The sequence below is a fragment of the Schistocerca americana genome, chromosome 6 (assembly GCF_021461395.2).
Source record: "Schistocerca americana isolate TAMUIC-IGC-003095 chromosome 6, iqSchAmer2.1, whole genome shotgun sequence".
NCBI classification, from domain to species: domain Eukaryota; kingdom Metazoa; phylum Arthropoda; class Insecta; order Orthoptera; family Acrididae; genus Schistocerca; species Schistocerca americana.
In genome coordinates, this window is record NC_060124.1 from 268,461,550 (window position 1) to 268,533,638 (window position 72,089).

Genomic DNA, 72,089 nt, shown 5'->3' on the forward strand with positions numbered 1-72,089 from the left:
CTTCAGTCTCGAACCGCGCGACCGCTACCTTCGCAGGTTCGAATGCTGCCTCGGGTATGGATGTGTGTGATGTCCGTAGGTTAGTTAGGTTTAAGTAGTTCTAAGTCTAGGGGACTGATGACCTCAGAAGTTAAGCCCCATAGTGCTCAGAGCCATTTTGAACCCACAGTCGCTGACTCCGGCATCAAAGCAATTGTACAATTGGTGAATACTATCCCGGAATACGTTGTACCACGCCTGCTCGACATCTTCACGTGGTCCTGTGACGCTGTTAGCTGACAACGCTCGTGAGTTACTTCTCGTTCCGTCATATCCCACACATGCTCGGTTGGAGACACGACTGGAGCCCGTGCTGCCTAGGGAAGTCGCTGCACGTCTAGCACAGCACGTTGGGTTCCACCTGCAGTGTGTTGGTGAGCATTATCCTACTGGAACAACACATCACCTTCCTGTAGCAAAAATCACAGAACAACGGGACTAACAGCATTCTCCACGTATCCAGCGCTGGTTGACGCCCATTCAAAAACACAGAACGTGAACGAGTGTCGTAGCTTATCGCACTCCACACCGCAAGGACTGTATTGGGGCCTGTATGTCTTGGACGAATTAACTCTACGAGACAGTGCTCATCACGTGTACGTCGTACTTCCAAACGGCCATAATTTGGGTCCACGCAGAATCTGCATTCATCACTGAAGACTATCTTCCAAGTGATCATCTGACGGCATCAGTCAAGTAGTACGCGTATATGCTGTGGTGTGAGTTGAACACGGGCTAGAGGTGTTTGTGGCCACAGTCCCATTGATAATAAATGTTACGCAACATTTCATGTTGACACGTCGAGGCTCACAAACCCTCTTACCTGTGCTGTGGTAACTGTACGGACTGCCACTGCTTCCCTTACAATACGACGAACCTGATGGGTGTCTTTGCTGCGTGGACGCCTAGAGCCTCGTCTACGGGTGTGAGATATCAACGTCCTTGCACAATTGACTCAGCACTTCAAGATTGTCAGCAGTTTAAATTTTTCCCTTTAAAACTCGCTTCTACACCTACATGTACATCCATACTCAGCAAGCCACCTGACGATGTGTGGCGGAGGTACCTCGGTTCTCCCTTCTATTCCAGTCTCGTATTGTTCGTGGAAAGAAGGATTGTCGGTATGCCTCTGAGTGGGCTCTAATCTCTTTGATTTTATCCCCATGGACTCTTCGCGAGATATACGTAGGAGGGAGCATTATACTGCTTGACTCCCCGGTGAAGGTATGTTCTCGAAACTTCAACAAAAGCCAGAACCGAACTACTGAGCGTCTCTCCTGCAGAGTCTTCCACTGCAGTTTATCTATCATCTCCGTAACGCTTTCGCGATTGCTAAATGATCCTGTAACGAAGCACGCTGCTCTTCGTTGGATTTTCTCTATCTCTTCTATCAATCCTATCTGGTACGGATCCCACACTGCTGAGAAGTATTCAAGCAGTGGACGAACAAGCGCACTGTAACCTACTTCCTTTGTATCCGGATTTAATTTCCTTAGGACTCTTCCAATGAATCTCAGTCTGGCATCTGCTTTACCGACGATCAACTTTATATGATAATTCCATTTTAAATCACTCCTAATGCGTACTCCCAGATAATTTATGGAATTAACTGCTTCCAGTTGCTGGCCTGCTATATTGTAGCTAAATGATAAGGTATCTTTCTTTCTATGTATTCGCAGCACATTACACTTGTCTACATTGAGATTCAATTGCCATTCCCTGCACCATCCATCAACTCGCTGCAGATCCTCCTGCATTTCAGTACGATTTTCCATTGTTACAACCTCTCGATGTACCACAGTATCATCCGCAAAAAGCCTCAGTGAACTTCCGATGTCATCCACAAGGTCATTTACGTATATTGTGAATAGCAACGGTCCTACGACACTCCCCTGCGGCACACCTGAAATCACTATTATTTCGGAAGACTTCTCTCCATTGAGAATGACATGCTGCGTTCTGTTGTCTAGGAACTCTTCAATCCAATCACACAATTGTAGTCCATATGCTCTTACTTTGTTCATTAAACGACTCTGGGGAACTGTATCCTCGCTGTAGGATATACGAGTGCGTCCATTACACGGTCGCCTCCTTGCTTCACACATCTGTACCACACCGAGCCTTCTGGTTGTGAGCATTCCCTATTAACGGGTAGACATAGATGGCGCTCTGGTTTCTATGCCACTAGGCCATCTGTTGACGTTGTTAAAATCTACATCAGAACATTCACTATCCCCAGGTAGCATATACCGTCATCGAATCAAAATCGACCTCGTCTTTCCAAGGGTACAATATTTTTTCCGACAGTGTATTTTGCTGTATTTTGTCAATTTCCAGTCTTTCCTTACCATACCGTTCACCCAGCGAGCTTTTATATTTGGACTGACAGGAATGAAACCACCACAGAGCAAAGGAAAACAGCGCAACCAAAACCAGTACAGAAAATCAAAACAGTGTAACAGAAATCATGTTGTTGTTGTGGTCTTCAGTCCTCAGAGTGGTTTGATGCAGCTCTCCATGCTACACTAGCCTGTGCAAGCTTCTTCATCTCCCAGTACTTACTACAACCTAGATGCTTCTGTATCTGCTTAGTGTATTCATCTCTTGGTCTCCCTCTACGATTTTTACCCTCCACGCTGCCCTCCAATGCTAAATTTGTGATCCCTTGATGCCTCAGAACATGCCCTACCAACCGGTCCCTTCTTCTTGTCAAGTTGTGCCACAAACTCCTCTTCTCCCCTATTCTATTCAATACCTCCTCATTAGTTACGTGATCTACCCATCCAATCTTCAGCATTCTTTAGTAGCACCACATTTTGAAATCTTCTATTCTGTAGTTATCGTCCATGTTTCACTTCCATACATGGCTACACTCCATACGAATACTTTCAGAAATGACTTCCTGACACTTAAATCTATACTCGATGTTAACAAATTCCTCTTCTTCAGAAACGTTTTCCTTGCAATTGCCAGTCTACATTTTATATCCTCTCTACTTCGACCATCATCAGTTATTTTGCTCCCCAAATAGCAAAACTCCTTTACTACTTTAAGTGTCTCATTTCCTAATCTAATTCCGGCAGCATCACCCGATTTAATTCGACCACATTCCATTATCCTCGTTTTGCTTTTGTTGATGGTCATCTTATATTCTCCTTTCAAGACACTGTCCATTCCGTTCAACTGCTCTTGCAAGTACTTTGCTGACTCTGACAGAATTAGAATGTCATCGGCGAACCTCAAAGTTTTTATTTCTTCTCGATAGATTTTAATACCTACTCCGAATTTTTCTTTTGTTTCCCTTACTGCTTGCTCAATATACAAATTGAATATCATGTACTTAAAAGAAAATATCGCTTGAACGAGTCCACTCACAAATGCGATCCCTTTGCACTTCAGACCACAATCAGTGTGATTAATACAACCATAACTGACATAAGATGACATATTTGATTAAAGCCCTTGCTCGAAAAGCGAATATTTAGGGCAACTAGCGTTACGGTCGTGGGCTTCAAGTTTGTGACGTCGTGACAACCCCCTCATACTACACCTACGTGTCTGTCATTCAGAAAGACAAATGATCGTCGAGCTGAGCATAATGTGTGGGCACCGGTCAAGTGGGTTATCTTGCGCGACGATGCAAAGGACTTAAGACAGAAACGAAGGACAGTGTGCCACTGGCACAGACTCGGGGAGAGACACTCGTGGACTCTTGGGTCAGAGACGCTGCCCATGGTGGACCTCGTCGCCGCTCTTGGAGTATCTAGTTGATGCATTGCTTTCGTGAGAGAGCCAGCATTAAGGTTATAGTCACTTCTGTCGTTACGTATCTCTTCACAGTTTAATTATTAGAATCAATTCCGTGAATTAATGGGTGAAATTAATAATTAGAATATTCTGAGTGCAGGTTATTCAAAGCCTGTATATTCCTCAGCCAATTAGTCCCTGTGACACAGGAACGTACGTCTCCCCGCTTGTGTTGCTTGTAAAATGTTAGCTACGTATTTACATGTATGTGTGCATCATAAATTTTTCTTACTTATTATAATAACGCTTTGCCTGGCAGTATTTATTGTGATGAGTTTCTGTAAATGTAATTTTTTCTTAAATTAACATGCCAAGACACTGCTTGGAATTTCTTGGAATGTTCCTTCGTGTGAATACACTTGTTATTGTGATCGGTTCTCGGCCGCGTATTTCGTAAGTATTTGGGAATTTGTTACGTTGAAATGTGCGGTGTGCTTGAAACTTCCTGCGGAGGAAATTACTGGTAATTTCGACATTTTGTGTACGGCATAGAGTCTAGTATACTCCAAGTCGTCTGTTTTGTGAGGTACCGATTAATAAGGACAGAATCCGTGCGCCTTTTACGAAATAAAAGAGTGCTTTCTCATATGGCGACGAAATGTATGGCTACTTATATCAGAATCGAGGAGTTTTTATTTTAATTGGAGGGGAAAATGATTCCTCCTTGGTGAATATGAGTGGAATGCTACCGACTCTGAAGTCTCGCCTTATTTTTTTATTTATACATCATACACCGTGCAATATCTGTTGTTAATTAGATTTCTTTGACTAGACAAGTTAAGTGAAGAGCAGCCTTCTTGAGTTTAGTTACAGATTTCCTTTGTTCTGAATCCTTTGTTTATGGGCAAAAGACGTGTAAGATTGGATGAACATGTGTAGGTTTACTTCAAAGTATAAATTGCTCCGTGCGAATAATACACTCGCATTTTCCTCATCATGAGTTTTATTAACATTTGCTGAAGATTTGTTTCGCATTTGCTCATCACGTACGGATTATGCCCGCACCTTTGACCCTTCTTGTTAAAACAGTCTCTTTGTCGGAAGATTAATCCATGATCTCAGCAGGAGAATTGATGAGGGAACATTACGTCAAATGACACAAGACCTTATAAGATTTTAGTGACCATGTGTGTGGTCAGCGTTAGGTTTGTCCATTGCACGATTCATGATTTCAAGGCTTTGCACAGTATTATTTTCTTTCAGCTTTATGTTCCAAGCGCCCTGCAACCAATATCACAGGTAAATGAAAATTTGTCCTCTAACCACAAATGGCTGCTAAAATGTTTAAAATTTAGGCAAATACAGAGTCGCGTTACTTGTGTACACTTGATTAAAAAAACAAATTAATTCCGATTTTTAAGTAGTCATTATAGCCAGATGTATGTTCATTAGGATTTCGTCGCCCCTGTGGGTTTGTTATCGGCCTGTCACATCCGCTTACGGAATAATTCTTAGTCAGATGTTTCTTTTATGGTCAGTCTCAGTCAAGTGTACTTATATGTTCAATATTAGTTACATGTGCATAAACATCAGTGTTGATCAGTTGCACTTAAAGATTCATTTCGTTTAGATAAGAACCAGTAGACCCCAGTTATCAAAAGAATTGAACTCCCATGCATAAAACAGCGTGAAACGTCTGATTACAAATGAATTATGTGTTAAAGATTTCCCGTTAAGAATGTAAGCAAGAGAAAGTTTAGAAAATGTTTGAAGTTATGTTTAAAGTTTGTTGAAAATCTTTAAGTACTCTCATTCTTAAATACTGGATGATAGTAGTCTGGGTAACTTGGACTGCATTTCAAGCAAAAGCAAGTTTTTCACATATGGTAGTAAAATGGTATAATTTTGCATGTACATTCAGTGATATATGTAGACATTGCCTCAAGGCAAGTAAACAGTTGTAATACTTATTTTATTGCGTTAAAATTTTAACATAAGATTATACTTCTTAATGTGTAGATCATGACAAAATTTTAAATTCGGGAAACCATTACAGAATACGTTGACAATCAAATTTTTGTTGTTTCTGGGAAGTCTTTAGAGAGGCAACCTGAAACTAGAAACGGTTTAGGGGCTAGCTGCTTAGTAACATAGATAAATCAGAGTCCGTGACTTTCTCCAGCAACGATGTGCTCATCGTTTACCACGTTCACCACACACCTGTGAGTGACAGACTGCTAAGAGGAACTGTTGTGAGTAACCACCAGGAGCAGCTAAGAGTTTTTGTTTTTATTATTTTGCAACTAATATCATCTAGTAGAGGTTAAAAATTATAATGTCAACCATCGCATGTCATCAATTTTTAAATGTAATACATAAGTGTTTGTTTACGAACTGCATTTTAAAATTTAGGACATGTGGTATTCACAGCGGAAAATTTTGAGAGTTATGCCAGACGATCATCTGAAGGATGAACCTAGTTGCAGAATAATAATAATAAATGCTCTTAGTAGCTTCATGTGGTTATTTCAACAAAATTTTCTTTAATTAAAGCTTGTGAAGCACTGTTTTAAGATTTTGTAGATGTTTTGTAGATGTTCTGTCTATATTCTTACTGTGAGCCTCATCTACCCGCAAAATTCGGGCGCCATTCACTGCACACCTTCAGATGAAGAGTGGCAATGAAAAACGTTCTGATTACCGTTCTTTCGCAGACTGCATACTCACTGCTATTGCGTTCTCGGTACTCTGTTGGATGTCGCTAGACTTGATCCAGCTGCCAAACCAAGCAGAAACTCTTTCTCGCACGCGTTGGTTAATGTCCACATGGTCTTTGTGCCAAGCTGTGCTTCACTCTGGAGTTCTAAAATTTAAAAGATATGAGAAGTTGTTTTTGTTGCCAATAGGTCTACTAGTTAAAATCAAAATGCTGAATTTCTGTACTTGTATCAAGTCAGATAAAACGACGTACCTCAATATTCATGGTAACTGCAACAAAAATTTCCTTCTTGTTATTTTGTTGAAAACTTAACTTTTTGAGACGTTGTTTGTGTACAAAACGTAAGTTTATACTTCTATGGAAGTAAACAGTAAGCGGCCACAGTTAGTAGTGCGATTTGTTTACGCAAATAGCGCCTTTACCGGTTTCGAATCGACGGCTGCTCACATTTGGTACGATTGTTGTTATTGCATGAAGTTTCGGGATTGAAACCAGATGAGGTCGACATCTTGCCACTATACTTCGACTGACAACCATTCAGCCACTTTCAGGTGATTGTTTTATACTGTAGGTTGCTGGTGCATGTCGCTAACTTTGTATCAAAAACTGGTACGGGCTGGCAAGTGGTTCTTCTTGAAATTGCAAGATCTAATGCGGATAAAGGGGTTCTATCTATCGAACGGAAAAATCGCTAACTCAGACCATATTTTACTATAAAATATTCCACAAGAGTAACAGAAAATGACAGGCAAACATAGTACTAAACCCTCTCTCACAATGGAGATCTTTTTAAGTCGGACTATAAAATATGTATAATAAAACAGTTGCCAGTAACTTAGTGGCAAAGTCTGCAGGGATGGGGAGAAATAGCCCGATAACTAACTCGAGGTGTAATTTAAACAATGTATGTAAAGGTTTCGAATCGGGTATCACAATTGTGTCGTAGCTGTTTGGGTAGGAAATCCAAATAACTGAGTCACGCTCAAGCACCGATGCCCTGAGCGTGATTCAAAATGAAACCTCGTACTTTAATTGAAAATGCGCCTACTACTGCCTCATCACTGTTATGAAAGCAGGGAGTTGGGGCCGAAAATAATTACTTGGAGACGATTGATTGATTATACAATAGAAGGTGAAATTTATTCGTCAATAGTGGCCTCAAATAAAAATAGCATAATTAGTTTAACTGCAAGTTAATATAAGAATGACTAACAGGGTAAGATTACTAAAAATAGAATTTCTGCATCAAAATCTTATCAAAAACCAGTATCTGATCTCTAACTTCTACAACACAGTTTACGACAAGCAAAGAAAACTGGAAGTTAAGATAAGAATTCTTAAAAACAACAAATACAAAATCCAAAATCACTACTTTTATAAAACTATAATTCAGCCCTCTTCATTTGTCTCCTTTATCAAGCAAACTGTAACCTTGGAACCCTCTGATCTTTCGATCCAGGTTATAACCCCATAAATGACCATCATTTACCGAAATACATAGATCTGTAACGAATACAAAACGACGTTTCCCTTGTGTTGCAGCACGCCACAACCGCTGCCACTATCCCGTGCTGAAATTCAGTGGCATAGAACATGAATATAGCAGGTTTCCCTTTTACAGAAGCAACAGTACATGGAGTTCATCGGTACAGACCACCTCTTCAGGCACGTAGTACTTAGACACTTATTTTATTAACATGCGACAGATATATGTTACGCACTGGAAACAATAACATTTCGTCAATAACGTCAGACTGCTTACAAAACTACTAGAGAGACACCAGTGTATTACTTTGGCGCCTTATAAGTATGCCTTTAATGTTTGTTTCGAAACGCCTTTGACACACTACAGAGGACTGACTGTTATTAAATTCAGCACCTTGTCTCCGAACCAAAAATAGTATTCGGTGTTTCACAAGAAATAGGGGGTGACAACGGCAGTAACAGTGCCAAGGGGCTTCTCCAGTAATCTCCAAGCAGAAGCGCTGTACAACCATACCGTAGTTCAAACGTCGACTTCGTACGTGCTTACATCGCCACAAGATACAGCGTTGATACTTCTGCAGCAACGCTGAGCAGGGCTCCAAACACACCACTTGTTCCCGGCCAATTAAAAAAAAAAAATGGTTCAAATGGCTCTGAGCACTATGGGACTTAACATCTGAGGTCATCAGTCCCCCTAGAACTTAGAACTACTTAAACCTAACCAACCTAAGGACATCACACACATCCATGCCCGAGACAGGATTCGAACCTGCGACCGTAACGGTCGCGCGGTTCTAGACTGAAGCGCCTAGAACCGCTCGGCCACACTGCCTGGCCCTCTCCTAAAGGTTTATTCTCATTAGGGCTAGTCACTTAATTCACAACAATTTGGTATGAGACCCTAGCCCTGTCATATGGTGAAGGCTTGCACCAGTGGGAGAAACCTCACCCTCCTCCTCTTCCACTCGCCATCAAGACAATGAGTAATCTATATCCTGCGTCAAGAACTCCGTCGATAATCCCCAAACGTTGACACCTGGGAGGCATAGAGCACGCCTAATGTATGAGATTGAGCTCCACTTCCTCCACAAGAGCTTCTCTGCACTCCAAATTTCTGCCGAAATTTTCGAAAAGCCAAATAAGCGGCTCTTTGTACAGTTGACACTAATGCTTCTATAGCAGTTTGTGTCTTTTCTATTCCCTTTCTTGAATACAGGATAACAGGAATACAACAAGATGTTGTTATTAATTAATCTTTGTATTGATTAATCCTTTAATAATAATAATTTTCCAAAAGCAACCTTTGCTCGTCCGACCGGCGCCATCTGTGATACAGTTAAATTACAATGCAGGCCTGATAAGTACGTAATTGCCCTCCTACACCCTACACAGGATCTTATCTGTAGCCGACATTACTACATAAATTCTCTGAACACTTTGGGTGAGCTCGCCAACACGGCGCCACAAGCGATAGCGTGGACGATCAGTAAGTGTCCCCTGCAACAACCCGACGTTGGGGGATGGAGGAGGCCAGACCACTCATGAGCTGACCACATGCTTATGTAAGGGCACTAGATAACTGCTGCCAAGACCCACTCTTCACAACATGATTATTTCGATATTGGCGGCCTCACCGTGTCTCAGCAAATGTTCTTGTTAGGTCTTGCATGCAAATAAGTACGCGAATTAATTTAAAATATTTTTGTTAGATGGAAGTTGTAACCTCTGTAATGATTGCGTAAGATTTATTTGTATATTGACACCCGCATTGTACTCACATGGAATAGGAGAGAATCTTCCTAGTTCTTGACTGAGTAACTAGTCCTCTAAATAAAAATGAAACCAAGGTGTCATTAATCATAAAATATTTTCTTTCAGAAGATATTAAATAACTCACAGGCTCCCCTGTCTTATCCAGATGAAATCCGTTAGAAGCTGCTATCAATATTAAGTAGATCTTCCACCTAACATCTCCGCAGATTCCTTAATAACTGAAACATAGGAAGATCTTGCTGAAGAGATGATTTCTGTATCAGATTAATCCATAGAATGCCCCGTAGGGATAGAATACTGGGCTGGTTGGTTGCTTGGTTGATTTGGGGAAGGAGACCAAACAGCGAGGTCATTGGTCCCATATCACATCGGGGACCGCAGGCTTTGACGCACTGGCATGGTAACCTGTAGATTCCAACCTTGCCCAGTCCCATACTGTCCCGCGCCGAACCAAACAGAGCACAAATCTTTGCTGGTGGTCGGAAGATTTCTTTAACAGGAAGTTTCCCTAGAATTTTGCCTAATCTCGACAAAATGTTGCCGACATTTGGAAGGGACGCCCTGACCTTTAACAACTGCTTCTCCTCTTGTACTTGTGAGTAGTCACATTGCTTCCTCCTTGAAGCTGTGCTGACCTGATCTAGAGAATACGTTATATCGTCAAACAGATGTCGTAGGTGTTCCAGAGCTTTTGCAAAGGCAGTCTCTATCAGACGCAGCCTGTGGCCCTTGCACCAGTGTTCCAAGGACGCCCAAAGTTTGTAAATTTTAGGATTCACCTATTTGTTGCTTTTTACATTATTTTTGGAAAGTACAGCCAAAGATTAAAGCAAAACAACAAATGCAATGTAAAGGTGAACATCCGCCTGAAGGTGAAACTGTCAGTTCGAAACCGGTAACGACGTTATTTGTATAAATGAGTACCATTATTAACAGAGTGTGAATGCTGTTTTCTTCTTTGCAAGAATGAGCTCGTAAAAACTTTCTTATTTGCTCTCAGAACCAAACAGTTTCTGGTTGGGAACTCTGAACGTTATAATAAAGTATTTATTTTCTAATTTGTCTCATTATTTTTTGTGCGATACGGTGAGCAGCTTACCTCTGTGGTATCAGAATATCTTCTCAGCTTTTTGGATACAAATCAGTTATGTACAAGCAGCGTTGTGTTGCTTTTTCACTCTCCCGACAGTTGTAAGATTGATACGCAGTCTGCAAAACGCTGAGCAGGTCACTCAGCGAAAAGCGACTGACTGAATGCAAAATGACTATATTAATCCAATATTACACGTTTAGGCGTTTCCCATCAACAGATACCCAGAAAATGTAACCGGTAGACACAACAGTTACTTTTTGTAGACGTAACAAATGGCTCAAATAGCTCTGAGCACTATGGGACTTAACTTCTGAGGTCATCAGTCCCCTAGAACTTAGATCTACTTAAACACTAACGTAAGGACATCACACACATCAATGCCCGAGGCAGGATTCGAACCTGCGACCGTAGTGGTCGCGCGGTTCCATGTAACAAATATGAGCAATCTTACGTAGCCTCTAAGTTCTTGTCATAATTACTGTGTGTGTATGTGTGAGTGTGTTTTCCTGATGACAAAACGGAACCTGAGGCTAGCTTTGTTACCGGCTGTCTTTTTCTAATGTGTGGTAAAACACTGGTACATGATCGGCTGTTTCGTTTTAATGGGAGCCGATGTCCGAAGAAATGAAATGTTTTCTTGGGTAGTGAGCTACATCATAAATAAATGGACGGTGTGGCATGATTATGATCACATAGAGAAAGGGGTGAGAGTGAAAAATTCCTGACGGTAGGTAGCCGACATACCAGGGGTAAATGGATAACATAACACGAAGTCACATCCCCTGAATGAAATTTTCACCCTGCAGCCTAGTGTGCGCTGATATGAAACTAGCTGGCAGATTAAAACTGTGTTCTGAACCGAGACTCCAACTGCCTTTCGCAGGCATGTCTCCACAATATCCTTTCTTCCAGGAGTGCTAGTACTGAATGTTCGTAGGAGAATTCTGTGCAGTCTGGGATGCAGGGGACGAGGTATTGGTAGACTTAAAGCTGTGAGGACGGGTCATGAGTTGTACTTGGGAAGCTCAGTTGGTAGAGCACTTCCCTGCAAAAGGCAAAGTACAGAGCTCGAGTCTCGGCACAATCTACAGTTTTAATCTTCGAGGAAGTTTCGTATCAGTGCACACACCACTCCAGAGTGAAAATTGATTCTGGATACATCGCCCAGCCTGTGGCTAAGCGACATCACCGCAATATCCTTTGTTCCGGGAGTGATACATCTGAATAGTTTGCAGGAGAACTTCTGTAAAGTTTGGAAGGTAGGAGACGACGTATTGGCATAATTTAAGCCGTTTTTGGGTTGCTCTGTCGGTAGAGCACTTCCCGTGAAAGGCATGGTCCTGAGTTCGAGTCTCGGTCCTACACACAGTTCTAATCCTACAGGAAGTATCATATCAGCACACACTAAACTGCAGAATGAAAATTTCATTCAGGGAGTGTGAGTAGTTACGTTATATGTTTGCCCCTGGTATGTTGAAACGTCCCCTTTGAACAATTTATACAAGACTGTGCTTAAACTGACACACAATATTTTGTTAGCGCAACGCAATCTGACTTTCAAAATTCCCTACAAAAGAATGGCCCTGACTAACATTAAACTATACCTTTCACAAATCACTTACCTCACAAAAATCTTCGCTGCTCAAGCTACTGCAATACAGCGAGCGCCACTACTGCCAGCTAAATAAAAGATTCAAACTATGGAAGGCACTAACTACTGATAGGGATAGTTAGCAAATGAAAGATATTAATAGAGAACAAACAATGTATTTACCTTGATATCATCATATATAAATATAGCAGTTCATGACAAATTTCAAAACTCCGCCATCTCTCTCCCCACATCCAACACTGCTGGCAGCTCACCTCCAACTGCGCAACGCTACGCGCTGTTCACATCCAGCTGCCGCTGCCCAACACTACAATGGCAGACAACAATGCAAACTAGCCACAGACTGCACACAGCACACCCAGTGATTTTCATATTGAGCGCTACGTAACGTTGCCAATAAGAAAACATAAACAGCCTACTTACATAGAGAAAACATAAACAGCCTACTTACAAAGCCCCCATGCTCCCCACAAAAAATTTTACAAATTTTTTTTTGGGCAGTGGCCAATAATGATTTGATGAAATTTTTCATAATTACAATAACAAGGAAATCAAATGCACACACTTATTGATACAATGTTGGTCAAAAGCTAAAATTTTCTCACAGTCCATAAAGATAGTCCTGATCATTCATCATAATAGTAATTACAGGTTTTTTTTCCCAAAGTCTCATTAGTAAAAGAAATTGCACACAGTGGATTTCCATGCAGTCTTGAAGAAGTAGTGTTGTCCTTCCAACGGAAAGACAGTGCTGACTCTTGACATGCTGACAGGTAATGGGCCACAATGGAGCAAACCCACAGCAGAGTCATTCGAAGTTTTGAAGAATATTGGTAGGTAGGTCATCACAGAACTGACCCACTGTAGTCCTGGTAGAGATTACGGTATTGGTGGGCCACCAGAGGTGCAGACCCACTGCAGTCCTTGTAGAAATAATGGTATTGATGGATCATCAAAGATGTAGACCCACTGTAGTCCTTGAAGATATAGCCAGCAGCCATCTGTTGTGACTGTGCAGGTGCACAATCACCATTGAAGAGTCTTGCGGATAATATAGCAAGTCCATAACCACCACTTGTGCACTCACAAAGTGTTTGGAATTGTCCTTAGAACCAGCAATGCTGTTTTCCAGTCCCTTGCTGAATTATTAATACACGTGCAAACACTAACAGTCCCTACTTCTCACATATTGTCCATATACTATGACCAACAGAAACGTGTGCAGTGAAATGTAACTTAATTTGAAGAACTGGTGTCTGTACAATTATAAATTTACAACATGAAAATAAAATTACAAAGGTACAAAATACATCATTAAAGAACATAACAATACAGATAACATTTGTAGTACAGGCTTTACAAAAGAATCGAAATAAACATATAGATCAGTGTTACAGGAATTATGACATAAGTAAATACATAAAAGATCAGAATAACTTTTGAAACATCAACTTTACACATGAGCATTAAAACAAAACAGAATTAATAATGTCTAAACATCTTTACAAAGTAAATAACACATTATTAATGCCAATTATATTTGAGGATAACAGTATTCCTCATCATAGTGAATGTAGCTGAGTATGAGAAAAATTCTACAACATAAGTCTGCTGAGGTAAACATATAAAGACAGGAAGAACATATATACACAAGGGTACCCAAACACATAGTGGGATAACACAAAAGGGAAAAGACAGGGTTTGTTTTACAGCAGTATTTTGCGGAGAAAACCTTTTTTGTTCTTGTAGATCTCCCTTCATTCATCATTATTCCCAAAAATCCTATCTGTACCTCTTTTCTGTATTCTAACCATATTTCTTTCAAAATAAATATGGCTCATTGTACAATACTCATTTAGGCCCAAATCGTTTTCTTCCCCTATTCTCCATAGTTAGGTTCTTATATAGTCTACCCCCTCTTAAGCTAACTTAAATCTACTGAGCTCAGATACTAAACTAAGGGACGAGGCAATGCAGCAGCACATAACAAATTAACACAAACAGCAATGCAAAAAAAATGGAAAATTGCAAAGCAAGCTACAGTAAATATAAATTACCAACCAATGCAACATTACAACTAATATGAGCCAATGTACAGTAACAAGAAAAATAAGTCAGTAGTAAAACTAGCTTAACAGAGTAACACAATTTAAAATTCAGTAGCACTATGCCTGGCAAACAGCAGCAGCAAATATAAAAAATATAAAAAATATAAAACTTATATCTATACATGACAAAGCTCAAGCAGAAAACATATTACAGTAAAAACAACAATGCAGATAAGGGAAGTGTATAGTCACATCTTAATGTCTATGTAAATTAAAGTGGTGCACCACAACAACTTATTATAAAAAAAATATTACCATGAACTTGAAAAGAAAATTATGTGTCCAGTTACTGTTACTAGTCCCTTCTTATTGTTCGTTCCTTTCCAAGTGCTCCTTTTTTAAAGAATGTGGATTACAAAATCATTATTTAATAGATCTGTTGACAGAAAGTGTTCACATTAGCAAATGCATTTTATTTTATAAAAGCAATGCTGCAACACAGCTGGAAACCAGATATCAAGTGAAATAAGCAACTATGAAAAGCAAAGCATAAAAATATCATTCAATAGTCATGTGGCATTTCGTAAGTCAGTAGCTCTCAACTCTCATAGAAAGACACTTGTCATAATCAGGTGTGCAGATGTACAAATATTTTCCATCAAATCATAAGCATTGCAGTAATTAGCACAAAGTACGAGTAATCATATGTTTTCAGGTAATGAGCGTGTAATATTTGCGATGCTTTCTACAAAGGAATGTCAATAGCAAGGTTAATGGAAGTAATGAGGGTGTCGCATTTGCAATATTTTCTCTAAAGGAATGTCAATGGCGAGGATAAAGGCCTGACTTTTTTCTTTTTTTTTTTTTTCTACCTGTGCTTCCTGAAAGGCACACCCTAATGGCTTGTTTTCCAGGTGTTTGACACAGCTGCGTGCCCACAACGCATTACGTGCAGGTGGTCACTTAACTTTCTTACGGAAATATTTATGACACCAGTTTCCGCTACAGTGACAGTCTCACATAAAAATATTTCACAGGTCAAGAATTAGCGTTGCAAATCTGTAAAAACAAAATCCTATAAATATAAGTGTCCAAAAAAATTTTCGCCGGCATTGTGATACATTCACGCATTTACACACATTTCATAACTCTTAAAGTACGATTCTTGGTTTCCAACATCCTGTTTCACAAGTCAAGAGTCCCTACCCACTATTCATTACTCCTTACCTTATTACACATATACGTACCCATCGACACTCGTCAATATTTCGTCATTATAAATATGAAGCATAATCAAATAACTCATATAGCCTCAGCCTATTAATCATAAACATACCTCAGCAGCATAATACACATCGTCATCGTAAAAATAACATCATAACACCTCAGTCAAATCTCAAAATCGTCGTAGCTTCCTCCAATAATTAAAAAAATTCTCTGCTCATGTCAAAAGTGTCATCTGCCTCAAATGTACTTTAAAAATCATGAATCCATACCAAATACATCATTCAAAGCTCTCATAGTATCACAATGGTTCCGAAAAATATGAAGGGTTCACACAGCAGAGACAAAATACATTTTCATAAGTGTGAAGTTATCCAACTGTGTAATTACGTAAACATTTGTCACTGATGTAATAAAAAAAAGTTTATCTCTCAGTTACATGATCAGATAGCTGTGTAATTTGTGTGTTAGAGAAATATGGTACCGATGTGTAAAGTTGTATAAGCAAATACCATAATAGCTAGGGTTCCTTGTGGTTGCCACACACATGGTACACAAAGTAAGTGTGTACCCCCCTGAGGATTAATGTAATTATACCCTCAGGTGTTACAGATTACAGCAATGGAATGACATGTATCACGGAAAACTTTCTTTGTAATTCAAAAATCTTTAAAAATAAATGTTTTAAGTACAAAATTAATCACTGAAATGCGTGTCCTGTAGCGCTAAATGTGCGTCTTGTTGCAACATAATCTGTGTGAAAGTGTCGTAGTTATCGTCCTCCAAAAGCTAAGTTCTGCAGAAGTCAATGTACTTACCTCATAATACACAAAAGTGAAATGCTTTGCGTATAAATTTCTTAGTTATTACGCTTATTGCCATGATGAAGAAAGTACTGTGCTGTAACGTATTGTTGTGCTATGGAAAAGGCAATCTCATGTAGCTATACCACAAAAGTTACTACTAAAACCTGTTTTACTTTCCAGAATAAAACAGAAAAACTGTGCAGATATAAAACAGATACACCGCAAAAGCAACATTGTAAATTGTCACTCATTAGTAGCGTCGTGATAAAACCGTGTAGTTGTCACATAAACTAATCACTGTGTCGTCTGGTATCTCACAGAAAGTACTTTAAATCCAGAATATATTTTCAAGTAAACCAAAATGTTGCATTAAAATCTCATTAGCAGTACTGGTAAATGTTCTAAGTATGTAAGCCTTATAGTCGTTCCACAATCGTGCAACTAACAAGCAAGAATGTACACACACAATAACACTGTGACGTCTGTTCACTATAACAATGCATTCGTCATTTCTGTTTCAATAAGTTCTCTTGGTTCTTGACTGGATATTTAACTTCAAACATTGTTGTATGTTAGCAGTTTCTTAAGTCTAACACAGCATACTAGTAATGTAAAGTGAAAAGTTTTATGGCAAAGACAAAGTTAAAAAGCAGATTATCTTTCAATAAACGGTTTTACATGTGAAATGTGGTGTAAACCTTTACTCTTCCTAGTACTCAGAGTTTCAACTTCAAAGCAATTATCATGTTGTATACATCGGTAAAGAATGCTAAAATTTTTCTCCAGGCTAGCGTCTTATGTTTTTTTTCTCGGAGCCAGCGGGCGCACGCGGCTGCCTGCTGTGCGAGTCATTGTCTGTCTCTTTGCTGTCTCTTTGTTGGCGCGCGCCGTTATTGGGATTAGGAGACCTAACTTCTACAAATTCGCCTTGCCGAGAGGGCCCAGCTCTGTTAGAATCCCGCCAGTTCTGATGAAATTCACGTCTGTCGTTTTGTCGGTAGTTTACATAGTTTCTTGTTTGTCGGTCATGTGGTGGAGAATTTCTCCCTGAATCGTAACTCTGCGCCGAACTGTTGCGTCTGAAGTTATTCTGCCTCCATTGATAATGCTTGTTTTGGTTCCCATATTGTCTGTTTCTCTGATTGTCTCTGTGATAGTCATTACTACGGAAATGCGATCTTTCTCTGTAACTATTATTACTCTGCCAATGGTTGTCGTACGGGTGGTGTCTATTTTGGTCACGATTTGCGTTGTAAGAATAGACCAGTCGTGTCCGGTTATTATTTCTGTCGTCACGGAATTGTGACGGATGTGACCTGTAATTGTTGTGTCCTTGTTTTCGCGTTCCGCGATTGTCAGTGTCACTTTCCAGTTCTTGTAACAGTCCCTGAAAAGCTTCAATGTCGTCTTTGCAACGTCCTGCCAAAATAATATGTCGTAAATGTTCAGGTAATTTGATTAAGCAAATGCGGATGAGTTCTGAGGGGCTGTGTGGGTTTCTCAGGTACTGATTCTTGTGCAACATGTCTTCAAAATATTTCACAAGACTGGAGAATTCAGATTGTTCGAAATGTTTCATCATTATGATGCCATGTTTTACGCGGTCTTGTGTGGCTTGAGACCAATATGCTGAGAGGAAGGCATGGTAAAATTCTCCTTCACTGTGGCAATCGTGAATGACCGATCGCATTCTTACAGCTGGTTCATTCTCTAAGTAGCCACACATAAATTCTAATCTGTGTTCTAACGACCAGTTGGGAGGAAAACAATGCGAGAATTGATGGAGCCATGCTTGTGGATGAATGTCGTTGCCAGAATTCTTAAATGTTTTGAATTTACGTGTAGTAATGAACAGCTTATAGTCAAAATCGTCATGTCGGCGAGTCGCATTTCGGTCATTGTTAGGTCGTGTCGGCCGTTCCATCTCAAAATTCGGTGCACATTGCCAATTTCTTTCATAACTTCCGAAATGCCCTGTGTTATTATTTTGCGGCTTTTCCGTATTTCTAAGTCCCTCTTCCCGTGTTGGAGCGCGAGTATCCTCTGAAATACGTAATTCTTGTATTACCTGTGTCAGCTGATCTTGTACTTCCCGGATTTCTCTTTGGTGTTGTGTATTAATTTGATTCTGATTTTGTTTGAATTTCCTAATTTGTTCGTACTCTTCTGTGTCATTAAAGACTACCGGTCTTGCGTCAATCAGATTATCATCTACCTTCGTAGATAAATTAGTGAACTGATCCAAAAGTTCGGCTACTTTCTCCGATAGTGTACTTATTTCCTCAGTGTGTTTTTCTGAACCAAGTTTCAGAGTATCTACTGTGTCCTTAAAGTTTTCCTGAGTTTTTGCAAGTTGCGTAACCGAATCGGTAGATGCAACTGAGTCAAATTTGGCTTGCAAGGTCTCATGATTTTCATGAACAATAATTTGCAGTTCTTTTATGGCTGCTTCGTGATTCTGTAATGCATTTTCACGCCGCGAAAAAATAGGTTGAAAATGCTCACAAATTTGAGTTTTTACGTCATTACAGACTTTTTGACATTTCGATTCAATGTGATGTAACTCAGTAGTTAAATCTTCACGCGTTTGTTCAAGAGTTTGTTCCAATGAGTCTAACTTTTGAAGCTGTTGCTGTGTTTGTCTCTGATTTTGTTCCATTGTGTCTAACTTTTTGAGATTTTGTTCCACTGTGTCTAACTGTTGCTGTGTTTGTCTCTGGTGTTGTTCCATTGTGTCTAACTTTTTGAGATTTTGTTCCACTGTGTCTAACTGTTGCTGTGTTTGTCTCTGGTGTTGTTCCATTGTGTCTAACTTTTCAAGCTTTTGTCCCATTTGTTGCATTAATTGTAATAACAATGCACTGGTGTCTGAAACATGTTCCTCAGTGCTTTTCGGCAGTGAAGTTGCACCGGCAACATTCACATTTTGACAAGCGGAAAATGTGTCTTGACTCATTTGAGAAAACGGTGAGAACCCAAAACCTGAGTCTGCAGTATTTGCAATATTGTATTCTGTCATTCCCGATTCCTGAGGCGAGCTGTTGCCGACCAATCGATCGATAACGCTTCCCTGTTCACTACCTGTTTCACTGTCTACACCATTGTTTGCCGCCCGCTCCATTTCCCTATGCGCAATTACCAAATTACTACTTTGAACATTAGTTAATTCATTACTCTGCGGCTCTAACACACTGCCTTCGTCTTCACTGTCATTTCTCAGTTTACTTTGGAGCCTAGTATTACGTTTTTCACACGCCATAATTGTCACAATATTTCACACGATAACACAGAAAAGCACAATTTGAAGAGCAAAAATAAGAGAACACATTAACATAACACTGAAAATAATATCTAGTTAATTGCAGCTGCGAAATACTTGGTGCAAATCTACATGCATGCCACAACTGTTTTACTGTACAACAATGAAAGACTGCAACTACAAAGGAGATTTTCTCTACAATTACGCGCTAGCAATAAACAAAAGCTACACTAAATACACAAACTACAAGAAAAAAATCAGAAGATTCCAGTGAGGTATCCTAGGCTAAGGGTCGACATATGAAACGTCCCCTTTGAACAATTATACATGACTGTGCTTAAACTGACACACAATATTTTGTTAGCGCAACGCAATCTGACTTTCAAAATTCCCTACAAAAGAATGGCCCTGACTAACATTAAACTATACCTTTCACAAATCACTTACCTCACAAAAATCTTCGCTGCTCAAGCTACTGCAATACAGCGAGCGCCACTACTGCCAGCTAAATAAAAGATTCAAACTATGGAAGGCACTAACTACTGATAGGGATAGTTAGCAAATGAAAGATATTAATAGAGAACAAACAATGTATTTACCTTGATATCATCATATATAAATATAGCAGTTCATGACAAATTTCAAAACTCCGCCATCTCTCTCCCCACATCCACCACTGCTGGCGGCTCACCTCCAACTGCGCAACGCTACGCGCTGTTCACATCCAGCTGCCGCTGCCCAACACTACAATGGCAGACAACAATGCAAACTAGCCACAGACTGCACACAGCACAGCCAGTGATTTTCATATTGAGCGCTACGTAACGTTGCCAATAAGAAAACATTAACAGCCTACTTACATAGAGAAAACATAAACAGCCTACTTACAATGTCAGCTACCCAACTGTCGAAGGTCACGGTGAACCAGTTTACCCCATAGTCTTCTTACTCATCTCATTCGCAAACTTTTGGAATTACAGCTATTATTGTTTTGTGGCACACATTTTTTTTCAAACACTTGGGTAATACCCATGTATTTGATGTATGCAGTTGCAGCTTCTGGTCATAATAGTTTTCTAGCTCACGTGTTCGACTTACGGGCCGCGCTCGTTGCGTTGGCGTTCCATGTCACGCGACCGCCATTGCATTTGTGTGCGATTCGTTCCTGGACTCGTTAATTTCTGTTTTGTATCCCATGAACCATGGACCTTGCCGATGGTGGGGAGGCTTCCGTGCCTCAGCGATACAGATAGCCGTACCGTAGGTGCAACCACAACGGAGGGGTATCTGTTGAGAGGCCAGACAAACGTGTGGTTCCTGGAGAGCCTTTTCAGTAGCTGCAGGGGCAACAGTCTGGATGATTGACTGATCTGGCCTTCTAACATTAACCAAAATGACCTTGCTGTGCTGGTACTGCGAACGGCTGAAAGCAAAGGGAAACTACAGCCGTAATTTTTCCCGAGGGTATGTAGCTCTATCGTGTATTTCAATGATTATGGCGTCCTCTTGCCTAAAATATTCCGGAGGTAAAAGAGTCCCCCATTTGGTTCTCTAGGCGGGAAGTACTCAGGAGGATGTCGTCATCAGGACAAAGAAAACTGGCGTTCTATGGATCGGAGCATGGAATGTTAGATCCATTAATCGGGCAGTTAGGTCAGGAAACTTAAAGAGCGAAATGGATATGTTGAAGTTAGAGATGGTGGTGAAAGGTCTCTGTTGGATTTCTTTAAGCCGGCCGGAATGGCCGAGCAGATCTAGGCGCTTCAGTCTGGAGCCGCGCGACCGCTACGGTCGCAGGTTCGAATCCTGCTTCGGGCATGGATGTGTGTGATGTCCTTAGGTTAGTTAGGTTTAAGTAGTTCTAAGTTCTAGGGGACTGATGACCTCAGAAGTTAAGTCCCATAGTGCTCAGAGCCACTTGAACCATTTTTGATTTCTTTCATGTTAATTGTTTAAAACTGTTGTCACTTACGGCATACATTCCACTTCTAAATTTACTGTGGTGTTTCTGACTATCTGGGAGGAGACTGAGCAGTGGAACGTGTTACTTTTACACATAATCAAGAACGATCTGTCCCACTACTACACTTTAAAACACAGTTTATATGTAATTCATGTCATACAGTCTCATACGGAACCTACATCCGCTTTCTTATATATGCTGTATATGATAAGATACTGTCATCCCCCTTCCCTTCTGTGTGAGAGGATGAATGAGCAAATGTATTTCTAGTTGCGTGCTTGATGGTAGCAGACAAGCCTGTCTGCTAGAGAACAGTAGGACCAACGTCAGAACAGGTAGCTACGCGTTCTAAAAGCAAAGAGGTTTCTATTTTTAGTATGGTCCTGTCCGTCCCTTGTCATGTTGGTATAGGAAGCTGCCTCTCTGGTCACTTCCGTTTGTATATGTTAAGCACCCTCGGTAGGGGCCCAGGCTAGTCTGTCCGCGGCGAGTGTCTGAAGTTGTAAGATCTCCAGCTAAGCGCGTCTCTGCTAAGTCCGTAGGACAATGGATTTCTTAAGTTCAGCCTAACTGAAAATTTAATCACCTTTATTTCAGGTTTAGCTCTATAAATCTAATGTTATCTTAAATTGCAACGCAGTGTAATTCGAGTGTGAAGTTCAGAATATCTTCCAGTAGTTGCTTTGTCACTACTTTGTGAGTAAAGTGGAACCACGTGTGGATAATCCGTAACTCTAACTAAGAACATCAATCTTTAATGCGAATGGCGTGAGATTATGACGTCTCGTCTTGACTATATTTTTCACTATAGCAACTTTTCTTTATGTTCAACCCACGTGGGGGTGTACTTTGTGAGACTAGTATCACGTGCTTATACAATTGTTTGACCCATCAGGTTAATAGTAACCAGTTCGAGGTTTTTCTTTTGTAATTTGTGTTTCGATGTAATTTATTTTAATTATCAAAATTATTGTGGAGTTACACTCTTTGTGTAAACCAAGTTGACCACGCGAAGCATGTAGTGTAACCGTCAAAGTAGCCCTCAGCTATTCTTTTCGGGAAGATTTCACAGAGAGTTAGTATGAATTTAGCATACCAGTATGTGGTAACTTCATGACAGACAGGATTGCGCTACGAACGTAACTTCCTTGGGTGAAAATTGAATCGGTTGGTCGTGGTTAATTTCCTCTTGCATATGTTTCAACGTTCTTCGTGTATTATTTTATGAATGCAGTGTTGTATGCAGAGTCCCAATCTTGGCTCCATACTTGATGTGTTCCATAAGAGTACAAACTAACATTTTCACAATCCTAAATAAGGCACCAGTTTATTTATGAATCAAGTTTAATATGCTGAAATTTTAACGGAACAATGATCAATGTTAAAATAAATGTCCAAATATAAAATGATTTATTTCTTTTCATTTAAATTGTCGTTTCCTATATATGTATCACCGGTTATCGTAAGATGACTACTAAAAGATTATAATTAATGTTAGTCTGGTTGGGAATTTGGTAAGCTAGACTGGATACCTGGTGAAACAGTTGCGCAGTAATGCAAAGTTAACTTCCCCTGATAGCTCACAGCTTTTAACCCGCTCTCATTGTCTTGAATATCAGCACCGCTTTCAGAACAAATTAATGCATCATCATTAGTGACAATCTGTGGCTGGAAGAACAGCACTTCTAGTCAGGTAGAAACATGGTTTTAAATACAAATTCAGATACAAGGAATGCAGGAGTAGGTTTAATAATGAATAAGTAAATAGGACTGCTGGTGCGCTACTATGAACAGCATACTGAACAAGTTATCGTAACCAAGATAACACGAAGTCCACACCTTCCACAGTAGTACAAATTTATACGCCAGCTAGTTCCGCAGGTGATGAATGAAGAAATGTATGATGAGGTAAAAGTAGTTATTGAGATTGTTAAGGAAGACGAAAATTTAATTGTAATTGGGGACTGGAATTCGATAGTGGGAGAGGTAGATAAGGAAAAAACGTGGGTGAATATGGACTGGAGGAAAGGAATGAAAGAGGAAGCTACCTGGCAGAATTTTGCACGGAAAATAATTTAATCAACGGTAACACTTGGTTTAAGAATTGAGAGAAAGTTACACACGTGGAGACACTGGAAGGATTCAGACTGATTACATACTAAGACAGACATTTCTGAAGCAGATTTTGAACTGTAAGACATTCCCAGGGGGAAATGTGGACTCTGAACGCAATTGTTGTTTTTGAACTGTAGACGAAAACTGAAGATATTGCAAAGAGGTAGGAAATTAAGGAGATAGGACCTGGATAAGTTGAAAGAGCCAGAGAGGTTGTTGAGATTTACAGAAGAAGCTTTCGGCAACTGTTGATTACAACAGTGGAAAGGAATACAATTGAAGAAGATAGTAGCCTTAAGATATGAAATAGTGAAGGTAACAGTTGTTCAAACATGTAAAAAAATAACGCCTAGTAGAAATCCTTGGATAACACAAGAGATACTGATTGTAAGTGAGGAATGGCGAAAATATGAAAATGCAGCAAAAGGAACAGGCGAAAGGTAATACAAACGTTTAAAATATGAGACCGACAGGAAGCGCAAAATGGATAAGAAGGAATAGCCGGAGGACAAATGTAAGGATTTAGAAGCATATACCAGTAGGGGATAATTAGATACTGCCCACAGGAGAGTTAAAAACGCCTTTCAGGAAAAGAGAAGTGCTCTCAAATTCGTCATTCAAATATGCCAAGACTGACAGTAATCTGATTTTTGTAACAACTTGGTCGACACCTCCGTTCTATTAGTCGGTGGAGTTCGCAGTGGGCCGTGTTTGACTGTTCTTAAAAGTGAAGTCCATGAGACGACGCGTTTCAACACTGGAGGCAGCCCCGTGCGCTGTAGGGCACAGTACACGCTTGGAGTTCTCAAGCGTGTGGCTGACCGGCTTTGAGTGCGCGATTGTGGCTGTGCTTTCTGACATTTTGGGCACGGCATTATTGCGTTACTCCGAAGTAAATATGATTAGCGTATGCCTAGAAAGATCAGGCACTGCGGGCTGATGTTTGGTTAATTCTGTCCTTGCTTATCCACAGTGACGGGATTGTTTCGGATGCTGGAATCTCTTGGATCTTGTTTATTAGACGAAATGGCAGTTCGTAATCACGTTACATGCCGCAGTGACTGAGATTTTCTTTGCATCTTTGTTGCAGCACTTGTTCAGAATAAATTAATTCAGATTGATATAAAATTGTAGTTACGTCTCGTGTCTAATACCGAACTGCTCTAGGTAAAACTTTGAGCTGTGGTTGATTTTTATGTTAACTATATGTACGGATGGTGACATAATATAACCAGTCTGCATGCGTAAAGGAATCAGGTGAGTTTTTAATAGCAGGCATGTTTGACCAAAATTGTTTGGAATTCAAACATGGAGAAATGTAAGTTCTTTATTAGCGGTAATCTACATTTCCTAAATGTTTGATTTTTAAGAATGTGTTATATACCCGTTAGCCTCATCAATCATTTTGAAATTCTGTTCGAAATATTGGTTTTACTACCATTAGCTGTATTTTAAAAATGATTTGGTTTTTAAACATAATGTTTTAATAAATATTAAGTTGATTTAAGATCCTTAATACACTCCTGGAAATGGAAAAAAGAACACATTGACACCGGTGTGTCAGACCCACCATACTTGCTCCGGACACTGCGAGAGGGCTGTACAAGCAATGATCACACGCACGGCACAGCGGACACACCAGGAACCGCGGTGTTGGCCGTCGAATGGCGCTAGCTGCGCAGCATTTGTGCACCGCCGCCGTCAGTGTCAGCCAGTTTGCCGTGGCATACGGAGCTCCATCGCAGTCTTTAACACTGGTAGCATGCCGCGACAGCGCGGACGTGAACCGTATGTGCAGTTGACGGACTTTGAGCGAGGGCGTATAGTGGGCATGCGGGAGGTCGGGTGGACGTACCGCCGAATTGCTCAACACGTGGGGCGTGAGGTCTCCACAGTACATCGGTGTTGTCGCCAGTGGTCGGCGGAAGGTGCACGTGCCCGTCGACCTGGGACCGGACCGCAGCGACGCACGGATGCACGCCAAGACCGTAGGATCCTACGCAGTGCCGTAGGGGACCGCACCGCCACTTCCCAGCAAATTAGGGACACTGTTGCTCCTGGGGTATCGGCGAGGACCTTTCGCAACCGTCTCCATGAAGCTGGGCTACGGTCCCGCACACCGTTAGGCCGTCTTCCGCTCACGCCCCAACATCGTGCAGCTCGCCTCCAGTGGTGTCGCGACAGGCGTGAATGGAGGGACGAATGGAGACGTCTCGTCTTCAGCGATGAGAGTCGCTTCTGCCTTGGTGCCAATGATGGTCGTATGCGTGTTTGGCGCCGTGCAGGTGAGCGCCACAATCAGGACTGCATACGACCGAGGCACACAGGGCCAACACCCGGCATCATGGTGTGGGGAGCGATCTCCTACACTGGTCGCACACCACTGGTGATCGTCGAGGGGACACTGAATAGTGCACGGTACATCCAAACCGTCATCGAACCCATCGTTCTACCATTCCTAGACCGGCAAGGGAACTTGCTGTTCCAACAGGACAATGCACGTCCGCATGTATCCTGTGCCACCCAACGTGCTCTAGAAAGTGTAAGTCAACTACCCTGGCCAGCAAGATCTCCGGATCTGTCCCCCATTGAGCATGTTTGGGACTGGATGAAGCGTCGTCTCACGCGGTCTGCACGTCCAGCACGAACGCTGGTCCAACTGAGGCGCCAGGTGGAAATGGCATGGCAAGCCGTTCCACAGGACTACATCCAGCATCTCTACGATCGTCTCCATGGGAGAATAGCAGCCTGCATTGCTGCGAAAAGTGGATATACACTGTACTAGCGCCGACATTGTGCATGCTCTGTTGCCTGTGTCTATATGCCTGTGGTTCTGTCAGTGTGATCATGTGATGTATCTGACCTCAGGAATGTGTCAATAAAGTTTCCCCTTCTTGGGACAATGAATTCACGGTGTTCTTATTTCAATTTCCAGGAGTGTATATTGATGTATATTGCTTGTGGGGCATGCTTTACAGTTTTTGATATTTTCCATCTTGGTTTTTTTTTACGTTTTGTGGCATAGGTGTTAGGGTATACACAGTTAGTAAGGCTCAAGTTAAATGTGTTTTTCTGAGAAGCTCTAAGAAGCGATCTTTCAAGTTACTGTAGTTTGTTCTCTATTTGTAAGGTCGTTACTAAATAATTGTGACGACTATTCCAATTTGTATCTCCATCAATTGTTCTCCACCTTCAATCCTACTGTCCAGTACCGCCACATGAGTCATTGACCAGCGCACACATTCGCAAAACTAAACCCATTGAGAAACAATTGCCTTACTAAGTTCATACATGCTTACTGGTTATTACGCACTACGTATTTCCCATACGAAAGTCGTTGATGACTGTACAGTTCAATATAATATGGGCACAGAACGTAAGCACATTGTAATCAACATATATCTTTCAGTTAATTATAAACAGATACCACATTCCGAAAGGAGAGCTGTCTGCTAAGACTGTTTTCCATGTTAAACATTCAAAACATCAGTTAGTTTTAGTGCGAAAGATAGTTTCGTTGTCTTTAAGGAGACGGGCACGTTACTTGCTACATGATTCTCACATAATGTGAAACAATGCTATTAATTATATTGTTGTAATTTCTCATAAACCTCTTAATCGTAAATATGTACATTATTTTAGATCAATCTGATGATGTTCAATATGATCGAAACGTGTCATTCAACTGAATAAAAGAAATCTGTAACCAAAGACTCTTCTAGTTTGCACATAAGCTCATCAGAAATACGTGGAGGCGCGGAACGGATTTGAAACGTTGCGCAACGAACACTCGCATCATCTCACGTTACATTCAGTTCGCTTAAACTCGTGATACAAAGATAGAACCGGTATCAGTGTCTTCTGTGAGTGCTGCACAACGTTAATTTCATTTCCAGTAGCAAATTTTTAACACTGTATGCGGAGAGTTCAAGAAAATGCAATTCCTGACGAAGTTACCGAATTTCCGCAATGTGGGAACCTTATTCGTTATTGATTTAATGTGGATAGACTACGCAAACTGAATCTCCAAACCGGAATTCTGAAGCAGATCTTCAATGTGATATAATTTGAGTTAAAATAATCACGATGCGGCGCCCAGTCGTGAAAACCTCAGGAGTCGTCTGCTTGGTTTCACTAGACAGAGCGCCAAGTTCGTAGTTAACAAGTTATTAAGTGTTCATACTAACTGTCCAGTTCTTAGTGACATCACAAAGCAGTTACGCCGCTTCACTGAACTGAGGGAACATATCGGTTTGAAGGAAACAAAATACACAACTCAAGCACTGCAGTAACTACACTGCATACAGTGAAAGTGATTTATTTTGTGCTAGTATGACTGTGTTTCTGAGATGAACTTCAATTGTTGATAATAACCTTCTTATTAATACTCAAAACATACAAATATGGAACTTTTCTATGCAGATATTGAGACTGAACACACAATCGAACCCACGTGTGCATATCCTTTGATGGTGACAACGGAAAAACTCTACTGACGCTACTCTCATCGCTATCAGAGGTGCCTCAAGTTACACTGTCACCGATGTTGTATAAAGAAGGATCATTTACTGTAAGCAATTATGTTTTAAATAGCTTCATTCTGCCATACTTTTCCCATCATGTACTACATGCACTGATGGGTTTATTCAGTCTACAGAAGTAACTTGTCTAATCGCTCAGTTGTCTCAACAACAGAAGCAATACCTCTTTTTAATTACTGCCGCCAACTTAAACCTTAATCTGGGTTACTAATCCTGTTTGGTTAAAATGGCAGTAACAAGCTGGCAACCCTATGACGGTATGCGTAAGTGTTTTGCCGGCTCGTCGAATTACGACAGAATCTTTTAAAAATGCATATATGTTTCTCTATCTACTGTTCAAGGAAGTAATTTCTGAGAATGTAAGTTTGGAGCACACGGAGCTCGTGGTAGTGAAACGTGGACTGTGGGAAAACCGGAACAGAAGAGAATTGAATCATTCGAGGCGTGGTGTTACAGACGAATGGTGCAAAGTAGGTGCACTGATAAGGTAAGGAATGACGAGGTTCCACATAGAATTGCAAAGGAAGGAAAGGAATATACGGAAATCACTGACAAGGAGAAGGGACAAGATGACAGGGCATCTGTTAAGACATCAGGGAATGACGTCAATGGTACTAGAGTAAGCTGTAGATGACAAAACGTGTATAGGAAGACAGAGATTGGAAAACATCCAGCAAATAATTGAGGGCGTAGGTGGCAAGTGTTGCTCTGAGATGAAGAGGTTGGCACAGAGAGGAATTCATAGCGGGCAGCATCAAAACAGTCAAAGTCTGCTGGCTCAAAAAAAAATGTAATTAGTCATCAGTGATGAGAGTACATTAGTATTCAGTAATGAACACATGTTGCAACACGAACTCCGTATCTACAGTGTACCACCGCAGCTTTCAGTTCACAACAATAGCTACTGAGCTCATAAAACTGTATTTATTCCAGAAAGCCTTCGTTTTATTGCTTCATCCCGCGGAAATGACAAATAAATGGAAATAAAACAGTCTGAATTCCCGCTGCATAAAATAGTTGTTACACGGGCTAATGGAACATCACTCAATGGCTTCTGTAAATAACAGTAATTTGTACGCGTCTGATCTGTTGAATTGCTCTGCTGCCTCACTTTACACATTAACAGCAGTGACACTGGTAAACCAAATGTCCATACTAATGAAATTATCACGTGATTCTGTTCTCCGTGTTGCTGCGTCCTCGGCAAGTGTTTAAACATATCTAAAGAAAGTGATGAATGGCATGAAGGAACAGATATCGTAGTAGTCATGTGATATTTTGATATTTAACAGTCACTAAAATTTGCGAAACTGAAAACAGCCTTATATCGAATTGTTACTCTGAACGAGATCGTGCCTTTATATAATGGGAACGTTTGAACAATAGTCAATGCCTATTAGTCTCTCATAAATAATTGAGAGATAAAGCCACTCAAATTTTCTTGTGTTTTTCTTTTCCACTTGCCACGGAAGCCTATCCCTCTGAAGTCAGGAATTTCGAAAAAAAATAATAGTTGGTAAAGTTGCACTTTAATTAACAATATAATTGCTTTCTTCATGTGCCAGTAGTACCAGTAATTTCTTCTATTGCAATCTTTTTGTTCGCTACAATCATGTTCCTTAGCTCCAGAGAAATATTTCATCACTTTGGTTTACGACTGCACTTCTAGTCCTCAGCCGTTTACCTCCTATGAACGTCTTACGCGGTTTAACTACGATTCTCACACAATTTAACTTTTTTGTGTCTGCTTATATGCTCTAAGTGATTCTTGGTTCCGTTCGCACTACTGTCACTTTCTTCTCTTATTTATTTTCAGGCCAAATATCACCACAGGCATCACTTGTGTTTGGGACCACGTGATTTTAGTGAGAAGGTTAGTCACCTGAACTTCTATAGATGCCTCTCCGTTGAACACGTCAATAGCGGTGCAGATGGTGGATAAGAACCCTCTTTTACGTCTTTCTAACGCGAGCTTCCATTCGTCATATTTCAGCTGCATCTTAACTTTGTAGTTATTCTTTCTTTATGTGACCTCTGTATTTCATACCTCTATCTTCAAACATTTTCCATTGTATGTTGTTACGAGCTTGTTCTATAGCATACCTACGGAAATACAGAGATATTCTAGTGCTTCTTAATCGTTTCTTCCTTCGCTAATCAAGAAATCAGATTTTCTTCAATATTACTTTATCTTCATGGATCATGATTCAAAAAAATGGTTCAAATGGCTCTGAGCACTATGGGACTTAACATCTGTGATCATCAGTCGCCTAGAACTTAGAACTACTTAAACCTAACTAACCTAGGGACATCACACACATCCATGCCCGAGGCAGGATTCGAACCTTCGACCGTAGCGGTCACGCGGTTCCAGACTGAAGCGCCTAGGTCATGATTCAGTGTTATTTGAATTTTCTCGTCTATTATTTCGTGCATTATTATTCCATTTAAAATGTCAAACTGATTACTTAACAGTCTACCTGGACAGAGCGTGTAGAGTTTTCAACATTGTAGGTGAAAGAACCAGAACCCACATTCCCATACTGCAAATGTGATTTAGGTATTTATCAATGGTTTCCCCAGATCATTTCAGAGGGTAGTAATGGCGGTTTCTTCTAGTACTGTTGCCGAATTTAAGTCTGAATACCATGATTCATCAGTATCTCTTACGTCTATACCAGCTGCTCCTGCCATTGCTGGATTTTTGTCAACCTTCTGTGATTACTCAATTGCTTGAATCAACGCGTAATATTTTCTTTTGATGTTTGTTGGCGAAAATACATGTTTAATTCAGGAGGTCCACATAAAATATCATCCGAAACTGTGCTAAACGCATTCTCTGAAAATTATTTCGAGCAGTTAGTTCATGACCCCACGCGAATAGTAAAAGGTTGTGAAAACACACCTAACCTCTTAGCAACAAATAATCCTGAGTTAATAACAAACATCAAAACCGATTCAGGGATTAGTGAACTCTGGGTCGTCGTAGCGAGACTGAATATTGTAAGCCCAAATCATCCAAAAATAAACGAAAAATATACCTATTCCAAAAAGCAGACAAAAATTCACTTGACGCCTTCTTGAGAGACAATCTCCACTCATTCCAAATTAATAATGTAAGTGTAGACAAGATGTGGCTAAGATTCAAAGAAATAGTGTCGGCAGTAATTGAGAGATTTTTACCAAATAAATTAACAAACAACGGAGCTGATCCTCCTTGGTACACAAAACGGGTTAGAATACTGTTGCAGAAACAACGAAACAAACATGCCAAACTTAAACAGACGCAATATCCCCAAGATTGGCGATCTTTTACAGAAGCTCGAAATTTACCGTGGACTTCAGTGCGAGATGCCTATAACACTTTCCACAACGAAACTTTGTCTCGAACCCTGGCAGAAAATCCAAAGAGATTCTGGTCGTATGTGAAATATGTTAGTGGCATGAAACAATCAATGCCTTCTCTGCACGATAGCAATGGAGATACTATCGAAGACAGTGCTGCCAAAGCAGAGTTACTAAACACAGCCTTCCGAAGTACCTTCACAAAAGAAGACGAAGTAAATATTCCAGAAATAGAATCAAGAACAGCTGCCAACATGGGTAACGTAGAAGTAAATATCCTCGGAGTAGTGGAGCAACTTAAATCACTTAATAAAAGCAAGTTTTCTGGTCCAGACTGTATACCAATTAGGTTCATTTCGGAGTATGCTGATGCATTAGCTCCATACTTAATAATCACATACAACTGCTCACTCGACGTAAGATCCATACCCAAAGACTGGAAAGTTGCACAGGTCACACCAATATTCAAGAAAGGCAGTAGGAGTAATCCACTAAATTACAGGCCCATATCGTTAACGTCGATATACAGCAGGATTTTAGAACACATAACGTGTTCGAAAATTATGAATTACCTCGAACATAACGGTCTATTGACACACAGTCAACATGAGTTTAGAAAACATCGTACTTGTGAAACACAACTAGCTCTTTATTCACATGATGTGTTGAGTGCTATTGACAAGGGATTTCAGATCGATTTCGTATTTCTGGATTTCCGGAAGGCTTTTGAGACTGTACCACACAAGCGGCTTATAGTGAATTTGCGTGCTTATGGAATATCGTCTCAGTAATGTGTCTGGATTTGTGATTTCCTGTCAGAGAGGTCACAGTTCGTAGTAATTGACGGAAAGTCATCGAGTAAAACAGAAGTGATTTCTGGCGTTCCCCAAGGTAGTGTTCCTTGTCTATATAAACGATTTGGGAGACAATCTGAGCAGCCGTCTTCCATTGTTTGCAGATGACGCTTTCGTTTATCGACTAATAAAGTCATAAGAAGATCAAAACAAACTGCAAAACGATTTATTTGAATGGTGCGAAGATTTGTAGTTGACCGTAAATAATGAAAAGTGTGAGGTCATCTGCATGAGTACTAAAAGGAACTCGTAAAACTTCGGTTACAATATAAATCAGTCTAACCTAAAAGCCGTAAATTCAACTAAATACCTAGGTATTACAATGACGACCAACTTAAATTGGAAGGAACACATGGACAATGTTGTGGGGAAGGCTAACCAAGGCTGCGTTTTATTGGCGGGACACTTAGAAAATGTAACAGACCTACTAAGGAGACTGCCTACACTACGATTGTCCGTACTCTTTTAGAATACTGGTGCGCGGTTTGGGATCCTTACCAGATAAGACTGACAGAGTACATCGAAAAAGTTCAAAGAAATGTAGCACGTTTTGTATTATCGCGAAATATGAGAGAGAGTGTCATTAAAAGAAAGGTGTTTTTCGTTGCGACGGTATCTTCTCACGAAATTCCAATCACCAACTTTCTCCTCCGAATGCGATAATATTTTGTTGACACCAGCCTACATAGGGAGGAACAATCACCACGATATAATAAGGGAATTCAGAGCTCGTGCGGAAAGATATAGGTGTTCATTCTTCCCGCGCGCTATACGAGATAGGAATAATAGACAATTGTGAAAGTGCTTCGATGAACCCTCTGCCAGGCACTTAAATGTAATTTGCAGATTTGCAGGGTATCCATGTAGATGTAGATGTGCTCTTTTACGAATTAACATCTTTGGAAGTAATACGCTATTTTTCTCACTACTACAGTACGTGATCGGAATGTATAAATTCCTCTATAATATCGAAGTATAGCTAATTTATTTTTGAAGGACAACTGTTGACACATTGAATGCTGAAAGTACCTTTACGCTTTATGATCATTTTTTAAAGTAAATGGCAATGATTACATTTCTGAAAAAGTTTTATACATGCTATAAGCGAATGACCAAGAAAGATCTTACTGTTGTTTGATTACTCTATTATCTGAACTCGCCAGTAACTGTAAAAACGAGACAGGCAGTAGTAAACTATCATGACGTGCCGATGAACTTCGATAAAAAGTGCCGTCTATGAGATTTCCAGCCATTCTCGTTACGGCTATGCTAAGTTTCGGCTCTGCTGCAATAAACTTGCGTCAAGATCTGCTTGAATATGAAGACCACTGAAATTAGCTACGTTGTACGGGCAACTAACAACGCTGATCATTGAAATACGCTAACTTTGTTTTTCTTTTGTAATGATTGCTCCAGTCAACTATTCATGCTTCAATAAATAATAATTTACTGCTTTTTAAACTCAGTGCTCCTCGTTAAGTAATTTGTGCTACAGCCACTGTCTTTCTCCTCTCTGCTAATCATTTCAAAGTATCATTTGTAAGTGATATATTCCGTGAGGAAATTTAGTCATTCCCTCAACTCTTGGACAGCTACACACATGGCCCCTGTATTCCGTGCTGAATGCGACTTTGTTGTCGCTGTACTGCTCGCCTAGTACAGCTGCCTACTTAACTATGGAATATTTGTAATCCCATTTCACGAAAATAATTCACTTAAACAATAGACCTTTGCGCGTCTGCGCTACCAGACCTAAATTGACTGCCACGGTTTCCGTAACCCAGGCGTTTGAATGAAAAGAACTTTCCTAGTTAGCGGATGAGACAAATATGTATATTGATAGTCCATCGGGGTTTCATGTTGTTATTTTACCCACTCTCGGAGTGTGGGAGGGGATGGACTACGACCCTACTTCCGCAGAGCGGGTGCTGGGGGAAGGTCGTAGAAATCAGTATACAAGTAAAAGATTTAAAAATAAGCAAAAAGAAATATATTCTGAAATTAGCACAGAACGACGTTCCTTTAACCGAGGGCAGCCGCCACTGATATAGACATATTCAGAGAATGACATGTAGAAATACACTATGTGACCAAAAGTATCCGGACACCTGGCTGAAATGACTTACAAGTTCGTGGCTCCCTCCACCGGTAACGCTGGAATTCAGTATGGTGTTGGCCCACTCTTAGCCTTGAAGACAGCTTCCGCTCTCGCAGGCATACGTTCAATCAGGTGTTCGAATATTTTTAAAGAATGGCCACCCATTCTCCACGGACTACTGCGCTGAGGAGAGGTATTGATGTCGGTCGGTGAGGGCTGGCACGAATCCGGCGTTCCAAAACATAACAAAGGTGTTCTATAGGATTCAGGTCAGGGCTTTGTGCAGAGCAGTCCATTGCAGGGGTGTTACTGTCGGGTAACCACTCGACCACAGTGCGTGCATTATGAACAGGTGCTCGATCGTTTGAAAAATGCAGTAGCCATCCCCGAATTGCTTTTCAGCAGTGGGAAGCAAGAAGATGCGTAAAACATCAATGTGGGCTTGTGCTGTGATAGTGCCACGCAAAACAACAAGGGGAGCAAGCCCCCTTTATGAAAAACACAACCACATCTTAACACCACCGACTCCGAATTTTACTGTTGCCACTACACAAGCTGGCAGATGACTTTCATCGGGCATTCGCCATATGCACACCCTACCATCGGATCGCCGCATTGTGTACCATGATTCGTCACTCCACACAACGTTTTTCCACTGTTCAAACGTCCAATGTTTACGCTCCTTACACCAACCGAGGCATCGTTTGGCTTCAATCGGCGTGATGTGTGGCTTATGAGCAGCCGCTCATAGGTATGTTTTGGAGTGTGGAAATCTCGCCTGCAGACGTATGACACAAGTGATACCTAATCATCTGACCACTTTCGAAGTCCGTGAGTTCCGCGGAGCTCCCGATTCTGCTCTCTTTCAAATGTCTAATGACTACTGAGGTCAGGTACCTGGCAGTAGGTGGCAGCACAGTGCACCTAATAAGAAAAAACGTATGTTTTTGGGGGTGTCCGGATACTTTTGATCAGATAGTGTAGGTTTCACCTGTAGCTACACAAATTTAACTAAGAACACCTCGGAGAGAGAGAATATTGAACCATGAGAACACGGTTTCGGCAGCAAAAAGGGGGATCACGGAATGCGGTGAACTTTGCCACATGGCTGGCGCTGCAGATGTCCCGTAGTATTGCAAAATACTTGCATTCGCCAAATGGCCGAAACGGCAACTGAATCCAAGCATCATCTTTAGGTAGTGCCCGAAGTCACGAATCGGTAAGCTTTACCGCCATATGGCGACGATATTGGTCTGTAATTTTGCGAGTCCTTTCGTTTGCCCTTCTTATACGCCAGTCACCTGCGCTTTTTTCCAGTCGCTTGGGACTTGCCGCTAGGCGAGAGATTCGCGAGAAATGCAAGCTAAGTAGGGGGGCAATGCCGTACATTACTCCTTGATAAACCGAATTGGGATTCCGTCTGGACCTGGTGACATATTTGTTTTCAACTCCTTCAGTTGTTTCCTACGCCAGGGATGCTTATTATTATTTCGCCCATACGGGAGTCTATTCGATGGTCAAACGACGATACGTTTTTACATTTCTCCCGCGTGAACAGAGGAAACGACAAAGCTACCGTATCTTACCCACTTAATTTAATATATACATTGATGACATGGAAAAAAGAATTTATCCCCGGAATAAAAGTAATACCCAGAAATGCACGTTTAAACTCTGTACTCTTTAATGATGACCATATTCTTTTACAAAAGACAGGGGATGAATTATAAATTCTTCTACATCGCTTTTACTTAATATACAACCCTACAAATAGACTACCCTACAAATGGAAAATATCAGAGAATAAAATCAAAGTTACTGCTTTAAAAGGTAGGTACCCAGTAAGTCCTAAAATAATTCTAAATTAAGAATCAGTGGAGAGGAATCTCACTTTCTGCTATTAGATTGTGATACAAGTTATAAAGTTAAACAAGTTTGAAATAATATGTGGCACTACACATAGAACATTAGCCAATAAACCTAGAAAAGACACAATGACAAAGTTCTGCAGAGTAATGGCAAATATTACGTTCACATGCAGCGGTGAGACCTGGACAATAACTAAGAAAGGCCAAAGAAGAATATAGTCAGCTGAAATAGAATTTCTAATGAAAGTGAAAGGATGTACTGTGAGAGATAGAATAAAGAAATCTGAAATAAGGAAAGAATTAAATATATTTTTCATGAAGAACGGAATACGGGATAAGAAAGTGAAAGAACCATATTGAAGGAGTGGAAGTACAACCAATGGTGACACATGTAATAGCTATAGACCTAGAAGAAGAAGACGATTATTATTATTATTATTATGTCCGCAGCTTGTGGTTTTGCAGTAGCGTTCTCGCTTCCCGCGTACGGGGTCCCGGGGTCTCTACCTCGTGATGCCTGGGTATTGTGTGTCTTTCATCATCATTTATTCGCAAGTCGCCGAAGTGGCGTCAACTAAATAGGACTCTGCAATACACGGCGGCCGAACCTCCCCGCATAGGGCCTCCCGGCCAACAATGCTATACGATCATTTCATTTCATTATTGCTATAATTATTATTATCAACGTGTTCAAACATCCAGTGCCCAAACTTACAGGGATTATAAAGTAGACAAAAACAAATATATTTCGTAAAGCAGCCATTTTTCTGAGTCCTGTATTGCGTGAGCACTGACATGCGTCAGTAATTGACGAGTGGAGCAGACAAAAGTTGTTGCGACTAGTCATAAGTCGCATGTTTTATAAAGTGGATTTTAACCATCAGCTGTTTATTTGCCCCATTAGTCATCCACCGGTTTCGGTTGTTAACCATCATCCAGGATGTTCAACATCAACATTAAAAAAGAAATTATGAAACTACAAGGCATACAAAAATTGCAAAACTCTACAAATATATGCGTGCAAAATTCCATTTTTATAGTTACAGGTTACAACAGATTAGTTAAAAGCATCCCATATTCCTTTGAAACTGAATAATATCGAAAATCTCCAGTGAAATTGTACACATCATTGACGTTATTTGTCTTAGAATACTGACAGTCATATCTCATGACAAATATACACATCACAGGAAAAATAATACGAACAATTGCTCGAAGACTCCCTCAGCAGTCAAGTGATAACAAAGATAGTACGTTTGTATTGCGTAGGTGACATAACAACACACTTTTGCATCAGTGGTAAAGCGAGAGAACAGAACATACAGTATTTACCAACACTTTGACAATACGTAACCAAAAACAGAGAAACATTAATACTGAAAGTTGCAGTAAAAAAGGTCGCAAGATAAAAGTGGGACCACATATCAGTAAAACCAGATATTACAGTACCAAATGTGTACTCCTGGTTTAGGGCGCTAAAGAAATTACGTAATAAAAGCAATAATGTTAATCTAAAGTGCACCATCGAATTTTCAGTGGCACTTCACTTGCCCCAACAGCCTTTGGGCTATAATACTTGTGAGACAAGGTATAAATTCAGATCCCAGTCTCTTTTCTTAACTAAATGATATTTTTCAAAAGAGTCTGCATCTAACTTATTAAATTAAAACAAACAGTAGTAGACAATTGTGAGCATCGTTTCAAGATGATCGGTTATATAGTTCCAGGTAATGTAACGACAAACTTCAATATGTAATTATCTGGCAATAGCCCTAAAATCACCTATACCTCATATTGTAAGAGCTATTCTTAAAAGTACGAACGCAATCATCAGATATGTAAATAGAGATTAACAAGCGGAGACATGCAAACAAATGACATAAATGGTTCTTAGAGGGCTAGCAATCCGTATACAATCAGTAATTGTTACTTTAACACTCGTTATTAGTCAAAAACAATGTGTTGCATGGTATGGTATAAATACAGTGCCAAAACCACCTATGCACGAGGTTGCACATCATCGTTATGAACTGCGATGGATGTACAGATAAGTAATGATTATGGCATACCACTCGCACCCGTTTCTAGGTTGTCACTGGAGAAACACCATATAATCATATATCACAGAAAAGTTGTGGACATTAAAACAACCCATGATTCTCTATTTTTTTTATGTTCAGTCAAAGATGTTGGTAAAGATGTTCTCTTGCTTCACTTGACCACTGATGCAAAAGTATGTTGTTATGTAACCTACGCAGCACAAATGCAATATCATTGTTACTACTTGACTGTTGACGGATTCTTCCAGCAATTTTTCGTCTTGTTTTTCCTGGGATTTTTGACTGTTTGATATGAGATATGACAGAATTCTAAGACAAATTATGTCAGGTGTTTGTACAATTTCACTGGATAATTTCGACATTGTTCAGCTTCATAGGAATATAGGATGCTTTTAACTAATCCATTGTACCCCGTAAGCATACAAATGAAATTTTGCGCCCATATATTTGCAGAGCTTGCTGTTTTTGTATGCATTGTACTTTCATAATTTTTCTTTAATGTTGATGTTGATAGACACCCTGGATAATGCTTAATTACTAAAACTGAACAAATAAACAGCTGATGGTTAAAATCCATTTTATCAAATACTTTATGGCTGCTGAACCTCGCCTTATGGAAACATTACAATTCGCATGTACGAGGTGTGACAGCAAAGTAATGAGATTGATGGCAACCCTGCAGGCTTTTGTAGATACAATATCTTTGACCTTGGTCTATAAGTTGCTTTTAGTCCAAGCGGCACATCGATGCAACTGCTCAGTCGTGAGTTGTGCTGTAATAAGTTAACACGTGTTTGTGTCTCTCTTCACGGAAATGGAACTGCATAGTACTGCGCAACGGTATGCCACTTCTTTTTGCGTTAAATTGGGTGAAAACGCGATGACAGCTTACGGCGAGGCACAGAAGGCTTTCGCAGAGGAGATTATGCCAAGAGCTCAAGGGGATCACCCAGTCCATAAAAAGCTCGCATCTCAAAGTCAAAAGTTAAATGCATGCTTGTGTGCTTCTTTGATTCCAGGGGAATTGTTCATAAAGATTGGGAGCCCCCTGGAGAAACCATTAACCAATATTACTACAAAGAAAGTTTAGAAATTCTTCATAAAAGAGTTCTTCGTGTCCGTGCCAACATTGCTGATAATTGGCTCTGCATCACGAAAATGCGTCATCCCATACTGCTCTGTCAGTTCAGCGATTTCTAACCTCAAAACAAATTTTAGCAATACCACAGCCATCTTATTCACCAGATATCGCTCTGTGCAACTTTTTTTATTTCAAAGAGTCAAAATGGCGTTCAAGTGACACTATTTTCAAACAACACAAGATGTCCAAAAAGCTGTGACGAGGATATTACAGAAGATGAGTTCCAGAAAGGCAGAAGCGCTGCAAAAAGTGTGTGCAATCAGAAGGGAACTACTTTGAAGGAGACAACACTAAACATGACTAAAAAGGTAAGCAACATTTTTTATCATATCAGTCTCATTACTTTATTGTCGCACCTCGTATGGTGGGATGAAACTCTATGTACTACAATTGCACTAGATCATCAGAGACATTTTCCAATAAACATGTGGGCCGGTATCGTGGACAACTACTTATTTGGATGTTAGTGTTGCTTGCTTGACTTAGGTGGTCAATGGGTTGAGTGTCTTTGGAAGTTTACCAGCCGATGTTACTGGAGCAGGTACCCCCCAGATATCAGAACAAGGATTTGGTTTCAGCATGATGGGATTCCAGAGCACTTTGCAGAAACAGTACGAGCGTTAATAACCGGTACTTATGGCAATAGGACGATCGGCCGGGGAGGACCTGTACATTATCCTGCAAGATCCCCCGTCCTCACCCCATCAGACTTTACTCTGTGTGGCTACATGACAGCTGAGGTGTAATCTACCCCTTTTGACTCGGAAGTGGGATTGGTTGCAAGAATTCTTGCAGCGGCCACACAAATACGGAACACACCATGCAATTTCCACCGGACACGGGATTCCTACGTCGATACCGCCTTTGTCCTAAGGTAAATGGTGCTAAAAAAAAAAAAAAAAAAAAAAAAAAAATTGTTCAAATGGCTCTGAGCACTATGGGACTTAACCTGAAAGGCCATCAGTCCCCTAGAACTTAGAACTACTTACACCTAACTAACCTAAGGACATCACACACATCCATGCCCGAGGCAGGATTCGAACGTGCGACCGCAGCGGTCGCGTGGTTCCAGACTGTAGCGTCTAGAACCCTTCGGCCATTCCGGCCGGCTATGGTGCTCATTTTGAACATTTAGTGTAATATGATAGTCATCAGAAAAATAAGGCAATGACAAACATTTAATACCGTTTTATTCTAAATCATACACGATAATATTCTGCACTCAGAACTCCAAAAAATTTGCGTTTCCGAAGGGTGATTGCTTTACGAAATATATTTGTTTTCGTCTCCGTCATCATGAGCGTTAGTCTCGGCACTGAATTTTCGAACACTCTGTCTCATTCTGGACTCTGTATACTGCTAGAGTGCTACATATAACACTGATTAGCCGATACATTAACACCACCACCCACTGCGAGAATAAATGCCCCCTGGTGTTGTTGCGGGCACGTGACGCAGTAAGGAAAAAATGTAAGCGGAACAGAGAAGATACTGGCCGCAAGTGTTCTACTGATATAAGCGGCTTTTACAAAGGGCACATTGTTGTGGCGATGCGTCTGGGAGAGAAAATCTGTGAATCAGCGGAGCTGGTCATCTGTTGGTGTACTGCTGTCGTAATCACCTATGGAAAGTGGATAAAGGATGGTGAAATAATGAGTAGGTAGTACAGTAATGAACGACCACGTCTCATAACAAAACGTAGAGGTCGGGGGATTCCACACTGTGAAATCCAGGATAGGCAGCGATATGTTTCAGATCTGACGTCAGGGTACAGTGCAGGTGCGGGCACAGGTGTTTCGGAGCACACCATTCAAAGGCCACTGCTGAACGTGGAGTTCCATTTCACACGACCCCTACGTATTCCTGTGTTGACCCAATGAGACCGTCAGTTATGATTGCGCTGGGCACAGCATCACTGAGTCTTCGCCACGGACCAACGTGAGTCCTAACACGACATCTAGGGGAACGGCTGCACGAAACATGTACCGCGCCAGAGGTGCAGGCTGGTGACGGCAGAACTACGCTGCGGGGTACGTTGAACAGGACTTCCGTAGGATCTGTGGTGGTAATCGGAGGCACTATGACAGCAGTGAACTGCGTGAACATTACTGCACACCACTTGCACCGCTTCAAGCTTGAAGTCTTCCCTAAGGCGAAGACATCTTCCAGCAGGATAACTGTCAGGTCAGAATCATGGTTTGAGTGGCATTGTAGAGATCTCACATTAATGTCTTGGGCAGCAAATGTGTCTGATGTGTACTCACCTACTACAACATGTACTGGGCGTCAGGTGCGTGCCCGTAAACCACCATCCTGTAATTTGAGGGAATCGCTTGTACTGTGAGCAGACGTCTAGTGCCAAATACTTGTGGAATCCTGACAAGCAATTGTAGAATCCATGCCAAGCACAATTTCTGCTGTACTTTATTTGAAAAGTGAAACAACGTCCTATTAAACAGGTGGTTCAAATTCTGTTCAAATTGCTCTGAGCACTATGGGACTTAACTTCTGAGGTCATCAGTCCCCTAAACAGGTGGGAATAATGTTTTGGCTCATCGATGAATTTTAGTGTTGACTCACTAAGGGCGTCGTAATAGGTGTAACACAGGAGGTGATCTTCCTAGTTAAAACAAATGCTAAAATAAATAAATCTCTGAGGATTCTCTTTTTTTATATGATCTACAGAAGAAGAAGAAGAAGAAGAAGTGTAATATTTCTAGCTTTGCAGCCATTATATTCGGCTACTATAAGCTCTTTTCAGAGCAATTGAGAAGACAGCTGTGGCAAGGCAACGTAATGTGGTGCGAGGTACCGATTGCAGATCAAACTTCCTGGCAGATTAAAACTGTGTGCCGGACCGAGACTTGAGGTACTGGCAGAAGTAAGGCTGTGAGGAGGGGTCGTGAGTCGTGTTTGGGTAGGTCAGATGGTAGACCACTTGCCCGCGAGAGGCAAAGGTCCCGAGTTCGAATCTCGGTCCGGCACACAGTTTTAATCTGCCAGGAAGTTTCATATCAGCGCTCACTTCTCGCAGAGTGAAAATTTCATTCTGGAAACGTCCCCCATGCTGTGACAAGCTGTCTCTGCAATATCCTTTCTTCCAGGAGTGCTGGTTCTGCAAGTTTCGCAGGAGAGCTTCTGTGAAGTTTGGAAGGTAGGGGACGAGGCACTGGCAGAAGTTAAGCTGTGAGGACAGGACTTGAGTCGTGCTTGGGTAGCACAGATGGTAGAGCAGATTCCCGCGAAAGGCAAAGGTCCCGAGTTCCAGTCTCGGTCCGGCATACAATCTGCCAGGAAGTTTCATATCAGTGCACAGTCCGCTGCAGAGTGAAAATTTCATTCTAGATTGCAGATGGTTTGTTGAGTACGGATATCGTGAGAAAGAACACCTAAATTGTGGTCCTTCTCCGCGATTGGCTGCTGCATTCAGAAGTTGCTCCAAAATTACAATCTTCTATTATTAATACTAGTCAAAATACACGGCACGTATACTTGCATTTCATATTATTTCAGAAGTATTAATAACCAGCAGAATAGTAAACAATTGCCAAACGAAAAGGCAGACGAAGCACTTCGGTGATCTTCGGATCGCGCCTCGCTTGGATGGCGGGCGAAGTCGTTCTTCTGTAACAACAGAGCTCGTTCGGCAGTCTCGGAGGACGGACGGGTTGTCCACCGCGGTATCAGTTAACACTTAACTTACAATGTCTAGTTGAGAACATTGTGATAGTAGTTACAGAAATACGCAGTTAATTATTTTGTTGAAGAATGAAAAATATTTGTGATTCTAAAGTGGTATGCAACTGTACAGTTTCTCGTCTTCTGCCAATGAAAAGCGAGAAGTATCTCGTATAATCAACCTTACGGAAGTTTGTAGAATGAAATTTTCACTCTACAGCGGAGTGTGCGCTGATATGTAACTTCCAGGCAGATTAAAACTGTGTGTAGCTCGCGTGCGGTTGAAGCGGTATTGAATAGCATATTTCATGACAGGTGGATAGGTTGTCGAAGCACCATACCATGGCCCGCACGTTCACGTGATCTGAGTTCTCTGGATTTTTTTCTGTGGGAAAAGTTGAAGGATGGTTCAAATGGCTCTGAGCACTATGGCATTTAACATCTATGATCATCAGTCCCCTAGAACTTAGAACTACTTAAACCTAAGTAACCTAAGGACATTACACAACACCCGTTTATCATGAGGCAGAGAAAATCCCCGTCCCCGCCGGGAATCTAACCCGGGAACCCGGGCGCGGGTAGCGAGAACGCTACCGCACGACCACGAGCTGCGGACCAAAGTTGAAGGATATTTGATATGGTGATCCATCGACAACGCCTGACAACATGCGTCAGCGCATTGTCAATGCATGTGCGAACATTACGGAAGACGAACTACTCGTTGTTGAGAGGAATGTCGTTACACGTATTGCCAAATGCATTGAGGTTGACGGACATCATTTTGAACATTTATTGCATTAATGTGGTATTTACAGGTAATCATGCTCTAACAGCATGCGTTCTCAGACATGATAAGCTCAGAAAGGCACATGTATCGCATTGGAACAACCGAAAGAAAATGTTCAAACGTACGTACGTTCTATAGTTTAATTTTAAAAAACCTACCTGTTACCAACTGTTCGTCTAAAATTTTGAGCCGTATGTTTGTGACTATTACATCGCCATCTATCACAAAGCGAAAAAAGTGGTCCAACTAAAACATTGATATTTCTTTACGTACTACATGAATATGTAATAAAAAGTGGGGGTTCCTATTTAAAAAAGAGACTCGAACTCGGGACCTTTACGTAAAGCGGGAAAGTGTTCTACCAACGTTTTTTATTTTATTTATTTATTTATTTTTGGTTCGTTGCGTTTGGTCTGTGCGGACATCATATAACATCCCTTCAAGTTGATCGCTGATTTTTTTTACTCAGATTTTTATATATATATTACAGAGGGCGAGCAGCCCTCTGACCGAAGAGGCTCAGCTACCGTGCCGGCGTCCAACTGAGCTACCCAAACACGACTCACGCCCCGTCCTCACAGCTTTAATATGCCAGGAAGTTTCATACTTAACGGAAATTTAATCATTTCTAAAACAACAGTTCCTCGCTAATAGTGCTGTTTTCTGCAGAGGGGACAACAACAATAGAAGACAGCAGGCTGGTGAACACCTATTAGAACTTATGCATTCAACTCTGGGCGGTGGAAGCAAATAGGCATCTCAAGTGTACTGCAATCTTAGTACAAATGGGATCAGTGACATGTTATCTGTGGTAACACAGAGGAGGTGTGAAGAATAGAAATAATTTTGAGGGAATCGATTTATCATACACAATTATACAGGGTGCTTCATTGATCGTGACAGGGCCAAATATCTCACGAAATAAGAGTCAAACGAAAAGACTACAGAGAACGAAACTTCTCTAGCTTTAAGGGGGAAATCAGGCGGCGCTATGGTTGGTCCGCTAGATGGCGCTGCCATAGGTCAAACGGATATCAACTGCGCTTTTTAAATAGGAACCTCCACTTTTTATTACATATTCATGTAGTACGTAAAGAAATATCAATGTTTTAGTTGGACCACTTTTTTCGCTTTGTGATAGATGGCGATGTAATAGTCACAAACATACGGCTCAAAATTTTAGACGAACACTTGGTAACAGGTAGGTTTTTTAAAATTAAACTATAGAACGTAGGTACGTTTGAACATTTTCTTTCGGTTGTTCCAATACGATACATGTGCCTTTCTGAGCTTATCATGTCTGAGAACGCATGCTGTTAGAGCATGATTACCTGTAAATACCACATTAATGCAATAAATGTTCAAAATGATGTCCGTCAACCTCAATGCATTTGGCAATACGTGTAACGACATTCCTCTCAACAACGAGTAGTTCGTCTTCCGTAATGTTCGCACATGCATTGACAATGCGCTGACGCATGTTGTCAGGCGTTGTCGATGGATCACCATATCAAAATATCCTTCAACTTTGGTCCGCAGCTCGTGGTCGTGCGGTAGCGTTCTCGCTACCCGCGCCCGGGTTCCCGGGTTCGATTCCCTGCGGGGTCGGGGATTTTCTCTGCCTCATGATAAATGGGTGTTGTGTAATGTCCTTAGGTTAGTTAGGTTTAAGTAGTTCTAAGTTCTAGGGGACTGATGACCATAGATGTTAAATGCCATAGTGCTCAGAGCCATTTGAACCATCCTTCAACTTTTCCCACAGAAAAAAATCCAGGGAACTCAGATCCGGTGAACGTGCGGGCCATGGTATGGTGCTTCGACAACCTATCCACCTGTCATGAAATATGCTATTCAATACCGCTTCAACCGCACGCGAGCTACACTGCTGGCCATTAAAATTGCTGCACCACGAAGATGACGTGCTACAGACGCGAAATTTAACCGGCAGAAAGAAGATGCTGTGATATACAAATGATTAGTGTTTCAGAACATTCACACAAGGTTGGCGCCAGCGGCGACACCTACAACGTGCTGACATGAGGAAAGTTTTCAACCGATTTCTCATACCCAAACAGCAGTTGACCGGCGTTGCCTGACGAAACGTTGTTGTGATGCCTCGTGTAAGGAGGAGAAATGCATACCATCACGTTTTCGACTTTGATAAAGGTCGGATTGTAGCCTATCGCGATTGCGGTTTATCGTATCGCGACACTGCTGCTCGCGTTGGTCGAGATCCAATTACTGTTAGCAGAATATGGAATCGGTGGTCTCAGGAGGGTAATACGGAACGCCGTGCTGGATCCCAACGGCCTCGTATCACTAGCAGTCGAGATGACAGGCACCTTATCCGCATGTCTGTAACGGATCGTGCAGCCACGTCTCGATCCCTGAGTCAACAGGTGGGAACGTTTGCAAGGCAACAACCATCTGCACTAACAGTTCGACGACGTTTGCAGCAGCGTGGACTATCAGCTCGGAGACCATGGCTGCGGTTATCCTTGACGCTGCATCACAGACAGGAGCGCCTGCGATGGTCTACTCAACGACGAACCTGGATGCACGAATGGCAAAACGTCATTTTATCGGATGAATCCAGGTTCTGTTTACAGCATCATGATGGATGCATCCGTGTTTGGCGACATCGCGGTGAAGACACACTGGAAGCGTGTATTCGTCATCGCCATACTGGCGTATCACCTGGCGTGATGGTATGGGGTGCCATTGGTTACACGTCTCGGTCGCTTTGAACAGTGGACGTTACATTTCAGATGTGTTACGAGCCGTGGCTCTACCCTTCATTCGATCCCTGCGAAACCCTACATTTCAGTAGGATAATGCACGACCTAATGTTACAGGTCCTGTACGAGTCTTTCTGGATACAGAAAATGTTCGACTGCTGGCCTGGCGACCACATTCTCCAGATCTCTCATCAATTGAAAACGTCTGTTCAATGGTGGCCTAGCAACTGGCTCGTCACAATACGCCAGTCACTACTCTTGATGAACTGTGGTATCGTAATGAAGCTGCATGAGCAGCTGTACCTGTACACGCCATCCAAGATCTGTTTGAACCAGTGCCCAGGCGTATCAAGGCCATTATTACGGTCAGAGGTGGTTGTTCTGAGTACTCATTTCTCAGGATCTATGCACCCAAATTGCGAGAAAATGTAATCTCATGTCAGTTCTAGTATAATATATTTGCCCAATGAATACCCGTTTATCATCTGCATTTCTTCTTGGTGTAGCATTTTTAATGGCCAGTAGTTTATGTGCCGGACATCCATTATGTTGGAGGTACATCGCCATTCTGTCATGCAGTGAAACATCTTGTAGTAACATCAGTTGAACATTACGTAGGAAATCAGAATACATTGCACCATTTAGATTGCCATTGATAAAACGGGGGCCAATTATCCTTCCTCCCATTATGCCGCACCATACATTAACCCGCCAAGGTCGCTGATGTTCCACTTCTCGCAGCCATCGTGGATTTTCCGTTGGCCAATAGTGCATATTACGCAGGTTTACGTTACTTCTGTTGGTGAATGACGCTTCGTGGCTAAATAGAACGCGTGTAAAAAATGTGTGATCTTCCCAATTTCTCTTGTACTCAGTGGCAGAACTGTACACGACGTTCAAAGTCACCGCCATGCAAATCTTGGTGCATAGAAATATGGGACGGGTGCAATCGATGTTGATGTAGCATTCTCAACACCGACGTTTTTCAGATTCCCGATTCTCGCGCAATTTGTCTGCTACTGATGTGCGGATTAGTTGCGACAGCAACTAAAACACCTACTTGGGCATCATCAGTTGTTGCAGGTCGTGGTTGACGTTCCACATGTGGCTGAACACTTCTCGTTTCCTTAAATAACGTAATTATCCGGCGAACGGTCCGGACACTTGGATGATGTCGTCCAGGATACCGAGCAGCGTACATAGCACACGCACGTTGGGCATTTTGATCACAATAGACATACATCAACATGATATCGACCTTTCCCACAATTGGTAAACGGTCCATTTTAACACGGTTAATGTATCACGAAGCAGATACCGTCCGCACTGGCGGAATGTTACGTGATACCACGTACTTATACGTTTGTGACTATTACAGCACCATCTATCACAAAGCGAAAAAAGTGGTCCAACTAAAACATTCATATTTCTATACGTAATATACGAATATGTAATAAAAAATGTGGGTTTCTATTTTTAAAAAAACGCAGTTGATAACCGTTTGACCTATGGCAAGCCCCATCTAGCGGGCGAACCATAGCGCCATCTGGTTTCCCCCTTCAGGGTAGACGAGTTTCGTTCCCTGTAGTTTTTTCGTTTGATTTTTATTTCGTGAGATATTTTGCCCGGTCGTTATCAGTGGACCCCTCCCCTCCCTCCCCCCGCCCCCCTCTCTGTCTCTCTCTTGTTCAACTTGAGTAGAACGAATGGTTGAAGTTAAGTGAATAAACACTTGGAAAGGCTGGAAAATCAGCGATACAGATTACGAAAATAGTAAAGTGTTTCAGTTCGTGTTCTGTTACTGGATGTAGAGACAGCGTTTGTGAGGAACCCTACGTGTTGGAGACGGAACAGCAGTAGGTGGGCAAACAGTTCCGATTAAAGGGCCGGTGCGGTAGACGGGTGATATTTGCGACAACTAAGGGCGCGTCCCGCTTCGGCGCACCTGTTGTCGCCGCTTGACGGCTACCTCCTGTAATAGGGCCGGCGCTTCATTAGGGCGGTGACCGCCGGCGCCACAAAGCGACCGCCGGCCGCCGGCGCGGCAGCGGCCACTCGACAACCGTGTGACGTCAGCGGCGACGCGCTCCGCCTCTACTGTTACTTCCGGCACCTTAATTATCCGGCGCCAGGCGTTTAAACACCGCGTCAACTACGGGAAGCGTTCGGGCGTTGTGTATACCAAGTGTTTCTGAACTGCCGTAGCGTGAATGGAACCTTCGCTCTGCAGGGGAATGTGCCGCTTTTATGAAACTATGTAATAGATTGACCTCAATACTTCCCTAGTTATATGCTACATTCAGATTTAGTTTTTTCTAGCTCAGCGAATAAACAAAACTCGCTGCTTATCGCAGTGTAATCATGTCTCTGAGATATATAGGTAAAATCCGTTGGTTTTTAGTACTTTTGTGCTATAATCTCTTTCGAAGATGCTTTAATATGCTAATACACCGTGTACGTAATTGTTGATCCATCGTTATACCGGGTGATCAAAAAGTCAGTATAAATTTGAAAACTTAATAAACCACGGAATAATGTAGATAGAGAGGTAAAAATTGGCACACATGCTTGGAATGACCTGGGGTTTTATTAGAACCGAAAAAAAAACTTCACAGAATGTCCGACATACGGCAGTACCCTCCGATGCTATCCGTACAAAATCCGTCAGCATCATGAACTGTTCAAATGGTTCAAATGGCTCTGAGCACTATGGGACTTAACTTCCGTGGTCATCAGTCCCCTAGATCTTAGAACTAATTAAACCTAACTAACCTAAGGACATCACACACATCCACGCCCGAGGCAGGATTCGAACCTGCGACCGTAGCAGTCCCGCGGTACCGGACTGCGCTCCTAGAACCACTAGACCACCGCGGCCGGCCTCATGAACTGTTACCTGGCGATTTAGTGAGGCGGAGGGCATTTGCGGAGTGGGCGTTTCAAAAGATGGCGGAAGATGACGACTGGTTGAGGAACGTGTTGTGGACCGACCAAGCTGATTTCGCGCTCCGAGGGTGTGTCAACGCCCACAACTGCAGAATTTGGGCTACCGAGAATCCTAGAGCTGTCGTGGAAACTCCATTGCACGACGAGAAAGTCACGGTATGGGTTACATTTACCACATCTACCGTTATCTGGCCTTTTTTCTTCGAGGAAATGAGTGATTCTGGTTTTGTAACGGCTACCGTGATGTGTGAGAGGTACGCCGATACGTTACAGAATTGCATCATCCACAGCCTGGCTTCTAAACACCTGCTGGAACTTACGAAGTTTATGCAGGATGGCGCTCCACCCCATACTGCTAGACGCGTGAATCTCTTGCGCGCGTCATTTGGTGATGATCGTGTGCTCAGCCGCCACTTTCGTCATGCTTGGCCTCCCAGGTCCCCAGACCTCAGTCCGTGCGATTATTGTCATTGGGGTTACCTGAAGTCGCAAGTGTATCGTGATCGACCGACATCTCTAGGGATGCTGAAAGACAACATCCGACGCCAATGCCTCACCATAACATGCTTTACAGTGCTGTTCACAACATTATTCCTCGACTACAGCTATTCTTGACGAATAATGGTAGACATGTTGAGCATTTCTTGTAAAGAACATCATCTTTGCTTTGTCTTACTTTGTTATGCTAATTATTGCTATTCTGATCAGATGAAGCGCCATCTGTCGGACATTTTTTGAACTTGTGTATTTTTTTGGTCAGTCCAAGCATGTGTGTCAATTTGTACCTCTCTATCTCATTATTCCGTGATTTATTCAGTTTTCAAATGTATACTGACTTTTTGATCACCCGGTATTTCCGGTATCGCTCCAAAGAGTCGTCAGACACATATCCTCAGGTGCTTCGGCAGATATTTGGAATTTAGTTTTTACGATGAATTTTACGTTCCCATTCGCTAGAGTGCTCCAAAATTAGTCTAGTTCGATAATCGTTTTACCGATACGTCTTAACAGGACAGTAAAACACGAAAAACTTACCTCACCTCATGTACAGGCCGGCCGCGGTGGACTCGCGGTTCTAGGCGCGCAGTCCGGAACCGTACGGCTGCTACGGTCGCAGGTTCGAATCTGAACTACTTAAACCTAACTAACCTAAGGACATCACACACATCCATGCCTGAGGCAGGATTCGAACCTGCGACCGTAGCAGTCCCGCGGCTCCAGACTGCAGTGCCTAAAACCACACGGCCACCGCGGCCGGCTACAAGAGTGTCATATTGACATCCACAGGACGCCAGTACAGAATAAAGGTAACGATAAAACGTATTGGGGGCGCGCTAATTTCTTAAAATTGCTTTGCTGATATTCTACCTGCCTCCATTGAGATTAGAACCGAAAACAAACCAGACCTTCATTTCACTACGCTAGCAGACAACCCAGGCAAACAGCCCTCTATTATTACCTCAAACATGAATAAGCCGGCAATTTCGCAATTAAAATGGCAAAATGATCTGCAGTTACTGTTGCATAGAGCTTTCTGGACTCAAAAACATGAATTTTCTTCCTTTATGTCACCGCTTATGTGACAATCATTCGGGATGTTTATCGAAATAACAAAATACTGTTGTTAGAGAGTAAATTTAGAAGGATAATTCTGCACCTCCCCAGGAAATAAACGGCTACATAGCTGTCAAACGTATACTACATTGTATCGAATTCTCCACTAGACTCGCGAACTAGCCACAGCCAGAAAACGTTCATTAGCCGAAGTGTTTCTTAAGCTGGCAATGGGAATGTTCGCACTTCTAAAACGCAGTGGCATTAATTCTGGGATGTGAATTACCACGTGTATGGGCAAATGGATTCCTTTTGCATTCCTGTAAATGTGATTTGGATCGAAAGCGTATCTACGGTTAATATGCTGATGTATCTACTGCAACTAGCACAATTCGAACAAAGAGTAGCGGATGTTATTTATGCTGCTCTCATCTTCAGTAGCTGTCGTAGCTGTTTTCGTTGTTAGGATTTCGTCACCTAAACCGGTAAAAACGGAACCCTACTAGTCTCACTTTCTTGACCGTCTATCGGTCTACCCAAACCTTAAAACCCGTTTACCTCCAGAACGGGTAGACATAATAAGCGGAAATGTATCGCACTTCTTGCGGTAACCGGTCCCTTGGTGGTGTAAAAAAGTGAGATTCTATGTCAACGCAATCTAAAGATACGGCCGTTTATGTAAAGAAAATTTACGTGAAAGGTAAAAAAAATGGCTCCAAGAACTATGCGACCAAACTGCTTATGTCATCAGCCCCTAGACCTAGAACTACTTAAACCAACCTAACCTAACACACATCCATGCCCGGGGAAGGATTCGAACTGACGGCATAAGCAGCCGTGCGATCCGCGATATGACGCCGTTGAAAGCACGGCTAACCCGCGCCGCCAAGCTGTTAATATCATCTGACGTTGCTAACAAGTTATTTACTTTGACTTTCTGCGCAGTTCATATACGATAGAATAATTAAAATATATGATGCTACGGAAGACGAAGGACGCCTAATTCATTTCCCTCTCTTTATTTATGATCTTAGATTTGAGGCTTTATTTTGTGACGGCTAAACAGTGCTGCATCATGAGACCCACTATTTGTCCACATGTGGCTAAACATCAGGGGTGTAAAAAATTTTGAGAGGTGCTGAAGTTCTCTGGAAGAGTAACGTGATTTAGACAAGAAGATGATTTTTAATTCATTTCATTTTAACCATTCACACTATGCTTTGACAGTCTAATCTTTGATTTCATTTTCTTATTGTGTATCTTTTCTTCAGTGAAAGTCAACGGTAGGAAGTTTCAAGATATGAAGAATAACTGGAAGTTTTTAATTTGTGGAATAGCGTATTTAACAGTTAATGTTTTCAACAAATCTATAGTTATAGGACATATTAAGAAGCAAGTCAAAAATGGCATTGTGGAAAGATCAAGTTGGTCTCTAAAGGGTAACGACGGTAAAATGGCATATATGAAACTATGGGTAACAACTATTGTTGATGGTGAGGAGCCATAGTAGATATGCCATTATTCTGTAATTGTATTTCTGAAGTTCATCGTCAATCCTAGGACTGAAACCGATACTCTGTTTTACGTAAAGAATATAACCTTCAAAATTTTTTTAGCAGCGCAGAATATTAAATCATAGTTTATAGATCAGGAACCTAATCCAGCTGCCTTTAATTCTATTCTCACGGATGACATTGAGACAGTAAATAACAAGAGATATAACAAGACTCTCAGAATCAATATAGGGAGTTCAAGTGTCCAGTGGATTCAAAAGTTTGCTATAATAGCGAATAATTGCTTTTACTGACTCCTTCATGCCTACGTTTTCTGTCAGACAATGTTTGAAATTAGGACTAGCAAGGTAAACTATTTTTGCACAAACTGTCAAGTTGGAAGTCGGAGAGCCAGTTAAATGGTTCAAATGGCTCTGAGCACTATGGGACTCAACTTCTCAGGTCATTAGTCCCGTAGAACTTAGAACTAGTTAAAACTAACTAACCTAAGGACATAACAAACATCCATGCCCGAGGCAGGATTCCAACCTGCGACCGTAGCGGTCTTGCGGTTCCAGACTGCAGCGCCTAGAACCCTCACGGCCACTTCGGCCGGCTGGTGAGCCAGTTACACAAATTACGATGACAACAAACGTTTTTCACGTAAACTGATCAGAGGAGGCATCCAACTCATTTATTGTGTGTTACGTGCACAGTATGTAAAATGGCAACGCCACCAACACACAATACCACTAACAAGGGGACATCCCCACAGTGGATAGGCCTTGAAAAACTGAACACAGATCAATCGAGAGACGAGGAAGAAGTTGTGTGGAACTATGAAAAAATAAGCAAAATATACAAACTGAGTGGTCCATGTCGGTTGGTTACTAAAAGTATAAAAAAATTTTCAAATGTGTGTGAAATCTTATGGGACTTAACTGGTAAGTTCATCAGTACCTAAGCTTACACACTTCTTAACCTAAATTATCCTAAGGACAAACACAAACACCCATGACCGAGGGAAGACTCGAACCTCCGCCGGGATCAGCCACGCAGCCCATGACTGCAGCGCCCCAGACCGCTCGGCTAATCCCGCGCGGCTACAAAAGTATTCTCGTCCACAAAACCCATGTGGACAATTATCTGATAATCGGTCAAGCTTTGTTTTGTCACAGCTCTTTAGCATACAAGTCCATTTACTTTCAGTCTCCTCCTTACAATTCTTGCAATGCAAGGTAATTGAAAAAACTCATCCACTCGACGCCAACTGAGGAACTGACTGGCACACAGTAGTTGTCACCCTCACTGGAATCAATGACTGTGTGTGTGTGTGTGTGTGTGTGTGTGTGTGTGTGTGTGTGTGTGTGTGTGTGTGTGTGTGTTTTCGTGTTCATGCACAATGTGAATCAATACTATTAACATTAGAGAGACAGCCAACAATAAATATTTCATCAAATAGGACTGTAAAGTATTTTAATGCGATGGGAAGTTACAAACAGAATTTTCACCCAACCCACATCCTGCATATTACGTTAAGTAAGATGTATTAACTCCGTAGTATCGTTAGCAGAGACAGTGCGCTCTTGTTATCGAGGCTTGCGACAAGCGCAGCGATCAGCAGTGCCCAAAGCCGCCGCGATTTGTTTATGTTGGTTGAGCGTGGACACTGCAACCGACGCTTCGCCATAAACAGAAAGAAATCACCTTGGCTCTGACTGCACGTGAGCGGATATCACTGCCTGCGTGTTCTTATAGTAACCAACGTGAGACTCTACCCAAATGTGCCATGGAGCAATTGCAACGGGTATCATGTCATTAGTCATCAGAATATAAACCAGTGATGAAATGTCCACTATTTGAATCCCAAGGAAATAGGAACCTTCTCACAAAGGAATGTGAGGTGATATCAAAATTTATCCAACATACAAAAATTAACCGCAGCGCTTTCATGTAAGCAGTAGTAGCACACAAGGAAATATTATGTCTTGAAAGCGTATATTTCATTTCCTCTTCTCATATTAACGCCCTTGTTTTAGTATGAAGTGGGAAAATAAACACGAAAAACTTAAGTTCCTGAGAAGCGTATAAGTCATTTCCTCTTCTCATATCATAACTTTTGTTTTAGTATGAGGTAAAAAAATAAACAGTTTAGGGTTCTGAAACATAATATGACACCAGATTCTTATCGTAGGCGCTATCGGAAACGCAAAAAGCAGGGAGTTATCCATTCTTTTGTCCAAACGTCTGTTTCCTTTCATGCATTACTCACGCTAGGAGATTCTTATTTAAGGACTTGTGGGCATCAAGTTCTTCAGCAGAACAAGCCTTATGTTATTGTGCTAATTACGGTATGGAAAAAATGCAACAAAGACGAGTTCCCCTGGAGCAGTGAGGATATTTGCACATGTCTGTATTCAGCAATGACTGCCAGCTGCCACAACACTTCACAGAATCCTTGCGGCAGGCAACACAACTGTGCGTGCACTTCAGACTTCATTCAGTAAGACGTCAGGAGATGTATGGAAACGTCAAATTAACGTTGCTTTCCGAGTCGTATTCAATCCAGAATGAGGTGTTATTGAGGTAGTTGAACGTTCTAGCAATTACACTTCTATAATTCCCATATGAGTATTCCGATAGCCAAAAGAACACGTTAGTGTGAAACCATCTGGAACTGCATTAACATCAAACTGCAAGAACTTGAGACAATACGTGGACTCTTCTCTTCGCTAGGTGACCTATTACTGATATTTAGGATTCTCTCCGTCCTAGGCGTAATGGAAATGGAACTTCAGAGGCGCTTTCCGCTATTCTTGACAAACATGAGAAACTTGTAATCACTGCGAGTTACAACTGCGTGATGATAATGGTTCAGGTTGTCAGTAGTTGTGCTGGTGTTATGCTGTCAAACTGCTTACAGCAACGTTAATGGTGGCGCACATAATTTAGCGCTGACTACCTACTTAAGTAAAGATAGTGTTGTGGCGTCGTCGCTTGTCTTTATTTGGCCTCAGCTTGAGTAATCCGATTTAACGAACATAGTACTATATTCGCGGGCTGCTCGGATTGCGATTAAGGGCGAATCCCAAGGGCATGGCCACGAACAATTGGGAGCGGAAACTTAATGTCATCGGAACCTTGTTGAAGGACCATGACTTGCGATCGTTAGACTGACTTCTGAAAGTTCAGTTTATAAATACATACATACTTAGCAAAATTTATCTTGTCACAGCAGTACCCTTTTCACTGTTATAAGTTATGTTCTGCAACGAACACACGCCATTGGAGGCGACAATCTGTAATTTATTTTACCTTAATTACTACTTCAATTTTGTTCTACAATTTAAAGGAATATATAAGTGCAAATATGGAAAACATGTGAATAATGCAACTACTCAGTGACAGGTATGGGGGAGACATTGTGGCCAGGCCTTGTATTTTAGCATGTATATGACATGGGTTAGCGCCGGCACAAAGTTATGACTAAGGATTGGATGCCGTTGGAGTCCCGTTATTTTGATGGCAAGACAAATGTTCGCAAATCATCTCTATTGTTTCAAAAAGCAATTGCATCTTAAATATCGAAGGACCGACGTCCACACTGTCACAGCGCGTTGAAATACAGCAACGACGGCAGATGAAAATTTGTGACCGACTGAGCTTCGAACCTAGACCTCCTGCTTACAAGACAGACGTGCTGACAACTGCACTATTATTTTTTTAAAAAGTTTGAGAAGACTTTCAGCACCAGGTAGGCGGAAGCAAAGAGGGCAGGGGTCGAAAATCCGAGGCCTGGCCACAATGCCTCCCCCATACCTGTCACTGACTAGCTGCATTATTCTCATGTATTCCATATTTGCACTCATATATTCGATTAAATTGTAGAACAAAATTGAAGTAGTAATTAAGGTAAAATAAATTACAGATTGTCGCCTCCAATGGCGTGTGTTCGTTGTGGAACATAACTTATAACAGTAATCAGGGTAGTTTAAAACACGTCTTTAGTTCCAAGTCCTCTGTTTTGCTTCTGCCAAGTCGCCGTGTGGAAGGATACTTTGAAGATATTTTGTTTCCTCACATACCAAGAGCCTACAGCTAATATTTTATGTGCAGTGACCTGCAGTATCGGTAAGACTGCTGTGACAAGATAAATTTTGCTAAGTATGTATGTATTTATAAACTGAACTTTCAGAAGTCAGTCTAACGATCGCAAGTCATGGTCCTTCAACAAGGTTCCGATGACATTAAGTTTCCGCTCCCAATTGTTCGTGGCCATGCCCTTGGGATTCGCCCTTAATCGCAATCCGAGCAGCCCGCGAATATAGTACTATGTTCGTTAAATCGGATTACTCAAGCTGAGGCCAAATAAAGACAAGCGACGACGCCACAACACTATCTTTACTTAAGTAGGTAGTCAGCGCTAAATTATGTGCGCCACCATTAACGTTGCTGTAAGCAGTTTGAAAGCATAACACCAGCACAACTACTGACAACCTGAACCATTATCATCACGCAGTTGTAACTCGCAGTGATTACAAGTTTCTCATGTTTGTCAAGAATAGCGGAAAGCGCCTCTGAAGTTCCATTTCCATTACGCCTAGGACGGAGAGAATCCTAAATATCAGTAATAGGTCACCTAGCGAAGAGAAGAGTCCACGTATTGTCTCAAGTTCTTGCAGTTTGATGTTAATGCAGTTCCAGATGGTTTCACACTAACGTGTTCTTTTGGCTATCGGAATACTCATATGGGAATTATAGAAGTGTAATTGCTAGAACGTTCAACTACCTCAATAACACCTCATTCTGGATTGAATACGACTCGGAAAGCAACGTTAATTTGACGTTTCCATACATCTCCTGACGTCTTACTGAATGAAGTCTGAAGTGCACGCACAGTTGTGTTGCCTGCCGCAAGGATTCTGTGAAGTGTTGTGGCAGCTGGCAGTCATTGCTGAATACAGACATGTGCAAATATCCTCACTGCTCCAGGGGAACTCGTCTTTGTTGCATTTTTTCCATACCGTAATTAGCACAATAACATAAGGCTTGTTCTGCTGAAGAACTTGATGCCCACAAGTCCTTAAATAAGAATCTCCTAGCGTGAGTAATGCATGAAAGGAAACAGACGTTTGGACAAAAGAATGGATAACTCCCTGCTTTTTGCGTTTCCGATAGCGCCTACGATAAGAATCTGGTGTCATATTATGTTTCAGAACCCTAAACTGTTTATTTTTTTACCTCATACTAAAACAAAAGTTATGATATGAGAAGAGGAAATGACTTATACGCTTCTCAGGAACTTAAGTTTTTCGTGTTTATTTTCCCACTTCATACTAAAACAAGGGCGTTAATATGAAAAGAGGAAATGAAATATACGCTTTCAAGACATAATATTTCCTTGTGTGCTACTACTGCTTACATGAAAGCGCTGCGGTTAATTTTTGTATGTTGGATAAATTTTGATATCACCTCACATTCCTTTGTGAGAAGGTTCCTATTTCCTTGGGATTCAAATAGTGGACATTTCATCACTGGTTTATATTCTGATGACTAATGACATGATACCCGTTGCAATTGCTCCATGGCACATTTGGGTAGAGTCTCACGTTGGTTACTATAAGAACACGCAGGCAGTGATATCCGCTCACGTGCAGTCAGAGCCAAGGTGATTTCTTTCTGTTTATGGCGAAGCGTCGGTTGCAGTGTCCACGCTCAACCAACATAAACAAATCGCGGCGGCTTTGGGCACTGCTGATCGCTGCGCTTGTCGCAAGCCTCGATAACAAGAGCGCACTGTCTCTGCTAACGATACTACGGAGTTAATACATCTTACTTAACGTAATATGCAGGATGTGGGTTGGGTGAAAATTCTGTTTGTAACTTCCCATCGCATTAAAATACTTTACAGTCCTATTTGATGAAATATTTATTGTTGGCTGTCTCTCTAATGTTAATAGTATTGATTCACATTGTGCATGAACACGAAAACACACACACACACACACACACACACACACACACACACACACACACACAGTCATTGATTCCAGTGAGGGTGACAACTACTGTGTGCCAGTCAGTTCCTCAGTTGGCGTCGAGTGGATGAGTTTTTTCAATTACCTTGCATTGCAAGAATTGTAAGGAGGAGACTGAAAGTAAATGGACTTGTATGCTAAAGAGCTGTGACAAAACAAAGCTTGACCGATTATCAGATAATTGTCCACATGGGTTTTGTGGACGAGAATACTTTTGTAGCCGCGCGGGATTAGCCGAGCGGTCTGGGGCGCTGCAGCCATGGGCTGCGTGGCTGATTCCGGCGGAGGTTCGAGTCCTCCCTCGGTCATGGGTGTTTGTGATTGTCCTTAGGATAATTTAGGTTAAGTAGCGTATAAGCTTAGGTACTGATGACCTTAGCAGTTAAGTCCCATAAGATTTCACACACATTTGAACATTTTTTTTATACTTTTAGTAAGCAACCCACCCACGATCATTACGTAAGATTTCTCGAAGGCGTAGGGGAATTGATTTCAATAAGTCGTCGACAGTGTAGCGTGATGGTTTACTTCCCAACATATGTTTTCTCAATTTGTCCAAAGGTCGCTTGCTTTTGTAGATCCACGTGGCAATGGCCTTGTTACCTCTGCCCACATATTCTCTATCTGGTTGATGTTTGGTGATCGTGAAACAAACGGCAACAGCTTTATCCTCTCTTGGCCCTGAAACCAATCTCGCAATGCTCTGCTATGATCGATGGGGCTCTGCTCCTGTAAATAAACTGTTATCTCGTTAGTTCATATATTTATATTTAAATAACGTATTTGTAATAAGTACATTGGATTATTATATTCCACGGTGTTTAAGAATTCAGGCCCTGTCATAGATAAGTGATCTATATTCAACAGTCCGATTAAGAATGTGGTTTACCCAGTCTATCATATGATGAGAGTCGTAGTCGGATATCCACATTAAGACTGCCTGTCTGAATCAGATTAGGACGATCTGGTATCGAAATGAAATTACAGAAATCGGATAATTTGAACGTCTGTATTGCAACAATGCTGCGCACATAAATTCCTATGATGGAGTAACACGTAGCAACTGTCTAAGAAAAAGTGAGAAATATGTCTACTAGCAGCAAATCAACGTAATTATAACCCACATTTATGTGATGGAAATACTGAATCGAACAATACACATCTATTTCAGTGGTGGGAAGATACACCATATCGGATTTGCTGATGACATAATGACAATAACAATAATAATAATAATCGCGTGTGGCGGATAGGGGAAATCCTCCCCCATATGGTTGGTACCGAGGAAATCAAATACTAGGGGTGAACCAAATACTAACACAATCCTGAACAGCTCCTCAATCCGTTGAACCCAAAATCCAGACACGTCTGAGTGAAAATCACCGCTACTCTGCTCACCGTCTGTTAGCTCAATGAGCTTGGCTGCAAATATTTGCTTTCAAAGGCTTCAACACCCTCTGGTCCTGTCCGGTCCTAGTATCACCAAAGCCAAACCAATGAAACACAAGCAAACATGAACTATGCAAGCAAAGTCAACTTTACCCCAGGTGGTACACAACCCGGCTGTCGACAGGCGGCAGTTGGATTTTCGGATTCTGGGGAGTCCAGGTTAGCACGGCAGAGAATATCGAAGATCTCTGGTAAATTTCTCTACAAACAAAAAACATGAATTTAAAAGTAAACATCGATACATTGATCCAAACATGAAAAGTAAATAATCTCACAAAAGAAATCGACCGACAAAAAATTCCCAGCCTTGCTCTTCAAGAACCACGACTAACTGACAGTGAAACCTTGCATTAGGGAAACCATTGCATCTTCAAGAGCAAAATACAACAAAAGGTAGCGAAAGGCGTACCAATATTCGGCATTGCATTTCTTGAACACAGATCTATCATCAACTCTGTCAAAGAAATCACACCCATCAACAATCAAAAGGTTCAAATGGCTCTGAGCACAATGGAACTTAACAGCGGAGGTCATCAGTCCCCTAGAACTACTTAACCCTAACTAACCTAGGGATATCACACACATCCATGCCGAGGCTGGATTCGATCCTGCGACCGTAGCAGTCGCGCGGTTCCGGACTGAAGCGCCTAGAACCGCTCGGCCACCGCGGCCGGCCCATCAACAAGCGACTTATGACTACGCTCATTCAGAGCCCCAGTAAAAAATACACACTCATAAATGCACGTCTCCCCAACAACATCGAAAATAAGAAAAACACCGAAAATGTCGAAAAATTCTGGAACACACTCGAAAATACTATGAGCAAAATTCACCAAGATGTCGTGGAAATACTAATGGGAGACTTCAACTCTCTATTTGGGACAGAAAAAACCTGTAGAAAAATCATTGGTACAAATTCAACTCACCGATACGCTTAGACCAACGGCACACGTCTGACTGACATTTGCCAACAATTCAACCACATAAGGATGTCTTCCCACTTTAGGAAAAAACTAGTTCCCAGGTAACATGCTTAGCTACCAGGTGCAAGCTGCTTTCGTTCGCCTTTCGAGACTCTCTTTTAATTCTTTTGTACCACAGCTACAACCAGGCAGATACAAACTCAATAAGGGAATCGTAAGACAACGTTCCAACATAATTCGTCTTGCTACTTTCAGTAACCCTTAGTGTCAGAGCGAAAACCTTACGGTACTGCCAAATTCATAATGCCACATTTGTTTACTGCCGATATATTTTTTGTTGTTGTGAATACATGATTTTATATATGAAATGTCACATTTTCATAATACTTACGAATGGTACAGGAAATGAAATAAATACAGATCTTTTAGAAATCAAAAATCGGTAATATACTAATAATTCGTGTTAAAATAGGCTCAGTCGTCTCACTGACACTTAATGTTTTGTTAAGATAGACTGCCGTCGTGATGTTTCTGTGGTAAGCTGAATTTAATTTGTATTAGTACAGTGAATATTTTAATTGCATTTTCCATTAGTTTACTAAACGCAACAGTAATTATCAAAGAGAAATTAATCAGCAGCAGAATTTTCTTTCACGATATCTAAAACGATCTGACAATGCTAAAGTTGTTTACAAATTCTACGCCTGTAGAAACCTACTGGTTCTAACGATGTCATTAAACCAGAGTAGTTTTAAGAGTATTTTCGTCCAGAAATGAATTGCCTTGACGGTTGATCGATCAAGAGCGGGAAAGGTAAAATTTTACAAATATATGACGAGAGGGACAAGTGCTCGAGTGAGAGAGGACTTCCCTATCAATACAAGTGCCTGAGAGACGACTTTCCTATCAATCTCCTGGATAGTTTTGTTTCTCAAAGCAACATAGTGCGTTATCATCCAGTAGCACAGGTGATGTAGTTTTGTTGCTCGATTTTCTTACACTGCGACCGAAAGGTGTCTCAGTTGTTGGCAACAAATTCCAGCTGTGTTGCACACACCCTGGGAGAAGAACTCGTAGCCCAAAACACACTTTTGGATTTATCAGATGTAAAATATTATGTTCACACTACTCTTTCCTCGAGTTTACGTCTTTTGGTGGGGCTCAGCCTTTCGTTTCTTCTTAGGAACTTAACGATAAAGGCATCATAACACGTCACCAGTAACAGTACTGCATAGGAATGCTTGATGAGTGACCTGATGACGTTCAATGATAGTCACTCCGTTGATTTTTGTTGTTTAGAATAAGAGCATGCAGTACTCCCACACCAGACTTATGAACTTTGCCTGTTGAATGCAAATGTTGCATGATGGTAAAATGGTAATCTATCACACATATCAGTAGTCGAGACTTCCTTAATGTGGAAAATCATTCATGCCAGAACGCTCTTTGTTGAAACACGACTATCTTTTTCTGGCGTATTTTTCCTAAAAGCACTGGTTCCAAAAACATTTCAAATCTTTCTAGCTGCCTCCTCTGCATTCACCCCTCTGTTATACGAAAAGTAAACGTTGTGTTGCAGGTGTTTCACCTTTTTCCACTTGCGACTCAATTTTACAATGATTAACTGTAGTTCAAGTACGCAAAATTCAATGCTTAGCTGTAAGATGATAACTAGCTCTTCAAATTCGAAAATGACAGTTGATACATACACTGACAGCGTGGCGCCGCGTTCACATGGGCGGCGCCGGATTTCAGGCGGCGGGTGGCGTCTGGCCGGTGGCCGGTAGCCGCTGCAGCGCGAGGAAACGCTCGAACGTAAGCTGTTCTGATCGCGACGCAGCCACGAGCTGCCATGCGGAGCTGTTTCTGGAATACTTGTTATTGCTGGTGGGTAGAATGTTAAGCGAATTATCTTTGATGCTCAATCAGACTCATAACTTTAGACCGAAATGTGGTAAAAAAAAAAAAAAAAAAAAAAAAGGTTGGACGCGAACAGGCGACCATAAGTTTAGAATGGACGAAGATAACCACTTTTTTTTTTCTCGCTCTTCATTTTGTTCGGTATTATTCGTTGCGTTTGGTCTCAGCGGACGTCACAAGACATCCGTTCAAGGTGACCCTTGATTCCTTTCCTCAGTTTTTTTATTACATAGGGCGAGCAGCCCTCTGACCGAACACGCTTTTTTTTTTTTGCATTTTGTTCGTTTTTGATCGCTGTGTTTGGTCGTTGAGGACGTCGCAGGACATCCTGTTCATGTTCGGTGGTTGATCCTTCCACTCAGTTTTTTATTACATAGGCCAACCGGCTCTCTGACCGAACACGCTGAGCTACCGTGCCGGCAAATGTAAATTTGTGAATAGCGACTGAGCTACCGTGCCGGTATACACTAGACCATGGGTGACACAATCAGAGAAACATCTCGGAAGTAGACAACACTCCTCCTAACACTTCTAACATTGTTGCCAGATTGTGCAGATGGCCGGACTTAGAGTTGTCAGGGGCGGTCAGTTTTATTGGCCACATTAAGTGAACGACTCGGACTTGGAGCCGGCCAGTGTGGCCGTGTGGTTAAAGGCGCTTCAGTCTGGAACCGCGTGACCGCTACGGTCGCAGGTTCGAATCCTGCCTCGGGCATGGATGTGTGTGATGTCCTTAGGTTAGTTAGGTTTAATTAGTTCTAAGGTCTAGGCGACTGATGACACCAGAAGTTAAGTCGCATAGTGCTCAGAGCCATTTGAACCATTCGGACTTGGACTCTTTGGCGGCCGGCTGGCTGTCAGATTTTAATGTCTAAGAAGTAAGAGATATTTCGTTTCCCATGAAATGGTGGCAGACGATGCTGTGGCGTCTTCGAAGCGCGAGCTTCGTCAGTGCAAGATATATCAGCACAGCTGAGCGAACGTTTTCTTCCTGCTGCTAGTGTAATGGACAATGGCAATACTGTAGAATACGTTTGACAACTATGTGACCATCGATTAATGTTCGTGAGTGGTTCATAATTATGTTAGTAAATTCACTCGATATTTGTATGTCCTTTAAATTACATTTGCTACATGATTCGCATTGAAGACGTAGGATATGTATGTTATTTGGTTCAGGAAGCACGTTCCAACAGAAATTGATGCTTACATTGACATTTACGTTGCGAATTAGTCGTCTTATCCATCACATGGATAACGAGGATGCTCCGTTTTGCTACAGTTGTTTCATAGCTAACAAGGAAACCTCCCCATCGCATCCTCCGCAGATTTAGTTGAAAGTTGGCACGGTGGATAGGCCTTGAAAAACTGAACACAGATCAATCGAGAAAACAGGAAGAAGTTGTGTGTAACTATGAAAGAAATAAGCAAAATATACAAACTGAGTAGTCTATGCGTAAGATAAGCAACATCAAGGATAGTGTGAGCTCGGGGGCGCAGTGGTCGCTTGGTTAGCGTGAGCAGCTGCGGAACGAGAGGCCCTTGATTCAAGCATTCCTTCAAGTGTCTAGATTAATTTTTTATTTTCAGACAACCATCACCACACGTACTGTTTATCAACAAACGTAGGAAATAATAATACAAATGTTCGACAATCGTTAGATCCCTTAAGGAACTTTCCGATGCCTTACAGTTCGGAAAATATTCATTGACATTGTTATTGAAGTCGCGAGCTATATTTGCTGGAGTCATATTGCCCACAGAATGCATCTCACGTATTTAATGCACTCTCGTCCAAAGTAGCGAACAGTCAACTGCCAGCCAGGGAGCCTCGTTATCAGGAATACCCTCTCTTTCGTGCCCTGTAGTCGACTGACGCCATGTCTTTCGGTGTTTGTTTAGGTGTAGCGTCATCATACTACAGCGCAGTTACCTCGCATCGGACGGGCGGACGCACAGATAATAATTGTCCGAAAATAAAAAATTGAACTTTTCACTCGAGGGAAGACTTGAACCACGGACCTCTCGTTCCGCAGTTGATCACGCTAACCACGAGATCACGACGCTCCTGACCTCAGAATCTCCTTGATGTTCCTTATCTTGCGCATGGACTACTCACTTTGTATATTTTGCTTATTTTTTTCATAGTTCCACACAACTTCTTCCTGGTTTCTCGATTGATCTGTGTTCAGTTTTTCAAGGCCTATCCACTGTGCCAACTTATAACTAAATCTGAGGGGGGTGCGATGGGGATGTTCCCTTGTTACTGGTATTGTGTGTTGGTGGCGTTGCCATTTTACATACTGTGCGTGTAACACACAATAAATGCGTTGGATGCCTCCTGTGATCAGTTTACTTGAAAAACATTTGTTGTCATCGTAATTTATGTAACTGGCTCTCCAGTTGGCCGAAGTGGCCGTGCGGTTCTAGGCGCTGCAGTCTGGAACCGCAAGACCGCTACGGTCGCAGGTTCGAATCCTGCCTCGGGCATGGATGTTTGTGATGTCCTTAGGTTAGTTAGGTTTAACTAGTTCTAAGTTCTACGGGACTAATGACCTGAGAAGTTGAGTCCCATAGTGCTCAGAGCCATTTGAACCATTTAACTGGCTCTCCGACTTCCAACTTGACAGTTTGTGGAAAAATTGTTTACCTTGCTAGTCCTAGTTTCAAACATTGTCTGACAGAAAATGTAGGCATGAAGGAGTCAGTAAAAGCAATTATTCGCTATTATAGCAAACTTTTGAATCCACTGGACACTTGAATTCTCTATATTGATTCTGAGAGTCTTGTTATTTCTCTTGTTATTTACTGTCTCAATGTCATCCGTGAGAATAGAATTAAAGGCAGTTGGATTAGGTTCCTTATCTATAAACGATGATTTAATATTCTGCGCTGCTAAAAAAATTTTGAAAGTTATATTCTTCACGTAAAACAGAGTATCGGTTTCAGTCCTAGGATTGACGATGAACTTCAGAAATACAATTACAGAATAATGGCATATCGATTATGGCTCCTCACCATCAACAATAGTTGTTAGCCATAGTTTCATATTTCCTATTTTACCGTCGTTACCCTTTAGAGACCAACCTGATCTTTCCACAATGCCATTTTTGACTTGCTTCTTAATATGTCCTATAACTACAGATTTGTTGAAACCATTAACTGTTAAATACGCTATTTCATAAATTAAAAACTTCCAGTTATTCTTCATATTTTGAAACTTCCTACCGTTGACTTTCACTGAAGAAAAGATACAAAATAATAGGATGAAATCAAAGATTAGAATGTCAAAGCATAGAGTGAATTGTTAAAATGAAATGAACTAAAAATCATCTTCTTGTCTATAACACGTTACTCATCCAGAGAATTTCGGCACCTCTCAAAATTTTTTACACCTCTGATGTTTAGCCACATGTGGACAAATAGTGGGTCTCATGATGCAGCACTGTTTAGCCGTCACAAAATAAAGCCTCAAAAATCAGTAAATACAACTATTCTTCTACTGTTGCTCCGTTTCGCATATACCAACCGCCCTCTGCTGCGACAACGACTCAAAGTCTATTGGGTATTTGATTTTTCTCTGCTTTTTCGGGCCTCCTTACCTCTCCTTTTTGCCCAACCTTTGTTCTCCATTTACGCCTTCATCGGTGAGCTTCTCCTCAATATTTTTCATTTGTGCTGAATTGTTTTGTACCCTTCTTGCATATACACATGTGTCATGTATTTTTTAGAGGCTGCATGAATATATAAGGTGAGTATTTCTTCTCTTATCAAATTAAATCAAATTAAATATTTCATATCTTTCTGTGAATTAATTTGTTTATCCACTTTCCACTTACTGCGTTTCCTTGAAATTATATAAAATATACGTCTGTAAAAAAAAAAGGAAATAAGAAAAAAAACTTGAAACAGCTGTTGCATCAGATTGGTGAAGGGCTGAAAAAAAAAGAAAAACACCTCTGCTGATGCTGCTCAGTATCGCGTATAGCCTCCTTCGGCTTCCACAACAGCTCGAAGTCTGTTGGGCATTGAGCCCACAACTCGAGCCACATATCTAGGAGATTCAAGTAACTCATCCCAAGCGTCATGAATCACATCAGAAAGATGTCGGCTAGTCGACGGTGACTACTCCTTTTCTCGTATTACTCTGACCATTTCTGCCCAAATATTCTCAATGGGATTCATGTCAGCTCCTTTAGGCGGCCATTCCATTACCGTAATATTACTATGGTCGTCGAACCACCTCTTAACCACACGTGCCATATGAATAGGCGAGCGATCTTGTTGGCACATGATCTGATCATCGCCAAATCTTGCTGTCACAGAAGGCAACATCACGTTCTCCAGAATTGATATGTAATTGCGCGCATCGAATCTTCCTTCCACTTCCCACAGGAGCCCACACCCTTCGGCCGATATCCATGCACATACCGTTACCGACTCCCTGCCACTCCTTCGGCAACTGTAAATATATTTTCGATTATACCTAGCACCTTTAGGCCGGTAAACAAGTACTTTTCCGGTTGATGCTGTAGAGAAAACTTTTTCGTCCGTGAAAATCACTCGCCTCCAAAAATGGAGAAGTTTGTCGACATTTTCAGCAGCAAAAGCAAGGCGAGCTTCTCTGTGGGAAACAGTCAATGTCTCTTTCACAGCAGCGCTTCTTGCTCTCAGTCCACCTTCCCTTAGACGACGAGTGACGGTCTTACTGCTAACATTGAGACCCAAAGTCTCCTGAATTTGTCGTGCGTTGACAAATGGGTGTTTCTCACTGAAACGGCGTATCTGCTGATCCTGAGCTGCTGTTGTTTTGCGGCGACGGCCATGAGGCCTCCCATTCAGGTTACCACTCTCTTCCTTTCGTCCGATTCACCTGGCTACCGATGACTTGTGAAGACCCATAGTTCTTGCTGTATAGCCATTTGAAGATCTCTCTGCATGGAGTGCTATTATAGCGCCCTTGTCTGCCTCAGCCAGATGGGCCATTTAGCGTTGACTGAATGATTCGTCGCGGTTAATATCTGCTATGGAAACAGCGCTAGCAGGAAACAGACTGCCTCCTCCACGATGGCAGCCACAACGCAGTGGCCAAGTATGTGTAACATGGAAATCGATGGCATAAACGAGAGATCGCAAGCCCGAACCCGTGTCATTACGTAGTGGAGCAACTTAGAATCTGTAATTTTTCTCAGAAGGGACTGGTCCACTCTTGTCATGTCTTATCCTGATAAATATTACATGAAATGAAATGTTTACGCTTTGCATATGCGGCAGGCCTAACGCAAGAAACATTTCTGAAATATCTGAGGCAACCTGAAGAACACTCCGTGAATTTTAGCTGTAGAAGGTTGCCTTATAAGAAGGAAAACGTGTTTATACACGCTCGCCGTGTTTCCAAGTGGCGCAGTTTACTCTGAGGCATACATAATTCTCGCCGGGCGTAAGAAGCGACTCGACTAACGAGGGGAACTCGCCAGGTGTCATAGGCTGATTGTCCGGAAACTTTGCTCAGTGAAGGAGAGGACAAAATAAGCGAACATGTGTTTCGACTTATCTGCAGACACTCGACCGTTTCCGAGAAAACGACGGTCACAGTTATCAACGCGCTGTTGCTGTAGTGTAGTTACCTTCTGCAGCCGAGAACGCAATTGAAGCGGTGACTCAGTGGCTACCTCGTTCCTTCTTAACTTTAATTCCTGTGTTCGAGACCATATTGTTCTTTTTTTATTATTTTTTCCTGCCTCTCTATCAGAATAATCTACGAATGTTTTTTTTCTAATTTATGTTGAAATAATGTTGTCATTATTCGCAAATTAACTTTATGTGCAATTAATGAATTAAAAGAATAATAAACGAATGAGACAAGCTGATCTAAAATCATCTGGACTGCCTCATGTATCGTTATATCCAAATGGATTATAAATGTTAATCTACATTCAGATCCGATGATGGCACCTTTAGTGGGTTGAAACCGGTTATCCGGTAAACACTATTTAAGCGATCTTGGCTTCTGAATTATTTCTACAAGAGAGTGATCGCCCCACTACGCACTATGTGTTCCCTTTTTAATTTATTTCTTTACACAGTAAATTAACTGACGAATAACGACAACAGTGTTTCAACATAAATTGGAATAAACAGTCGTAGATAATTCAGAGAGTGAGAGGGGGGAGGAAAATCTTGGTTTCGAACTCGCAGCGCAAAGTTCCGAAGTCGCTATGGTAGCCGCAGAGCCACCACTTCAGTTGAATCCTTACTCGCTAAGAGGTATCTACACTATAGCAACAGCACATTGAAAACATTGACCGTCGTTTTCTCAGAAGCGGTAGAGTGTAAGCAGATAAGCCGAGACACGTGTTCGCTTATTTTGTCCCCTCTTTCACTGAGCGAAGTTTCAGCAAGATCGGGGTATGACACTTGGCGTGTCCCCTCGTAAGTAGCGTGAGTTGGGATTCAGTAAACAGAATGCGTCCACTTTCCTCGACTACTCATTGACATGTTTGGAAACTTTCTTTCTTGTAGTGGTACTTTGCATTATGGGGACTGGTTTTCCTGATAACAATCTACTAATGGACTTTGCTCCTAATTTACGTTACTGTGTAGTAGACCTACTGCAACTACTTAAACCGGAAATGTTTGTTTATTTGGATACTCCGCTTCTTAGTTGCTACATTTTGCTATAATATTTTCCTTTGTTTCAAAACGGCACGTTAAGATGACCAATGCAACTTGGTAACATCAGTGACAATTTAATACTTTGAAACATTTATGTGTGGTGTACGAGGAGTGTACTCTGTTGAATGAGGAATACATTAAACACGAAAGCTGCGTCCAATAACAATAATTAACTTTCGGTTACATGACAAAACCTCAGTACCCAGTAAAACTTAAACTGGAACGATCGAAAACATACTTTTGTGGGGAAGGCACACTAAGAATACGCAACAGGCCAACTGAAAACACTGCCTACACTACGTTTGTCCGTCCACTGCTATAATATCCTTGACAGACGTGATTGACTGTGCACGCAAAAACGTCCAAGGAACGGTAGCACGATTTGTAATGTCACGAAATAGGGGAGAGAGGGTCCCAGATTTGGTAATCGAGTTGAGGTAACTTTCATGAAAACAAAAGCTTTTCTCGTTGCCGCGAGATCTTTTCACGAAATTACAATCACCAACATCTGTTCTGAATGCTAAAACATTATTTCCTCGGGAACTTACACACGAAGAAACCGTAGTAATATTGTAATTCAAGGCTCACAAGAAAAGATTTAATTGGTCCTTTTTCCCGCACATTGTTAGTGAGTGGAACGGTAGAGAAATTGTCCGAACCTTCTGCCAGGCACGTAAGTCTGGATTGCAAGGAAATCCTGTTGATGTAGTCTTGTAGATGTAACAACGAAATTATGTTGTAATTGCGACATGCGACTTTCATTTGATTTGAACATCAAAGTTGTTTGCTGTTTATTTGCTTTTTGTTCATGAGTTTCAGCCATATACGAACACCTAGGCGCGTTCAATTGATATTGAAATAAAGTCTCATGCATGGACCAATAACAATAAACTCTTGCCTACTTGTTATGGTACTGCAGTATCTGCCAGCGTCTTCAGAAGTGGATATCGCATACGACGTTCCTAGGGTATTTATAAATGGATATTGCAGACGACTTCGAACTAAGTTTGAATGTAGCTTCGTAAAAGTTCCGTGATCAAACGATCTGAGTTGCTGGCGAATACAGTTTATCCTCACTAGACAATATATATTATCATTATACATGAGGTGAATAGCGTTTCGCCGGGTGCGGTGGCCGAGCGGTTCCAAGCGCTTCTGTCATGAACCGCACGGCTGCTTCAGTCGCAGGTTGGAATCCTACCTCGGGCATAGATGTCTGTGATGTCCTTAGGCTATATAGGTTTAAGTAGTTCTAGGTTTAGGGGCTGATGACCTAAGCATTTCGGTCGCATAGTTCTTGGAGCCATTTTTTGACCTTTCGCGTAAATTTTCTTTACATAAACGGACGTATCTTTAGATTGCGTTGACATAGAATCTCACTTTTTTACACCACCAAGGGACCGGTTACCGCAAGAAGTGCGATACATTTCCGCTTATTATGTCTACCCGTTCTGGAGGTAAACGGGTTTTAAGGTTTAGGTAGACCGATAGACGGTCAAGAAAGTGAGACTAGTAGGGTTCCGTTTTTACCGGTTTAGGTGACGAAATCCTAACAACGAAAATAGCTACGACAGCTACTGAAGATGAGGGCGGCATAAATAACACCCTCTACTCTTTATTCGAAATGTGCTAGTTGCAGTCGATACATCAGCATATAATCGTAGCTACGCATTCGATCCAAATCACGTTTACAGGAATGCAAGTAGAATCCATTTGCCTATACACGTGGTAATTCACATCCCAGTATTAATTCCACTGCGTCTTAGAAGTGCGAACATTCCCATTGCTAGCTAGCTTAAGAAACAATTCGGCTAATGAACGTTTTCTGGCTGTGGCGCGCCTAGTGGAGATTTCGAAACAGTGTAGAATACGTTTGGCAGCTATGTAGCCGTTTATTTCCTGGGATGGTGCAGAATTATCCTACTAAATTTACTCTGTAACAACAGTATTTTGTAATTTCGATAAACATCCCGAATGATTGTGACATAAGCGGTGATATAAAGGAAGAAAATTCATGTTTTTGAGTCCAGAAAGCTCTATGCAACAGTAACTGCAGATCATTTTGCCATTTTCATTGCGAAATTGCCGGCTTATTCAT